Source organism: Haliotis cracherodii, unplaced genomic scaffold, assembly GCF_022045235.1.
Source record: "Haliotis cracherodii isolate W230 unplaced genomic scaffold, xgHalCrac1.p SCAF_14, whole genome shotgun sequence".
NCBI classification, from domain to species: Eukaryota; Metazoa; Mollusca; class Gastropoda; order Lepetellida; family Haliotidae; genus Haliotis; species Haliotis cracherodii.
Window position 1 is genome coordinate 31,525,190 of NW_027266269.1, and position 60,948 is coordinate 31,586,137.

Consider the following 60,948-nt stretch of genomic DNA (forward strand, 5'->3'; position numbering starts at 1 on the left):
TTGTTTACAGTGTTCTGAAACGTGAAACAGCTCATCGAGATAGTATTTATTTAATTGCCATCGACCTTGATTTAGAATGACCTGCCAAGTTGATACGAAGCATTAAGTCCTCCTTGAATTATGCATTCATTCGTAAATCGTTGGAAACAATGTAAAGTTGATTGCGTTATTCAGAGACATATTTGCCGTGGAAACAGTGACAGCTGTTGGTCCAAATGAAAATAGCTAATAGTCAACATCAGCTTAAGCTTGATTGTTTTGTATCGTAGTAACATCTTATCTGTGGTACTGTTTGTTTATTTGTTGGTTAACGCCGCGCTCAGCAATATTCTAACTATTTGGCGGCGGTCTGTTTATGAGCGAGTCGTTGCCAGATAATCCACTGATTGACATCATGAGCATCGGCCCACGCAACTAAGTCAGCGAGCGTGACCACCCAATCCCGTTAGTCGCCTCTTGCGACAAGCATAAAGTTCCCTTTCGCAGCAAGCATGGGTTGCCGAAGACCTATTCTACCCCAGATTTTCACGGGTATCTTATCTGTAGTAAGATGGGTTGTTCATCAATCAATCAATCAATCAATCAATCAATTTTGTCGCTCCTACAAAACAAATAACAGTACATTACGAGAACACAAAACTGGTATGAATGAACTAGTATCGCCGCATGTCATGTCGGCGGTGCAGTGGTGCACTCCAGTGGAAGTACGTCACGTACAGCTAGATAGAGCGATACAGTGAGTGAGTGAGTGAGTATATGGCTTTACGACTCTCTTAGCAATATTCTATCAATATTACGGCAGGGAACACCAGAATTGGGGTTCACACATTGTACCCATGTTGGGAATCGAACACGGGACTTCGGCGTGACGAGCGAACGATTTAGCCACTTGGCTACCGCATCGCCTCTTCAACGGTACAGACACAATCGTTTACCTTGTTTCATAAGCCCTCATGTTTATCCGTTGTTTCACAGATTCCTTTCCAAGACCATGTGTTCAATGGTCGAAATAAAAAAAGAATTGTTTGTTTTTAAATATGTTTTTAGGGGATATTATTAAACTTGTCGGGCAGGAAAATTATTTTTTTCAATTTTGCTTTTAAAAAAAGCTTCCAATATGGTCCAACTTAACGTTTTGAAAATTACCGAAATACTGAACTCTTCCCGAAATTATAAAATGTGTGGTCTCAACTCACCTGGTTTGCCGGGAGGTCCTTGAGAACCTGTTCAACAAAATAAAAAGAAAATTTGGATATCACAATTACATACGTTTTCTTAAAACACACTCTCCGGCGTTCACAATAAGATCAAATCATTGTTTTCGATTATCACTTCGATGACGTCACCGCAGAGTTGCATCCGTTAAGCGTGTAAGGATCCTATGATCGTGGGTACAAATGCACAATTTCTCGTCTTATTGATATAATGCACAGATTAAAATTATAAAAATGCAGCAAAGAGGGTTTGGGTGATCCTGGCACAGTCAGGCTGGTTAGGTTCATCATCAGCTCAGGGCCCTTGCCCCCTCTACACGCAGCCCAGACAGCGAAATGGGACTTTTCCCAGAAAGCGCTACCTAATCAAACCCGCCCAGAACTTTTCGGAGAATGTGAAGACTACCCAACACTGCAGCCTTCTGCATTACCCAGATTGTCAGAAGGGCTGTATTCCTGGTAGCAAACCCGGGTACTCTCCCAATGTCAGTCAACAAATTGGGAGGTACCAAACCTAAGGCACTGAGAACGATGGGGAATCGGACAACTTGGTACTTGGGATGCTAGCGTAACTTCCGAAAGCGAGGTCTGCACATTTGCCATGTTTTTCATGAATCTTGTCAATCACATTAGTGTCAAAAGGAACAGGAAATTCAATGATATAAATGATTTCATTGGATGTATCAAAAAGGACAAGATCAGGTTTATTTGCCTGGATACGTCTCATGCTGTATGCAGGCCTATTCCAAAGAATTTTGTATTCATCATTTTCCATGACGCCCTCTACATATTCCGGGTCGTACCATAAGGGTGGACCTGTGTGTCAAAACCACAAGCATGGCAGAGACACTCCATCTCCATCATGTCGCTTAAGATACAGTGTTTGTGCCCAAGCAGTCTCATTAAAGTCTCTGCATAATCTACATTTCATAGTTACATTTGGATGCAAAATCACATTTGGACGGTTTCGAGTGGTAAGCTGGTCCAGAGCAGCAAACAGAAAGCCCTTCGAATTCTGTTTCACTTTTCAAGCCAGCCGACTTCATCAAGGCGAACGACTCTGCAGGGTTGCTGAACTTCTCAACATACTGCACATAGACTCGAGTCAGTGGTCGTTCAGAGAGCAGCTCCTTATTATTATTATTAAATTTAAATTTGTCTTCCCCATACTCCTGGTAAAGTGCTCTCTGGTAGATATTGACTGACCCACTTAGCCTGAACGTGATCGGATACCGGTCAGTAGATGGGGAGATAAATACATGAAAATATCCACTGTTATAACCTAATTAAAACTACTCAAGTTGGAACTAGAATAGATTCATGATCTCGCTCTTCTATTAAATAAAGATCACGTAAGAAAGAGATACACAATCAAATACAACAAAAAATGCAAATTAAGCAGAATGTGTTATCAACCTTGCCGTTAAACTGGACCCCCCTTTGTTCGAAAATCTCGCCTTTCGAAGATTACTGTTGAAAACGCCTTCACGTATATAAAAGTATATCATATCACACCTTACAATAAACTCAACGATATCATATCATTGCCTATTATTAGTTTATCAGTAATTTTATCAACACCGTCAGTTTCACTGAGTCGGTGTTGTCCTGATTAGAGAGGTTTTACTGTAGAACAAAACAAGTGTTTCTCACCATCTTTCCCAGCCGGACCCACTGGCCCCTCCGGACCTGGAACACAATGTGACTCTTTACTGTCTGGGGGCGATGTAACACACACACAGACACACATACACAGACACACTCACGCACAAACACACATACATACATACACACATACATACAAACACATACACACACATACACACTTACACGTAGACACACACAGACAGATACACTCACACAGAGACCCAAAGACACACACAGGCACATAGACACACACATGCACACAGACATACATACACACATACATACTTACACATCGACACACACGGGCACAGAAACGCACACACACACACACACACACACACGCACATAGACACACACATGCACGGTGTATGCAGTGTAGCATATATATATATGATATACTACATGTCATGCACGATGCATGCAGTGTAGCGGGATACACATAATAAAAAAAACATGTCATGCACGGTGTATGCAGTGTAGTGGGATATATATAATATACTACAGGTCATGCACGATGCATGCAGTGTAGTGAGATATACATAATATACTACAGGTCATGCATGATGTATGCAGTGTAGCGGGATATACATAATATACTACAGGTCATGCACGATGTATGCAGTGTAGCGGGATATACATAATATACTACAGGTCATGCACTGTGTATGCAGTGTAGCGGGATATACATAATATACTACAGGTCATGCACTGTGTATGCAGTGTAGCGGGATACTTACCTGGGTAGCCGTCGAAACCAGGTTGACCCTTTGGACCTACAAACATACATTAGTACATGTCACGTGACATTTGAACAAACACACTACAAATATACATCAGCAGAGGTCACATGGCATATGAACAAACACACTGGAAACATACACCGGTTTGTTTATTGTTTAACGCCGCACTCAGCAATATTCCAGCTATATAACGACGGTCTTTAAATAGTCGGGTCTGGACCAGACAATACTTTGAATGACATCATGAGCATCGATCTACGCAAATTGGATACGAGGACATGCATTAACCAAGTCAGCGAGCCCGACGACGGGATCCCGTTTGTCGCCTCTTACGACAAGCATAGTCGCCTTTTACGGCAAGCATGGGTTGCTGAAGACATATTCTACCCCGGATCTTCAAGGGATACACATATCAGTAGACGTCAGGTGACCTATCAACATACACTAACTACAAACAACTTACACCACAACTTTCTGAAGAACTAGTTGAGGAATATGTGTCTAAACGTTTAGCTTGAATTAATGAATAGAAAAACCTAAATAGGCCATGGCACTGTAGCTCACCTGGGTATGTAGTCAAACATTACTTACTGTCAGCATTGATATTCAACCATTTTCTGCATATAATGTGAAGAGTAAAAACTACTCCAAAACTGTAATGATTTCAACAAATAATATATCCTCATCATTACAAGGTTAAACTCGCTCCATCGGGAAATGGGTGGTCGGGTAGCCTAGTGGTTAAAGCGTTCGCTCGTCACTCCGAAAACCCGGGTTCGATTCCCGACATGGGTACAATGTGTGAGGCCGATTTCTGGTGTCCCCCGCCGTGATATTGCTAGAATATTGCTAAAAGCTGCGTAAAACCATACTCACTCACTCACTCCATCGGGAAATGTACGTGAGGAAGGTTACATGCAAGCATTTTGAGAAAATTTAAAAGCATGGTCAAAACAAGGTCAAAATACATAATGTTAACGTACCCGATGAATCCCAAAATAAAGATAACAAACAACCACATTCCATTACATTTTGAACCAAAATGACTGTTATGGTCATAAGAAGTTTCAACTTACAGTATGGTTGACGAGCAAGGGCACATCAAGGTCAAAGTTTAAAATATCGCAAACACGGGACACTTCTATAGGCCTCCTTTACAACCTACACATGTTCCAACTGTCTGGATATATAAAAGACTGAGCAACCTCAATAAATAACTTTTTTAGATATCGATCCATGGCGGCCATATTGAATCAAAATAGGATTCGGTCTTGTTGAACTAATTCGGGTGTCGTCATTGGTGGGAACAGACATGTGAAGTTACATGTTATCAGTGGTCTCCTGGTTTCTGTGGAGATGATGAACCTCTTTAACAAATTCAGGTGCCACCAATTTTGGGTAGCAAGCCTTTGTCTTCGAGTGAGTGAGTATGGTTTTACGATGCTTTTAGCAATATTCAAGTAATATCACGGATGGAACACCAGAAATGGGCTTCACACATTGTAGCCATGTCGGGAATCGAACCCGGGTCTTCGGCGTGACGAACGAACGCTTTAACAACGAGGCTACCCGACCGCCCCTCTTCGAGCGAAGGGACTGATGCTTTCATAACTGACACAGACATTCATGAGCACATTCACATTTTTTAGTCACACGATGAGATAATATATAATATCAACGCCAGTGCACAGACTCGATTATCCAGCCAAACAGATTCCATTTAACGTAAAAGGCCATATGGCGGTGAAAATTATATGAATGGATAACGGAAAATCAGTGCTGACGCCAGGTGTTCAAGAGGGTGAAACAATTGTTCCATTCATAACGTATTTCCTTACTGCTAATCGTACATTTTCTGAAAACCTGTGTGTTATTGGAGCTGTCTGATGGTAGTTCCAGATTGTTTGTTTGTTTGTTTGTTTGTTTGTTGTTTAACGCCGCACTCAGCACTATTCCAGCTATATGACGACGGTCTGTAAATAATCGAGTCTGGACCAGACAATCCAGTGAATGACATCACACACATCGATCCACGCAATTGGGATACGATGACTTGTATCAACCAAGTCAGCAAGCCTGACCACCCGATCCCGTTTGTCGCCACTTTCGACAAGCATAGTCGCCTTTCACGTCAGGCATGGGTTGCTGAAGACCTATTCTATTCCGGATCTTCACGGGTCCGGTAGTTCCACTACCAGGAGATAATTCAATGTTAATATCAATTCTATATTTTCAGATAATTATAGTAGTTCATCATAAACACATAATAAAGCACAATATATACTGATGCTGTAAGTTTAATTTCGGGTGCAAATATATATATTTTTTGAATTTTTTAAAACATTATTAAACATACAAAATATTAAACAAAATTTCAACCAAGGAGAAAATTTTGTACTTTTTTAAATCTTTCGATCGCCAGCTGCCCCAGAAGTAGATCTGTTTACACAAAAAGTAATACGGATGGTCCAACACACAGCTGTTCCCACAGAATACTCCAGACAATCAACACGCCATGGCGCCACGATGCAATCTTGAACAATCCTGTACGATTATCATGTCTAACATATAGAGTGAGTGAGTGAGTGAGTATGGTTTTACGCCGCTTTTATCAATATTCCAGCAAAATCGGGGCGGGGGACACCAGAAATGGGCTTCACACATTGTACCTATGTCGGGTCTAACATACAGAGGATTCAATTTTCAACGACCGCCTCCGTGGTCTAGAAGAGGTAGAGCGTCCGCCCGGAGAGCGGAAGGTCCGGGGTTCGATCCCCGGCCACGTCATACCAAAAGGCGTTAAAAGATGGTACTTGTTACCCTGTCTGGCGCTCGGCATTAAGGGGCTAAAAGTAGGACTGGTCGGCTCGGAGTCAGTATACTGTGTCTGAGTGGGGTATTCATGTTAAACTGCGGCATGGTATCTCAGTGGGCTAGCACTAAAAATCGGCATCTGCCCGGACTAGTACAAGCAGCCACACACACACGTCCATGCACGTCGCCATCTAAGTGCTATAATCTTGGACGCGACGTAAATTCCAATTTCAACACAACACGCTGAAGCGAGGTTGATGGAGGGCGATATTGGAGATTTTATGAGTACTTCTGGTAGAGCAGCTTTCGCAAACGTGTGTTATCCCAGAGCATATCTACAAACTGCTGCGTTGTTAAAAACGGGTAGTGAAGCAATAAACGTATTTTAATGCATATATACAGACATGGTTTGGAAAGGAGATGATAAACAGAAATTTAATGTCAGACTTATTATTTGATAAACTAATGACCTCATCAATCCGGACGATACCACAGCCACCAGGATATTAATATTAACGGGTGACCTACCTGAGAGGCAAATGCTGTGGGCGGCCGAACAGTGAACTGCGAGTGCCTCTGCCTGGAAAGCGTTGATCAAAATAATTCAGTATTGTAGAGAGTATTACAAGTAATACATTTTTGCTAATGGACACCTATACAGAAGTGGCCAGGATAATAACAATAATGATAAGAATGATAATGACGATGATGATGATGATGATGATGATAATAATAATAATGATAATAATAATGATGATGATGATGATGATGATGATGATGATGATGATGATGATGATGATGATAAACAAAAAAAAGTTACAAATTATTTTCATAATCATAAGTAATCCATTGTACAATTCTGACTATATCATATGCACATGTTGATGAATCACTATCAAATAGTGATGACACCAGGTGTTCGAGGAAAGGTGAGCCTAACCTACCCAATCGGACGCAACCGACACAAACGCATGCAAAGACAAGTCAAATGTTCACCTGAAAAAAAACACCACTGTCCTCCACATGTGTGAGCATTTAGACCGCTTTACTGAGGCCGTGTATGGTGTACACCTGATCAAGGATCACTTGGGCAAGAGTCGTGTGACACCAGTTGTCTAACACAGGTAAAGATTGCCTTGTGTAACGGGACTCTGACAGTGTCGGAACACACCGACCAGGACATATTTACCTCGAATGTTCTGCTAGCATTGGGCGACGTTGTGAACGTGGCATTCTAGCACTTATGGCACAGTTAGCATGTTTCCTAAGTTCGAGGTCACGAGAACGCGAGCATGTCCCTCACAAACCATAATCTTAACATATTCAACGTGAAGTTATTAGATACTACAATATGACCAAGTTAATTGCATTCTCAAATTGAAATTATACACCTTTCTTTCAGTTCTGGTCTTCCTTCCACAGACTTTTCAATCCTAGCAAAGAATACTGGTACGATATGATATTTTATGATTGTCTATATTTGCAAAAGGTTTTGAAAGTTTGATGTAAAGGGATTGTTTTTAAAATAATGTATAATTGATGAAATTCTACATATTGTACTTTATTTGAAATGTGAATAAAGACTTTTTTTTTAAATAAAAAAAAAAAAATCTTAAATAGCATGCAAAAAATACGAATGGTCAGTGATGAGGAACTAGAAATTGTGTTAAAATGTGCTGCTGACCTGAGCGTCCAGGATGTATTGGATGGCCTGGTCGATGACCATCTCGACGCCGTAGTTGGAGAGTGGCACGCCGCCGTAGTCGATGTTAGCCATGTTTTCCGTCAGATTGATCTTGTCGGCTATCTGGGTGACGTATGCCATCTCGGGGGTACCGGCATAGGAAGGGACGTTTGTGAAGGTTTCGGGCATGACGTCACTGCTCATCATTGGGGGCTGGGTTGTCTCCACCTTGGCTTTTGGGACGACATTTCTCTGAAGTCGGTCGAACAATTTAGGAAACATTTTGTTGAAAAGGAGTGAGTATGGTTTTACGCCGCTTTTAGCAATATTCCAGCAATATCACGGCGGGGGACACCAGAAATGGGCTTCACACATTGTACCCATGTCGGGAATCGAACCCGGGTTTTCGGCGTGTCGAGCGAACGCTTTAACCACTAGGCTACCCCACCGCCCCTGTTGAAAAGGAAAGAGATGAAGGTGTTTGTGTCTAGCTGTATGAGGTTGGTATAATGCGGCGGGGTTGAATGTTGTTTTTGGCCGCAGTCAGCAGTAATTGAATCGGCGCTAGACCAGTGATTGATATAATGAGCAACCCAAATTTAGGGTAGGACGTCACGAAGACTACCGTGTCAGATGTCGCTCCTTCCTGTACCAAAGTGTCACATGCGTACATCGTGACCTTCAGTTCACGTCCGAGTCACACCATATGACGTCATGTGCAGTCAGGGTACAAGGGTATCTCGTATCTCACACATGCTATATCACACATCATGATATCCATCTCACACTCATTGAAAACCTCACACATAACCATATATCACACATCCTGACAATCATCTCACACATCCTGATGTACATCTCACACATCCTGACGAAATCGCACACATCATTAGGTATGTCTCACACATTATGACATCATATCACACATTATGACGTACATCTCACACATCCTGATGCACATCTCATACATCCTGACGAAATCGCACACATCATTAGGTATGTCTCACACATTATGACATCATATCACACATTATGACGTACATCTCACACATCATGACATCATATCACACATTATGACGTACATCTCACACATCATGACATCATATCACACATTATGACGTATATCTCACACATCATGACATCATATCACACATTATGACGTACATCTCACACATCCTGATGCACATCTCATACATCCTGATACATACCTCACACATTATGACGTCATCTCACACATCATGACGTACATCTCACACATTATGATGCACACTTCACACATTATGACGTCATCTCATATGTTATGACGTCATCTCACACATTATGAAGCACATCTGACACGTCATGAAGCATATCTTACACATTATGACGTCATCTTACAAATAATGACGCACATGTCACACATCCTGATGTACATATCATACATTTTGACGCCATCTCACACATCCTGATGCACATCTCACACATTATGACGTCATCTCACACATTATGGCGAAAATCTCACACATCAATACAATCATCTCACACATCACGACGTCCATCTCACACATCACACATCTTTTCATCGGATACACAGAGAATATTACCCGAATGTCTTTTGATATCAAATATACCACCAGGCGTTGATAAAAGTGGAAAAACTCAGAGGCTTGTCGAGGAGATTTTCCACTTTTATCAAAGGGTGTTGACATATTTAATATCAAAAGACACAAGGGTGAGATTTTATTTATCATCCAACAACATTCTTCCAACTGTTTCACTTTGCAAACAGTAATAAGTGTCTTGAGTGTAAAAAATAATGCTAACAGCTTCAGTAGCGGAGCTATTAGTGATGTCATTTGATTGTGTCATGGTAACAATGACGTCACCATGGTCTGCAAAGCATTGTGATGCAGTTTCATTGCAGCAATATCTACAATGTAGATATCGCTTGATCTCTCCAAAGCGATATCTCCTGTGGGAGCCAGTTTGGTATGATAAACATACATAAACTACATTTTTATATCTAAACCATCATTCAGTGAAGAGTCTTTAACATGTACGCCAATGAAAATCAATTTATTTCTTTACCAAATGAGCTTGTATTATTAGTTCTGAGAAAGTAAAGTACTTACTTCCATATGTTAAAAAATAGTTCCATACATTTTAATTTTAATTGACCAACAGTACAGCAACCAGTAGTGAGTGAGTGAGTGAGTGAGTGAGTGAGCGAGTGAGTATGGTTTTAAGCCGCTTTCAGCAGTATTCCAGCAATATCACGACGGGGGACACCAGAAATGGCCTTCACAAGGAATCGAACCCCGGCCTTCGGCGTGACGAGCGAACGCTTTAACCAGTAGGCTACCCCACCGCCCCTCCAGCAGCCAACCCGCAACACAGTTTTTTTCGACCAAAATTCCTCTGAGACATTTGACAAGTAGCGCCTGTCATAAGGTAACATTAATCATGCACGGACCTGTACAAGATAAAGAACCATCCCTCGCCCAAACTTGTCACAATCAAAATGTCAAAACAACGATTTGGCATCCGGTATTTTTTAAAGGTAAAAATTCAGAATTTGAAGAATGGACACTTTCATTTCAAAAATCAAAACTCAAAATACGTACCTTTGCTCGTTCATGCCTGTTATGAATAGCGAAATTGCATAGAGTTTCTAACTTGTCGACTCGCCCGCGAAGCCGGGTAACGTCCAGAAATTGCACATAAAACACCGCACCAAACGAACATATCAGAGCCAGCTGAACGAAAGTGAAAGAGAGAAGATATGGTCGAATACTGTTCTTCTCAGTGCTGTTTTCTCCTCCCTTCATCTGTCTATCCACATAGCCCTTGAGGGCTTGTTTGTTTCTAAAGATATCCGTAAATACGCCGGTCGAAAACAAACACAGCAGGACTACCGGTATCCAGGCGTGCGAATTGATTCAGCTAGCTTGTGATGACGTCACAGTTTTTGACACGTGTCGCCCCATCTCCTCTACATGCCTGTCTGTCTAGATGAGATACTGAGTGTTTAATAAAACTTTAGGTAATTGTGGCAGTTGATTTGACAATAAAACGGATACGACAACCACTGACGAACATTAAGATATGCCGAAAATGCAAATTTAATAAGTCATGATAAATATTGGTTAAAAATAGGCTACCAAATATCAAGACTTCGGAGTTGAATACACTCACGCGTTATAAAACGCGATTTCCTTAATACCACGTGACTTTAAGGGAGTGGCTATTTGATGAGAAGTATCCGTTGCGGCTCTTACTACAGGTAAATGAATTTAGATAATATAAGCCTTGAATTCCGACCACAGGATTCTTAAAATGCCTTGAAAATATAAAATACAACTCGCCGAAATATTAACCAGTCGAAATAGAACGAACATCAGTAGCCCATATTACATAGACATTATTGCATAATGCGGGCGTTGATATAATTTATCGAAACGACAATTCTTTAAATATTGTACATTCTGACACTAATATCGCATTTCTTGCACACACGAATGAAATAGAAATCGCAGTTAGCTATTTATCTAATCTTATATTCCAGGAGAAGAGGTGTCGCTCCTGTCATCAATAATACGATGTGACGTCATTACTATTGTGACGTCACTGTACAATATTGACAGTAGCCTCGACTAGGAGAACACTACCAAGCTGACTGTCTACCATTTCCCGATGAACGTCAGTATGTCGCGTGATTGCGTCATCAATTCATCGGCGAGATGCAGAACTAATTTAGAAGAATACCCCCAATGTGTAAAACTATGTGTGGATGTAAATTCAGGCATCGAATAATGCAGGCTTTGAAGATCTTGTACAGGTCAGGTCACTGAAATGAAGCGTCCATTCGAAGTTACAACAGAACATGCTATATTCCCCCCCCCCCCCCCCCCCCCCCCAATCCCCCCCGCCCCCTCCCCCACCCCAAAGTTCACAGAATGTACATATTAAACCATTTTCAGCATCAACGCGGTCTTGATCTGGATGTCTTCAATTCCAACTTTCCTGGTTGCAACTTCTATTTCAGGTGGAAGCCGCAATTTTATGACTTTTGTAAAAGCAAGGGACGAAACTTCCAATGGAATTTTTGGGACGATGACGTAACGACAAAAGCAACTCTCCGCGTTCACTTTAATTGATTAAAGTTTGGTGTAAAAATTGATTGTTTTGTTAGGTAGTTTGTATTTGTTTTTATAAGGATTGAAGTATTTGTTGACGTTAATCAGTAAATTTAGCATAAAGCGCACCTCCCGTGAGGCACCCTCTTCATCGGCTGACGAACGTCAACACATACAATAAATAACTGTAAAGCTCGTGAAATTATTACGACATATGTGTATGGTGAGGAGAAATGAGATTTAACGTCGCGAGAATTAACGTCGCGTTCAAGAATATTACACTTGCGTAGAGACGTGCATGCACGTGTGTTTATGGGTCTGTCTGTTTTTTTATGTTGCTGTTTGTACTCGTCAAGACTAATGTCGGTCTGTTTGTTTGTTTGCTTTGTTTGTTGTTTAACTCCGCAATCAATAATATTCCAGCTATATGACGACGGTCTGTAAATAATCGAGTCTGGACCAGACAATCCAGTATTTGACATCATGAGCATCGATCCACGCAACTGGGATACGATGATGCGTCAACCAAGTCAGCGAGCCTGACCACCCGATCCCGTTTGTCGCCTCTTATCACAAGCATGGGTTGGTCGAATACTTTTTCGTAGTGCAAGACCACTGAGATACCATGCGGCAGCTTTAACATGTAAACCCACTCAGACACAGTATACTGTCTCCGCGTCGACCAGTCCTTATTGTGTCCCCCTCACCCAAGGGCTTCCACAGCAGATATCGTGTCGGTGAGATCAAGCGATTTCTCCCTGGCGATATCATTGTTAACAACTGCATCCAAATGCTTTGTAGACAATTGTGGCGTCATCGGTTGCCATGGCGTCACAATCAAATGACATAACTGAAGCTTGTTAGCTGCAGTTTTGACTCTTAACACACAATACAAATAATTACTCTTGACTAGATCTTGATGAGGTCTTGGTGGACCAACTCCTCGGGTCCTTGTTTAAGCATTGGACCTCGTCAAGAATAATCATTCGTTTCGTTATACCGAAATTCGCTTTAAAGTTTATGAAGTCTTTATACCGTCTTCGGGGCGGTCGGGTAGCCTAGTGGTTAAAGCGTTCGCTCGTCACGCCGAAGACCCGGGTTCGATTCCCGACATGGGTACAATGTGTGAAGCCCATTTCTGGTGTCCCCCGCCGTGATATTGCTGGAATATTGCTAAAAGCGGCGTAAAACCATACTCATCCATCATCATACCGTCTTCAGTGTCATTACGGTATTTTTTACGTAAAAGGTGAATATGCTTGTCGTAAGAGGTGACTGACGGGATCGGGTGGTCAGGCTCGCTGACCTGGTTGATGCATGTCATCGTATCCCAATGGTGTGGATCGATGCTCATGTTATCAATCATTGGATTGTCTGGTCAAGACTCGATTATTTACAGACCTCAGCTGGAATATTGCTGAGTGCGGCGTAAAACAACAAACAAACAAAACAAAAACTTCTAAGCCGGATCCCGAAAGGGACCATGAGCGTAGAGATGGATTAAAGAGAATACATCAGGATTTCGGGGTAACTCTTGATGGGAGATCCACATTCCGCATTCAATGAAATTGAGCCAGATGCTTCCACTTGCTCAGTTCACAGTGTACTATTTCAAATCTAGGGGCATATACATGTATGAAGTGCAAACGTTATGGACAATGTCAAAGTTTCTGGGTGCAATGCTTGACATAATAATAAGCCTGAAACATTATATACTCACGAAAAGCATGTCTACTATCGGGATATATTTTATTCAGAACAGACTTTGTGGTCCTTTCGTTCGTGTTGTATTACTTCCCTACCGGCTCTTTACACGTAATATGGCAGCTGTAAAGTATGTCGTAAAAATGTCAGTCCGGTTTATGGCTCAGACCGGTTTATGGCACCCTACCTTGTCACGTGATCAAAACCGGCGATAAATATGCTCGTTCGTATTATTCATTTCATTTCAACTTTAACGTAGCATTTCCTGGTCTAACAAAATACAGTATTTTTCAGTGTAGGAAACAACGTCGACAAATTGTGTAAAAAAATGATCGAAAGCTGGACAAGAGGATGTGTGGAACAGAACAGACATTCAGCTCCACCCGTACAACACGACGTGGGGAATGTGACACACGTGTCACCCGCTCACATAGATGTGTGGTTAATTAAACAGAGTTATAAAACACTATGCTTGTTTGTGATGAGTGCAGGTCAGATTAAGACCCAGCCATGGCTAAACAGGCTCGCTGTAACTATTGGTAACACATCGCGATTAAACTGTCATGCAAAAGAAAGTATACGCCCATTTTTTGGTGCCTAAAAATGAAACAAACAAGAAGTGTTTTTTCGATGGTGATGTATTTGATACGGATATCATAGATGTGTTTTGGACTTCATGTTTGCAGTTTTTTGGTCATGTCCAATTTTCAAGTGTTTGTATCTTTACTACACGTACACTCTGTCAAATTACGAAATGTTTACAATTGTCAGTCACTTTCACAAACTAACTGTAAATATGATTTACAACATGGAGATTTAATAAACTTTATTTTATTTTGTATCTTTCAATAAAAAATATGTTGCAAGCAATATAACAGTTACTTTGTACGCAGGGAAAACACACGTGAGATTTGTTTGTTTGTGTTAACACCGCACTCTGAGATAATCCAACTATATAACGGCTTCTTGTAAATAACCGAGCCTGGACCCGACAATCCAGTGATTGATATTATGAGAACGACCCAGACTGTTGGGGTGCGATGACACGTCATCAGTCGAGTCACCGAGCCTAACCACCGATCGATAAAGTCGCCTCTGAAGACAAGCACAGGTTGATGGCAACCTGTCATAACCCGGAATTCCCACAATGCAGTTGACACCTGAACATAACTTTGTAAAGTGAGTTGGTGTTGACTTGAGACATTTTACAAATTTGCTGAATAAAGGCATTGTCCGTAACACGCCCATGCTCCATCGGCACCTTATACGGTAACGCCCCAGGAATTCGAAGTATTTCACTATGTGTTCAACCTGGCTAAAAAATAGACCTGTACATAGTATATTCTTTCACTGACCATCTCCACAGGCAAGCTCCACGGTTGGAACAGTAGACCGAGGAGCATGTTAAGATCCGGGGTAGAATAGGTCTTCAGCAACCCATGCTTGCCGTAGAAGGTGACTATGCTTGTCGTAAAAGGCGACTAACGGATCGGATGGTCAGGCTCGCTGACTTGGTTGATGCATGTCATCGTATCCGAACTGCGTGGATCGATGCGGGGGATGTCAATCAGTGGATTGTCTGGTCCAGACTCGATTATTTACAGATCGCCGTCATATAGCTGGAATATTGCCGATTGCGGCGTTAAACAACAAACGAGCAAACAGTAGACCGAGGCGACTCGTGCTGGGATCCGCTAGGTACGAGACGTTCACGCTGATTACATCCCTGCTCTGTCAGTAGCCGTTCTCGACCCATGAAGATCCGGGTTAGAACAGGTTTTCAGTTTGTTAATTTAGACCCTTCCCTTGAGTCTCATTCTGTTTTCAGTTGTTTTTTCATGTTTGCCAAGAGGCGTGCTTTACCTTAGCATAACCTTTGAGAAGCGTTTTGATATTCCATGCAACGATTAAAATATTTCCTAAAAGGGCGATAACTCTGAACGGCTTGTAGAAGTCGACCGCGTGCAGGTGCTAAATCATAAAATTATAGAGAATCTTACCCTAGTGCCTCTTCATATTAAATATATTTTCGTCGTGTCGATAAACGTCGATAAACGTATTAAAAGGCCTCTGCAAACCTTGAAGATTTCAATTTTATCGACTCGTGTTTATTATTTTTATATGAAAAGACACTGCGGAAAGATTTTCTTTATCATCTGACATATTTATAAGAAATGTCATATTTGGGATAACACTTTCTTAGTAAAGTACCGATTCTAATACATTCTTGCAGTGTGGTTTCGAATCCCGGACGTGACTCAACCCAAAAAAGTAATAGGATCTGTACTTTACTAAGAATGTGTTATCCCAAAAATAACTTTTTTTTACATTTGACCACTTTCTAAATGGCCTTGTGTATTCATGCCTAACATATTTCCTCCAATCTTTTCAGTTTGTAAACGGTAATAAGCACTGTTCTGTGGGTGAAAAGGACACCAGAGTAGCTTCAGTGGAAGAGTGAATATCGATGTCATTTGATTATGATGGCATTCAATATTGCAGTGACACCTTCAAGCAATGTTTCCCGTGGAAGCCAGTTTTGAGTGCCAAATTACGTTGGTTGGTTGGTTGGTTTGTTGTTTAACGCCGCACTCAGCAATATTCCAGCTATATGACGGCGGTCTGTAAATAATCGAGTCTGGACCAGACAATCCAGTGATAAATATCATGAGAATCGATCCGCGCAATTGAGATCGATGACATTGATCAACCAAGCCAGCGAGCCTGACCACCCAATCCCGTTAGTCGCCTTTTACGACAAGCATAGTCACCTTTTACGGCAAGCATGGGTTGCTGAAGACCTATTCTACCCCGGATCTTCACGGGAAGCCAAATAACGACCGCTGCTGAAAAACAACAGCATGGAAATACACACCTGGAAATTGATTCAGCTCTTTCCCCAAGTTACTGTGTTAAAGATATTAATGGAAATTATTTCTTACAATTCCTGGTTCAAAAGGAACATTTTAAGCTCTCAGGCCTGTGACGTCACGCCAGAGCCATCACAGCTCTGCCCCGCGGCCCACTGAAGGAAGCAATAGTTTTAATTAAACTGTCAACATTTTCATAAATATTTTGATTGTGAATATTTTATGTCCGTTTCAGCAGCTTTCGCCAACTGTAGCTGAGGTGAGGTGAAATTGGGTTTAACGTCGCGTCCAAGATTATTGCACTTGTATAGCGACGTGCATGCACGTGTGTGTGTGTTTGTGGCTGCTTGTACTAGTCCGGTCTGATGCCGATTTATAGTGCTAGCCAACTGAGATACCATGCCGCAGTTTAACATGAATACCCCACTCAGACATAGTATACGGACTCCGAGCCGACCAGTCCTTGTTTTAGCCCCTTAATGCCGAGCGCCAGACAGGGTAACAACAAGTACCATTTTTTAACGTCTTTTGGTATGGCGCGGCCGGGGATCGAACCCTGGACCTTCCGCTCTCCGGTGTATACCACCTCTAACTGCATGTGTATAACACCAACCTATAGCATAACAATAGTCACAGTTGTCCGATACGATTCCTATTTAGACTTGTAACATATTTTCCTGTGGTTTTCGTCAGATTTGCGGGGCGTTCTGGTAGTCCAGTGGTTAAAGCGTTCGCTTGTCACGCTGAAGACCCGGGTTCGATTCTTGACATGGATACAATGTGTGAGACCATTTCTGGTGTCCCTCGCAGTGATAAAGCGGCATTTAACCAAACTCAATCACTCACTCTTCAGATTTGTCACACTAGTGGGGCAAGATACGCTCACCTTTTTTGCGAACACCTGGTATCATCACTCTTTGATGTGATTCATAAACACATGCTCATAATATTATCGGAATAGTACAATGGACTCTGCTTTTAGAAGGAATTATTTTTGATAATGGAAATTGCGGCCAAAACAAGTTAGTACAAATACCATGGAGGAATACATGGACTAATAAAACGTCCTAAAGAACAAGAACCTTTTCCATCAATATCCCTGCTGATAAAAAATATAGAAATTGACTTATATTGACTTTTAGAGGGAGAAACATTACATGAACGACGTCGCAAGCTACGTCGACGTTCATGCAGTTTGGCCCCCGCTCTATGAGGGTTCACACTCCAATGAACTCAAACAAAGTGAAAGTCAAGTCTTAATTATATAATAAAACGATTCTGGCGGGAAGTCTTTCGGTGCGTGAAATAAGTTTGATTTAGTTCAAAATATTGATTAAAAGGGCTAAAAATGTGACTAAATTATGCTTCATTTTTGACGAACAAATGGTTGGTTGCTACCTACCAACTTCCGGTTTGGCATGGACAGCGCTTAGACAGACATATGGCATGGAAAACCTCCATCTTCCCGAGGCAAGGCAGTTATCTTACGATAAAAGTTCAGTTTCCACCCTTGCTAAACATGGCTGGAATTTCTGGGCTCGATCGTAGCGCAACAAGTGGCTAGTACGAGTTATGTCCCTTCAATGTCCCTTCTATAGACCAATCAGATTCCATCTCTAATATCACTTGCATTTGCTTCAAACAAAATGGCCCAGACAAAACGATCTGATCGATAATCAAAGGTTAATATTGTTTTTACCCCGCGAAGTGCATCGAATCACTTGAGCACCTTAATTGAAAACATCAAAAGATTTGCAAAATATCTGTCGACGACCAGTTGAACAGTACACATGCGTTACAAATCCTGCAGTCGACCGAATTCTGCACGTTTTTAATCCATGTTGTTTACGAACTTGATGTCAAGATCTTTACGCGATTTTGACTGGACTATGCACAGACTTGTTCGTCCTGCCAAAATGTAACCTCGGAGTTCCAGCCTAGTTCGGCAAGGGTGGAAACTGGACTTTTACAGTCAGTTAACTCCCTTGCCTCAGGAAGATGGGAAAACCTCACACAACGAAAGAAGGAAGTGTGCATGTCGTTATCGGGCAAACACACAAGCGAGTGAAGAGGCTGTACAATGCGCATACTGACACATCAATGACATACCGTGATACGACAGAAATGCTCCCACATCAAGTTGATACACCGTGATATAACAGAAATACTCCCACATTAAGCTGACACACCGTGATATAACCGAAACACTACCACATTAAGCCGGAACGCAGTGATATAACTGAAATACTCCCACATTAAGCTGACACACCGTGATATAACTGAAATACTACCACATTAAGCCGAAACGCAGTGATATAACTGAAATACTCCCACATCAAGCTGACACACCGTGATATAACTGAAATACTCCCACTGACATACTCCCACATCAAGCTGACACACCGTGATAAGACTGAAATACTCCCACATTAAGCCGAAACGCCGTGATATAACTGAAATACTCCCATATCAAGCTGACACACCGTGGTATAACTGAAATACTCCCACATCAAACTGACACACCGTGATATAACTGAAATACTCCCACATCAAGCTGACATACCGTGATATAACTGGAATACTCCCACATCAAGCTGACATACCGTGATATAACTGAAATACTCCCACATCAAGCTAACATACCGTGATATAACTGAAATACTCCCACATCAAGCTAACGAGCCGTGATATAACTGAAATACCTCTACATCAAGCTGACGCACTTATATAACTGAAATACTCCCACATCAAGCTGACACACCGTGATATAACCGAAATACTCCCACATTAAGCCGAAACGCCGTGATATAACTGAAATACTCCCACATTAAACTGACACAAAGTGATATAACCGAAATACTCCCTCATTAAGCCGAAACGCCGTGATATAACTGACATACTGTTCGAGGCAGCTTTCTCCGAAATGAGAGACACACGTGTGACGGAAATATGCTCAAATGAAAAATGCATTATCGTGACGTTTGAAGACTGATGGAATAACAGCAAAAACGCCGAGTCATTGTTTTATCATCATGACAGAGCACAATCCGAATATTAACGCCAATGATCTGGCTGACTTTCAGTGGATCTTCATGTTGCGGAAACGTTTTCAGACTGAATCATTTAATGATGTAAAGTGAGTGATTTGAGGTTAGCGCTACTTTAAACAATATGTCAGTCCCGTCACGGCGTGTCAGCTTAACGTGATGCAGATGTTAGAGTGAGTGAGTTTGGTTTTACGCCGCGTTTAGCAATATTCCAGCAATATCATGGCGGGGGACACCAGAAATGGGCTTCACACATTGTACCCATGTCGGGAATCGAACCCGGGTCCTCGGCGTGACGAGGGAACGCTTTAACCACTAGGCTACCCGACCACCCCTGCACATCTTAGACGTTCACCACTTTGGTGAAACCCGCGACCATCAGAACAACCAAAGAATCGAAGTATTTTGGGATTCGAACCCACAAATATATGATTCCTGCATGCATAAGAGACGCTGCTCTGCAGATACACCTCAATATATCATTACTTTTCGTTTACAGTTATAGCTAATATCAATCAAAGAACAATACCATGTTTTGTCAAGTGGTACCGAAACGAGAAAAATTGAAACACCAGACATGATATAGTACCCACAGTAATATTTTTGCTCCAAGCGATCATCGGTGGATCCTTATTTTGAATCGGTAACCAAGTAATTCATTCATGCACTCACAACCTTCGTTCATTGTACCCTGCTTCTCCAAACCAGCTCCACACTTAAAACACTACGTTTTGTCTCCTTTTTCACATTTTTGGTTTGATTTTCTGTCAGCATAATTTGTTTATAGATATCTACACACTCAGTGCGCATTTTAGGGTACGAAGACTCAAAACTCGAATATCGCTGACTATGGCGTGCAGCTAAATGCAGGTACTAGTTAGCTACACGTTAAATGGATCAGGGATTTCTTCTGTAGAAATGGATCGGGGGTTTCTTCCGTAGAAATGGATCGGGGGTTTCTTCTGTAGAAATGGATCGGGGATTTCTTCTGTAGAAATGTAGATATGGATCGGGGATTTCTTCTATAGAAATGGATCGGGGATTTCTTCTGTAGAAATGGATCGGGGATTTCTTCTGTAGAAATGTAGAAATGGATCGGGGATTTCTTCTATAGAAATGGATCGGGGATTTCTTCTATAGAAATGGATCGGGGGTTTCTTCCGTAGAAATGGATCGGGGATTTCTTCTAAAGAAATGGATTGGGGATTTCTTCTATAGAAATGGATCGGGGGTTTCTTCTAAAGAAATGGATCGGGGGGTTCTTCTATAGAAATGGATCGGGGATTTCTTCTATAGAAATGGATCGGGGATTTCTTCTAAAGAAATGGATCTGGGGTTTCTTCTATAGAAATGGATCGGGGATTTCTTCTTTAGAAATGGATCGGGGGATCGTTGGTCTTTATTCTGTTATGTGAAGACAGTCATCGTATAGCTGGGATATTTCTAGGTGCGGCGTTACAAACCACGCAAACAAACTAAATATATGATTCAATATTATTGAATATTACATCAAATCTACATATGTTACGTGTTGACTTTCAAATTGAAATAAAAGGTTAACCCAGAACTCTATACGTGAAAGAATTCAGTGTGTGAAACCAACAAACAACAAAGAAATGGTAAACAGAGGACAAGCGTATTATAGACTCAGCTAGGTTTACAAATCAAAACACATTACTGTACAGCAATTACAATGGCAGTACACAAAAGACTGGCAGTACAAAATTAAATGGCAGTACAATTACAATGTAGGTATAACATATGATAGCAGTGGTAATAATATTCACCTAGCAGCAACATTGGTCACGCTTCCAAAATAGGCCGAGGGTGATCTTCACACAACCGCTGGTCTTGATGTAATGTGAGATGTTATGTTAGATGAGAGAAGCACACGTTTGTCCACTTAGATAGTCCAAATTCCTCCTGGAAAGTTCTATACAGTGATGGATTAGTCTCGCTGTTCTAGAGAATTCCAGAAAGCATCTAAACATAGCAACTGCCACACGACTGCTTCCATACGTTAGATATTAATAAATACATGGCAAATACATGTGTTACAACACATTGTTATGAACATCTACTGAATATTAAAAAAGTCATACAATTACAGGAGTGTTTAAAAATAAATTACACTGTCATATAACGCATGCATATAATTCAGTTGAAAATTCGACTCGTGAAGATCCGGGGCTCATGATGTCAATCACTGAAGTTTCTGGTGCTGGCTCGATTATTTATAGACTCCCGTCATATTGCTGGAATATTGCCGAGTTCGGCGTTAAACAACAAACAAACAAACAAAATTTTGGAAATTCGTTACATTTTGCAGGAGAAAAATGGAAAAAAAAGATTGTTTTCATCCCTCATGGATGTTCATGGCACACGTCCACCTACCCCAGCCCCCGCTCCCTATCATCAAGATGCATTGGCACCCACGTCTCTCCCAAGTAATACCTTTATGACCCTACTATTGTCTCATAGTTATACTTAATGGATACACCCCTCACTTTTATAATACAGTAGGCCAGATTCCGGTAACCATACGCCCGTATTGGCTCGCCCGTATCGGATGCTCGCACACCAGAGCACTATAATGAAGATCTGAGCTATTGAAAATATGTTAACCCAAATCACTTTTCAGGCTTTCTTCCCACACTAAGCTGAGGCGCTGTGATATATACTGTTAAAAGGGCGTTAAACACAATCTACTCACTCACTCCCGTATTTTCTACTACACGAAATTCGTAGAGCCTTCAGTGCAGATTTCATCATATGGCAGCTGCGTTTGGATGATTTTGTGTAAGATTGTTATGGTTTTTTAAGTGTACATCCATCCAGTAATTATAACTGTCCATGTTTTTCCATATTTTGTGCTGGTTTTTTTTCAACATGATGACTTATAATGAATGTGACCACAGATATTTCCAGGCAAGTGACATTTGATGCGGAACTGTTTAGGAGGTGGCTAAGCTAGTCATTTTTTATTGCTGCTCTATGGCCAAAACTGTCCACACACAAACAGTAATAGCTGTTGAATGCTTAGTTACTTAAAAAAGATATAACGTAACTATAGAAGTCTATGGGGAAAAAATGGCTGTGTGTAACGCTTGTCCCGTGGGCGGCAGGGTATCCGACTACAAGGGCACTTGGCGAGACCCCCAAACCGCCTTGAGGGGTGTGGCTAACGGGAAATCCATCACGTGACAAGCTCGCTGTAAGCTACATTCTACATGATGAATGGACGGAAATGTATGTGTATCGTTCTGTGATTGGTTGGTTGAGATAGACTCTTAATGTCGGTCGCAATGACTTAATGTCACTGATACTTGTTCAACATTCTTGAGCTTAGTATCTGTACATTACTTCCTCGTTAGGAGTGTGTCTATGGAAGTCAGTACCCAGTGATTCACGGATATTACCGCCGTTATAAATTTAAGGACACAATCGCATCGAGGCGCAGGAGGATTTTTAAATAAGATTCTTAGACTTATATCTCAAACATAAGGATTTTATTTAAAACCTTAAGGACGAGTGGGAGTTGTTTATCGTGAATAAAACACTGGTTTATTCTCCCTGCAGTGTTTTATTGTACGATAAACAACGGCAACGAGTCGCTTTTCTTGTAAGTTTGTGAGATGTCCACATTATGTACAGCCCCTTTAAGAATGTTGATAAAATGTACAAAAGCTTTGAAAAAATTACCAAAATTTTAATAGTGATGACTCACTGAATAGAATCCGGCCTAAATGTCTGACGAGTCCATTTGACGAACAGGTGGGTTAAGTGTAGTATTTCCAACATATACTCACATTCCTTCCGTCGATTGTATGTACCTTTTCTCCAAATACCGATTTTCATATCTCTCCCGCTTTTGGAGGAATAACCCACGAGACACTCCCCTCTCAAAAATAATGTCGTTCATTATACTACGTCATCAAGTTGCATGCTCATGTTCGAATCTCCAAAAAAGACGTCATGATAAACAATGTTTTATCGTGAAATATTTACTTTAAAAAAGCAGTCTTAAGAAGGATAAGCAGCCCGACCTAAATAGTAAGCAACACTTATGTATTAATGTTATATATATGCTTACTGATGTACATACTAAAATATAGTGGTATTTGTTATCATGATTGATGATAGAGATGAATGAATAATCTTTGTTATAAAATTTCAGTTACTTTTCAATATTTTTTACCTAAAATGACATAGTTTCTCTGTTTTTTTGTTTTTTTGTTTGTTGTTTAAAGCCGCACACAGCAATATTCCAGTAATTCTGTAAGTAATCGAGTCTGGACCAGACAATCCAGAGATTGACATCAAGAGCATCGATCTACGCAATTGGGATACGATGACATGCATCAACCAAGTCAGCGAGCCTGACCACCCGATCCCGTTAGTCGCCTCTTACGACAAGCATAGTCGCCCTTTACGGCAAGCATGGGTTGCTGAAAACCTATTCTACCCCGGATCTTCACGGGTAAATGGACATTCCGTCGTGAAATAGTGCAACGTACCTGTTACACGAACAAACTGCACGCCAGCTGAGGCTTTACGGTGATTGATAGTGTAGTGTCTACTTCAGCTCGTATCTGACAGCAGGTTCTATCAATGTGTGGGACATTAGTGGAAAGACATCATTCTTACTCTCAAACTGATGTGAATAAATAGCATGCACGGGAGGGTCTGCACTGAAATACCGGTTAAACTGGTTACTCACACAGTGGCAATGTGTTCATTTCATTCAAGGACAGAGAGTCAATTGAATAATTATATTTAAGATTAAGACAGGTCTCAATTTGCTTGTTTGTTGTTTAACGCTGAACGAATTCCAGCTATATGACAAAAAATGGTTATAGATATATTTATAAAACATATGTTTTGGTTTACAAGAATTTACTTCATGATTAATTATATGAGTGCTTTTCTGTAGACGACTGTGACGTCATATATGAGTGACGTGTGATATGACGTCATGAGAGTGACGTGGGGATACAATGAAACCATGGAGGACTTAGTTAGTTTTCTTTAGCAGTGCCCACCTCGTGTTATATAACGACGTTGCTGTGCTACACTAGTGATGCTTTCAATCCCCGCCATATGTTCAAGTGTCTGCTTGAGCACATAGAGCGTCGTATTTTGTTTCAAGATTGTAATTCCGTAGTTCAGATCGTCGACCCAGTCGAAACATTGGACTCAACCCCTGTGACCTGTGAGACCGCCTAATCTGTTTCATATTTAGATCTATGCATAAAGATTCAGAGTGACAAAACACTCTACACAAGTCTGTATGACAAGAGGGATGACTTCACCTTTCCAGTAGTCAACTTTTCCATCATGTCGTGCAATATTCCAGCAGCTACAGCCATTGGTGCACGTGTTTACATTTCACAACTTTTGAGATACAACCGAGTTTGCTCTTTCTACCAAGATTTCTAAGAGCGTCATACGACCGTTGCTCAGAAATTGTTTGATCAAGTTTACAACATGCAAGGCCTCAATAAAGCTTTCAAAAAGTTTTATGGTAGACATTTCCAAATTTCACGCATCACTGACAAAGATTATGTCCGATGCAATTCCCTATTTTGACTTCCCGTCCCGTGTTCCCGTGTTTTGTCAGGTGAAACATTGACTTGCCTTTGCATGTGTTTGTGACGGGTGCCAACGGTGGGTCAGGATACGCTCACCTTTTCGCGAACACCTGGTATCATTACTATTTGATTGTGATTCCAAAACACATGCTCATGATATAGTCGGAATCTTACAATGGACTCTGCTTTATGCAGAGACTTCTATTGGATATGGAAAGGGTTTTGTCGCTTTATTCTCTCAGTATTAGTTACCAAGACCAAAGAGTTTGCGTTTTAAAATAAACATGCTGCGCGTTTCGTTTCAAATTAAATTTAAAGCAGAGTGTCAATCTCTTAATGTCACATCTTCACCGAAGCACTTACCACGTTCCCGAAGTCCCATTGCAGCAAACACTGTTTACCCCATTCCTTCTTCTAAATCGATAATCAGAGGAAAATGTGACATTTTCATCAAACAAAAAAACAAATTTCAAGAACGCAGTTTGACAGAGCCCAAGATTGATATGTGTCATTCTGTCTTATTAAGACATGGACGATGACATACGAGAGAGTGGATATGTGCAGGTTGACAAACAGCCAAGATGAACATACATGTCATGAAGATTGAGACGTTGGGTGTCACTGCATGGTGTGACCCCCGTGAAGATCCGGTTAGAAATGATCTTCAGCAAGCTATGCTTGTGCCCCCGTGAATATCCTGGATAGAAATGATCTTCAGCTACCCATGATTAACCCCTGTGAAGATCCTGCATAGAAATGATCTTCAGCTACCCACGATTAACCCCTGTGAAGATCCTGGATAGAAATGATCTTCAGCTACCCATTATTAACCCCTGTGAAGATCCTGCATAGAAATGATCTTCAGCTACCCATGATTAACCCCTGTGAATATCCTGTATAGAAATGATCTTCAGCTAAACATGATTAACCCCCGTGAATATCCTGTATAGAAATGATCTTCAGCTACCCATGATTAACCCTTGTGAAGATCCTGCATAGAAATGATCTTCAGCTACACATGATTGACCCCCAGTGAATATCCTGGATAGAAATGATCTTCAGCTACCCATGATTAACCCCTGTGAAGATCATGCATAGAAATGATCTTCAGCTAAACATGATAGACCCCCCGTGAAGATCCTGGATAGAAATGATCTTCAGCTAAACACGATTAACCCCTGTGAAGATCCTGGATAGAAATGATCTTCAGCTACCCATGATTAACCCCTGTGAAGATCCTGGATAGAAATGATCTTCAGCTACCCATGATTAACCCCTGTGAAGATCCTGCATAGAAATGATCTTCAGCTACCCATGATTAACCCCTGTGAAGATCCTGGATAGAAATGATCTTCAGCTACCCATGATTAACCCCTGTGAAGATCCTGCATAGAAATGATCTTCAGCTACCCATGATTAACCCTTGTGAAGATCCTGCATAGAAATGATCTTCAGCTACTAATGATTGACCTCCGTGAAGATCCGGGATAGAATTAGCCTTCAGCTTCCCATACTTGCCGTATGAGGCGATTAACGGGATCGCATAGTCAAGCTCGCTGACTTGGTTGATGCATGTCATCGTATCCTAATTGCGTGGATCGGTGCCCATGATGTCAATCTCTCGATTGACTGGTCCAGACTCGATTATTTACAGACAATCGTCATACCTGGAATACTGAGTTAAACCATAAACAAAACAGAATCGTATGGTGAACTCACCGATATCACTGGAGGTGGTGGAGTAGCTGAGTGTTTGAAGCTTTACTCCGAGGTCCGGGTTTGATTCCCCAAAAGGGTAAAATGTGTAAATCAAATTTCTGGTGTCCCCAGCAGTGATATTGCTGGAATACTGAGTGAGACGGCGTTTTACCAAACTCACTCAATCGGTAAAACATGACGTGAATTAAAGAAAATCATACTATACGTAATAACTATGCTTATCACTAGCCGCGAACACATTGTTCTACATACCGCATCTGTTTCACAAGGTGGTTTTAAACTGGCAACGAACTCGTCTTTTCATTGGCCACGTATGGAGGCCCGGTAGGGACATCGCTATTTCGATTTCAATTACGAATACGAAAGAATTGCGAAAAAGCGATAACAAGAAACAACAAAAAGATAATACGCGACCAGAAAGTGAAACAATATCGCTTTCTCGTTTCGCTTTATCGCCTCGCGGTCGATTTGTCGTCAAAATACAATGACAGCTACATTATCAGGACGCAAAGGTATTCCTCAAGTAATGCTATCGCCATGTTGTCTGTTAATTATATTGTAACCTATTCATATTCCAGGTATAACGCATCTTCCTGCGGCAAGGGAGGTAACAGACTTGTTATGATCCTGTCTGTCTAATATCCTCTTATTTAGATGACAAATGTTATTTTTGGGATAACACTTTCTCAGTAAAGTGCAGATCCTAGTACATTTTGTGGTTGAGTCCCGCCCGGGATCCAAACCGCTGAGTTTTATTGTTGAACCCTCGGTGGCTGAGTAGGTGAGATTGTTGACTTTGTGTGCAGGCGATTATAGTGGGTTTGGATCCCGGATGGGACTCAACACACAAAAGTACTAGAATTTGTACTTTACTAAAACAGTGTTATCCGAAATATTACATTTGTTACATTTTACCACTTTCTAAATGACATTGTGTGTTACACTTATTTATACAACGAACAGGTATATCTGTACAAGTCCGTGTCTATACATTTGAAACATCTCGCTTAAGCGATCGGTTCCAAATTAAAATAAGAAATAAGATGTACATGAATTCACTTTACAGTGGGACTAGACCAAATTTCAAACACAGTGGTTTATCTCCCAATTTAGCAGTACCTTGAGTTTAAAAATAGAGCTAACCAGCTTCAGTGTCCGAGCGATTATTGATGCCATTTTGTTATATGACGTCATGGTAACCGATGACGTCACAACGGTCTATAAACCCAATATACAGCGACATCACCTAGGAGATGCGGTTTTATCCTACCCAGGCGACATCTCTGGTAAAAATACAGGTGGTAAGATACTAAATCCGCACGTCACACGTGTGTCGTACAAGGTTGACCTCGTTTCATTTGTTTTGATTGGATAACCGTGACCTCTGTCACACCGGAACTACTTTTTTCATTCATAGATAAATCGCGAGACGTAATTCACCATTTCAAGTACAATGCAAAACTGCAAATCTTATGAAAGCGAGAGACACACACATTCGCTTTGCAGTCTGTATTAGTTATTATTATATAATCGAGCTATATCCATTTTCATTGTACGAGGGTCCTTAAGGACAAGCATCGTGAAATGAAGTCAGTTTAAATTATCAGGACAGATATCTAGACTTACGTTAGATGCTCCGGTTGTGTCCCGTATTTTGTGATATTGCTTCCGATGGTGCACAACCAAATCACTCAAAGTGAACAGTTCCGATACAAATCATTCACTGGAATTGTGCTTGACTTCTGCTTTTGTGGCCCCAAACTTCCCAAATGTGAACAATAACAATACCTATTGATCTCTAGCGTAAACCGCTGAAGGTAGGTCATGGTTGTCTTTTCATATTCCGATTGTGACCTTGCCCTTCGTTCGAAGCTGTCACTGATGTCGTAACTGTCTTTGGGCGTCCAGTGCGACCCTGCAACAGTTAATAAATGTATTGCCGTTCCTTGTCCTGGTGGTCAATTAAGCCATGACATTGCCCTCGCCTTGTCCACCACGGCTCGGCTCCGTCAAGGAGTGATTGGTCTAACGAACCTTACTCCAAGTTGTCTCTATCAGTATTCACACACGCATAATAAAGAAACGCAACACCAGTTTATACTCACATAGTTTTACTTACTCTCAGCCCATCTATCAATACAGGACAGGATCAGACTGGCCAGGCTCGTTACTAGCTGGGGGAGACTTAGAACGATCGGGATTCGACTCGATCGATTGCAAACCGCGCTCTCCTCTCCTAATGTTGAGGGTATCATTTTATAGTGTTCGAGCCTGGCCTGTCCTTGTCACATGTCTCAATACCTCCCTTTCATTCGTTACAAGTTAGATCTGACCATGAACTCATGTGTGTCGTAATCGGAAAAATACCAGAGTCTACGTGCCATGTTACTCATCTCTCTATTGATTTTGTGACACGCGTCCGGAAGCTCCAAATGAATTATGCCTTGAAACTCCCCATTTGTTTCATTAACTCATGGACGATAGCCAGAAACCAATCCAATGATAAATGTGAAATGTCCAGAATACACTTGTGATAAATGTGAAATGTCTTTTCTCTATTGATTCCTTTCAAACTAAAAGTTCTGTCACCAACTATATCTAATGCAACTCCTCATTGCAGCTATAATGGTTCTGTTTGTTATCTTTAGTTTCTGAGATGCATTTTTAACCTTATAACACTGACATGCAAGCAGACTTTAGTTCGTGTATCTTCACGTCTTCAGTATAGGGTCGTGCAGTTAACATAAACGTCTTTCCCTCTTCCAAAAGGTACAGAGACAGGGTATAGATTCAGCTGATGGATGAAGGAAACCGAACCATTTTGAATGCCCGGGACAACGTCGGTGCGATCGAGTGACAGACGACCAAAGCGCGGCGCTAAATGACTTTTTAAGTTTTCTTACAGTTGTCTTGCGTAATGACAACAATGCGCTTGAATTAAAATAAGTTAAATAAATCCTTTTAAAAAAAATCTTGAGCGTTGGTGCTATCATGTTGTAAATGCGTATGCATAGAAATGTCAACAATGTCCATATTTGGGCATATAATAATATCCATGCGCAACCAGATTTGCAACCGGTTTCAGTTTGGCCTGTTAACGAAAGAAAGCTGTCATATATTTACACTTAAATAAATATTTATGATGGGTAATAAATCAAATACCACACTCATTTCTCGTAAGATACCTTTTTAACAAAACTCGTGAACTATCTTTGTTATCTGACCTCGCTTTCTACTCGGAGAAATTACTTAAGGGTGATTACCAGTTTTGTTTAAGATTATCAAGAAGGCTTATTTTAAGTAATCTGATAACATTGTTAAATCTCCCAACATCCTGGGTTATTCATACAAAAAGTTTATCATGAGCATCGATCCACGCAACTGGGATACAATGATATACATCAAACCAAGTCAACGAGCCTGACCACCGATCCCGTTAGTCGCTTCTTACGACAAGCTTAGTCGCCTTTAACGGCAAGCATGGGTTGCTGAAGACCTTTTGTTACCCGGATGTTTCCTCTTGAACGATATTGACTTTGTTTTGTCCTAAAATGGATGGTGTTACCGGTACGATAATAATCCGATATGGTAGGAAAGCTTTTAAACTCTATTCATCGATTCAATGTCTGCTGTACCAATAAACCTTTAACTAATGTTCCCAATAAGTTTAGGTAGTTGTAGTGGTCGTTATGTGGACAAACATGGTTACAAATCATATGCAACTTTACGATAAATGGAACAGTGTTCTAACATATTCAAGGGCGGTCGGGTAGCCTAGTGATTAAAACGTTCACTCGTCACGCCGAAGACCTGGGTTCGATTCGCGACATGGGTACAATATGTGAAGCCCATTTCGAATTCTGGTGTCCACCACCGTGATATTGCTGGAATATTGCTAAAAGCGGCGTAAAACCATATTCACTCACTCACTCACTCTAACATATTCTGCGCCGATTGTATAAGTTACTTTATTGAGCGAAATCTTAAACGGATTAATGACATTGTATGAAAAAGAGATTATGACACTGGTGTGTCTCCATATCGTAAATATCATTATTTATATAATTTAGGATGATGAAATGCGTGTTATGCTAAGCAAAGGCTCGTATAATACAATTTTTAATCATAATATATTATATTTATGATCAGGAAAACCATTCAGGTAATAATCTTTATTTCCCAAAGTAAATATGCAAACATTAGGCCGTGAATTTGAGCAAAATCAAATGGTTGGGTATGTTACTATTTACAAAATAATCCATAAGTCCGTATGTTTTAGCCGTGCATCCGGGTTCTGTGATCATCAATTAATGAGAATGTTGCGTCTATCCTAACACTGACGTCACTCACGAGGACATAAATAAATTACATCAACTAATGTAAATTAGTCGGCTAAATGTTTGTTGTCACTGAATTGGCCTTCTTCATCCATCACCGAGACAACGATGACCACTGGTGACAGGCGGTATGTTTCCCGTGCGCCATGACCTCTGACATATGTCCTGGTTACATATGTATGACGATGCGCACTTAATGAACTGCGCACATTCCGTTTGGACATGCGCGCGGTGGGGGCGTGTATATCGTCTTCACTTGTCAGGGACACGGTGCACAGCTTTGACAAATACTAGACAAATGGCAGACATTGACGTTTAAATAGCTCAGCAAGACAGTTCGTGTTATGATTTTATAAAGTAATGCATTGTTTTGTGATTAATAAAAAAAAACTGTTATCGTGACAACAGTCACATCAAAGGATGAATATTTTATGTCACACGATCAACGTGCGAAAAAGCGGCACAGTGAACTATCATAATAGAATAAGTTATAGTTTTCAATAAGAACTCATATTCTGTATGGCATTAGTGGAACAAGGAAAACAAGTCAACAAGGCCATTAATCGAGATGCATTCAGGCTTGATATTTTAACAACTAACTACTAAATGCACTTTTACCCTCTTGGAGTAGATAGGTATTATCACTACTACTACTACTACTACTACTACTACTACTACTACTACTACTACTACTACCACTACTGCTGCGCTGCGGCTATTGCTACTGCTACTGCTGCTGCTACTTCTACTACTTTTACTGCTACTACTTCAACTTTTACTGCTACTACTACTACTACTTCTACTACTACTACTGCTGCTGCTGCAGCTACTGCTACTGCTGCTACGGCTACTACTACTTTTAATTCTACTACTACTTCTACTACTACTACTACTGCTGCTGCTGCAGCTACTGCTACTGCTACTACTACTACTGCTTTTACTACTACTACTACTACTTCTACTACTATTACTGTTGTTGCAGCTACTGCTACTGCTGCTACGGCTACTACTACTTTTACTACTACTACTACCACTGCTACTGCTACTATCGCTACTACTACTACTTTTACTACTACTATTGTTGCTACTACTACTACTGCTACTACTACTTCTACTACTTTTTCTAATACTACTACTACTGCTACTACTAACACTGCTTCTGCTACTAGTACTACTTTTACTACTACTTCTGCTACAGTTACTGTTTCTGCTACTACTACTACTACTACTACTACTACTACTAGTACTACTACTACTACTACTACTCTTTCTACTATTACTGCTGCTACATATCTTCATAGTTTATACATTAGTATAATGGCGGAAGATTTCTCGCTACACTCTTAATTACCAGCGGATCATTGTTTGAATCAACTACAAACCCACCCCCAACCTGACCCCCAAGACCCCCCCCCCCCCCCCCCCCGCCTCTCCCCTCTGGAGTATACAACCTACATGTATAACTGTGTAAGGTGTAGCCTGTGGGTTATGGAGTCCCACACAACCGAACACTGTTTTCTGGCAGCCCCAGGGTCATGCTCTCGGCGACTCTGGAATCGATCTTTCAACTATCAGCACCGGCCGCCACGCCTGCTGGTAAAGAATTTTGTTTTATTAAATCTACATTTTTTAACTATCTCTCAACAACGTTAACATTAGCGGGGACTGGTTTCGCCCAATTTAGGCGCTCAAATGCACTGTGCAGAGTTGCGTCCCTTAAGTGTGGCCGGATGATGTTGAGCCCCTCATTCGCCCTGTTTATGATCATTATGCTGTCAGCAATGTATCTCTGTAGTGGGTTTTTACGAAATAGTCTGTTTTCCTATTCAAGACGGCGCTAACCCCAACCCATTTACTTAAAAACTTTAAATTAAATAAACGATTATTTCTAAAATACTGAGACACATTACATTAACGTTGACATAACGCTCCATCATGCTGACGAAAGAATGACACAACGTTTTGCTGAAAGTCTTCGACAGTGAAGTTCAAATAAAAAAATACATTATTCAGATACACAAATACACAATTTCCGTCACATGTATGTCACACATTTCGGAAACTGTTTCAGAAACACTCCCACGTTCATGACGTACCAATACGTCACCATCGTGATCGACTGTGAGCGACACCCATACAATCTATCACCGCCTTTATATACGTCACGGGCGGTAGGTATTGAGAACATCTTCCCCAGAACACAAGCTCAATACAAGCTGACCAGGCAGCAGCACGAACCTTGAATACTTTTCAGAACCAAGGAGTTAACATAAACAAGATAAACATGAAGTGGACCCCAGCCATTAGGATGTTCGCATTACTCTGTGAGTAGATATGTGTCTTCTTGTTGCTGGTTGTTTTACGGGCTTCGTAAATGTCAGGGAGAGGAGATTGTTGTTGTCGCCTTGATGATGGCGTGTGCGCTGTCAAGGCCGATGTCAGTTGTCGGTTTATTCTCCACATTGTCATAAGGCAATTTATATACTTCAGTTAATACTTTATTCATGAATTGAATATATTCACAACCTATTTATGACATAATGGTCGCACTCGAAAACTGGCCTGTATTTTGGAACGGTATGTCAAAAAAGTCCCTTGTTATTTTAAGTGGTAATAATAGTATGTGGTTAGAAAGGATACACGTGTACTATTACAATCTCACTGTTGACGTATAATCTTAATGTTTTGCTGATTAAATTATGTAAATGCATAATTACAAATAAAATATTCAATATTTGATTTCAATCCAATCATAACATGGTGAATGGGAACACAAAAGAAAATGTGTAGTAAACATTGTTTACCTCCAATACATATTAGAACGGCCTCAAACTACCCTGTGGAAGACCTTAGATACATTATTAATAATCACAAATTAATACTTTTACAATGGTTGATTATAATTTGCTGACCACGTCACAACCATCATAGTGTGTGAGCCACGTGCATTCAGATACCTTTGTATTTGTAGCCTATGTGTCAAATATAGACCACAGGTGATCGTTCATCGTTAACGCTTGTCACGACTGGGACCATGGCCTCAATGAGTGTCTTAGTCATTACTAGAATGTTCAACACAAAACAAATGGAACAGCAATACAGATCAGTTAAAAATCCCATCCTGTGACATAATTAACAACAGTGCAATCGTGTTCCCATTTCCCATGTCGTGATTGGATAGAATAATGGAGACGAGGGTAACCCAATTCTGTTACACTGTTTTTAATTTCAATTTACAAAAAGATTAATATTTCCAATCCAAATTCAGCCCCTTACTTAGTATGTTTTTTATGTAATGTGAACTGAAATTGTGATGGCCGTGTAAGCACGTCAGTGACGTATGTTGTGTGTCTCGCTAGAGATGTTGTTTGTTGTTTAACGCCACACTCAGCAATATCCTAGCCATATTAAGACAGACAGACTTTTCGAGTCTGGACCAATCAGTCCAATGATCAATGTTGTGAACAACGATCCTGGCCGTCGGGGTAAGATGACAGTTTGTTAGGGGTCTGTTTAACCTGGAATTCACAAGGGGAGACACCAAAGGTTACTGGGACCTTCTCTAAACCGGAATCTTCATGGGGATGTAGTTCGAAAGATGAAGTGAGTGAGTATGGTTTGACGCCGCTTTTATCAATATTCCAGCAATATCCCGGCGGGGGGCACCAATATGGGCTTCATACAGTGTAAACATGTCAGGAATCGAACCCGGGTCTTCGGCTTGATGAGCGAACGCTTTAACCCCTAGGCTACCCCACCGCCCCTTCGAAGAGAAAGAAAATGTTTATAACATTATTTACCCTCCAGTACATATTAGAACGGCCTCAAACTACTCTGGCGTGACTTGACCTTAGATACATTTTTAATTATTACAAATTAATATTTTAACGAAGGTTTTATTCGCATGACCAAGTCACGACCATCATAGAGTGTGAACAACGCGGATTCAGATCATCGCGTTACATTTGGTCTACTCCGTTTCTCTAATTGTTGTTGGGACATATTATGATTGATAATTTCGGGTGAAAAAGTCTGTGAAACGAGTAACAAATAGCTGGCCATGAAACCAATGACAAGGACATCCTCAAACAAACACCCATTGTGCCATAACACCTCTGATTCACGTGACGGATGTATGTCTTTGTCTCCTTGTCTTTGATTGGTCGTTCCGTGGCCTAATTCATCCAATCATTAATAACTGTCATGGACTAGCGGTTGAAGACGCACAAGGTCGCGCCAGAGTGTACCGTTAGTGTGTTAAATTTCTTATTGACAAACAGAGATGAGTGCACCTCCCTCCTTTTTAAGCATATAAAACATGCATTTGAAAATTTAATTGGTTTAGAAATACGAAATGAAGAAATATTACGACATGCCAACTGACACAAAATTTGAATACTTTCAATGTAAAAAATAACATATATACCGCATTTACAAGTTATAGAAGATCGATGGCAGCTCGTCCTCAAATATATATTATGTATTATATCCCTATTCTATTATGACATCTACCGCGGAAGTATAACCTTTCAAAGAATCTTATTCCTCCCAATTTTAATGGTACGACACTCTAAATTGCCGGGCAATCTCTCTTATGAACGATGGAATACTGCGAAGTTGGTGAAGACGAGTGATGACTACTGACGTCACTTCCGAAACGATGCTACTATGGCGAATGCGACCAGAATCTTTATTGTAATATAACTGAGACACAGTACACTAGATATTCGTGAATGGTCGCCGATAGAAGCCGGCATTCGTGACCAACTCATATTATTCCGGGAAAAGCCGAATAGCGAGTCGTGCCCCTCTCGTGTCCATTTATGCGGCCGCAAACGGGCATACCCAAAACAATTGTCAACTCGTTGCGTAATGGTTCACATATATTTCCCAATATATTATATATATTTCAGATGCAATTTAAAGCACATCGGGGCATACGGAATTATACAGTATGTTTGAACACATTTAACGGTGTGTTGGGTACATATTTAGATGCAGGACATATGTATATTCATAAATTATTCCTGAGGGACTCTTTGACGAAGAATTTGAAGTCATACGCGCATTCTGATTGGTTTGTTGTATTTTCGCACGTAACATTCATCGATAGGGGGACGAGTCCTCTTGCAGGTTACGGAAAGGGGCGAGTGGTGACGAATGAGAAGCAGGTTCTTGTAGATCCCTCCCCTCCCTCCCTCCCCCTTCTCACACACATCGAACAATTCTGCATGCATATGCGACAACTACGACCGTTCTTCGACGGCTTTACGTTCTCAAGCGAATCAAACCTGACGAGAGAACTATGTAACATGTAACATTGGACAACCAGACACTGACATTTTAACATCAGCGTTCGATATCACATGTGATCATATCACACACAATATTTCATCCAAGCCAACTGGTGTATCGCTCTTTCAAACATGTTCTTGCTCTGACCGGGTGAAAAGTATTACGATGTAGAAATATGACTTTTACGACCTCCTATATCTCGTCAGTGACGTTTCCGCTTTCATGAAACATGTCATTTATCTTCCTCGCCATATGACCGGAAGTACGTTCCGCGCATGACCGACTTTAGGTTTAGGATTCCGCCATGCTAAGTAAGCATGTTACCTACTCCTGTAGCTTCAGGCTATTGTAACAAACATATTCCCTCACGAACAGTGATAAATTAGGAAGAATTCAACAACGCACGGCCGCAAGTGGGCGTCTTAATGTGAAGAGCCATAGTTTTTGTCTTGTTACATCCGTGAAGATCTGGGTTAGAATAGGTCTTCAGCAACCCATGATAGCCCTTAAAGGCGACTATGCTTGTCTTAAGAGGCGTCTAACGGGATCGGGTGGTGCATGTCATCGTATCCCAATTGCGTGGATCGATGCTCATGATGTCAGCCACAGCGTCCGTGGTCTAGTGTCATACCGAAAGACGTTAAAAGATGGTACTTGTTGATACCCTGCCTGGCGCTCTGTATTAGGGGTCTGGGCTCGAAGTGAGTATACTGTGTGTAGGTGGGGGTATTCATGTTCAACTGCGGTATGGTATCTCAGTGGACTACAATCGGCATTAGTCCGAGCAAGCACGTCGCAATATAATTGGCCTTACCTATCCGACATCAACCCACCTACGATATACGCCTTCTCCTCTGTGGTGTAATAGAAAGAGCGTTTAACCGGAGAACGGAAGACCGGTGCCTCGATGCCCAGCCGCGTCGTACCGACAGATGCTAAAAGATGGTACTTGTTGTTACCCTGCCTGATCTTAAAGGAGATACGCGAGCCAGTGCAGTGGGATATCCATTTTAAACTGCGACATGGTATTTCATTGGGCAGGTACCTGCTTTAGTCACGACCAGTACAATCAGCACCCCCCCCCCCCCCCCCCCCCACGTTGCTATAAAAATGCAATAATCTTATACGCGACAATAAACCCCAGTTCACCTCAGCTCTCCATAATGTCTTCCACTAGGTCTCAATCTGATTTTACACCAGCCTTCAGAAGCCCCAATCTGGATTTGCGGTCACATGACTTTTACGTTATGATAAATGTTTGTCTCAGCATTATTCGTGTTTATCACGAGCATCAAACCCCGGCCATGTATCCAATAGATCACTACATTGACATGCTGGGAGACATCAATCAGCCCGCCTCATCACACGTGATGGATCACAGTCGTAGGGGACGTATGAAGGAACAGTCCAGTAATAAACCATTGTTATGATGACAAACAGATCACCCAAAATGAAACTTCAGTTGAATGCTGTAGCTCGATCATTTTATTACCGTCTTCGCCATGCTTGTGGTTTTGACACAGAGGTCCATCCATGGTACGACCCAGAATATGTAGAGGGCGTTATGGAAAAATTCAAAATTCTTTGGAATAGGCCGGTTTTACAGCCTCAGGCGTATCCGGGCCAACAAACCTGATTTTGTCCTTTTAGATAAATCAAATGAAATCATTTATACCGGTGAATTTTCTGTCCCTTTTGACAATAATGTGATTGACCAGATTCAGCAAAAACATGGCAAATATGCGGTCCTCGCTTTCGAAATGTCACGCTTGCATCCCAAGTACCTAGTTGTCCAACTCCCCATTGTTCTTGGAACCCTATGTTTGGTACCTCCCAATCTGTTGACTGACATTGTAAGAGTACCCGGGTTTGCTACCAGGAATACAGCCCTTCTGACAATCTGGGTAATGCAGAAGGCTGCGGTGTTGGGGAGTCTTCACATTCTGGGTGTGTTTGCATTTTTTAAATTTTAATCTGTACATAATAATAATAACAACATCCTCATCATATGGTGTGACGGGACATGGAAACTCGTCTATTCTACAATTATTGTTACATTTTTTTTTCATTTGCAGGTATCACACAGACTACAACAGCTTTTCTTTCACAAAGTGAGTTTTGTAATTTGATGGTTCAATATCACAAACACTGCTTAAATATTTCAGTCTATAAATACTTATGAAGTAAGACAAATTCTATGGATGAACAACTTCTTTATTACAATTAGTGTGACGTTTCGGTGTAGATACTAACACCTTTGTCAAGCAAGAAGTTGTTCATCCATAGAACTTGTCTTACTTCATCACACCACCTTCTAAATGCCAGTTAAAGAAGTTATAAATATTTATGTATATTATTATGTGTTTCACGCTAACAACGACTTTGCGTTTGTAGTGTGTGTTGTGGTGATAAACGAGGGTGACTTTTGTAAGCGTGCATTTAACTTCATATGTATCACTCCGAATTGTCAAATTCGTAACCAGGACGATTTCACTAGAAAGGGTATCGTGCGGAATAACAGGGTTCCATCGTCTTTAGCTATAGTCACAATGTCTTCACCTATAGTCACAATGTCTTCACCTATAGTCACAATGTCTTCACCTATAGTCACAATGTCTACACCTATAGTCACAATACCTTCACCTATAGTCACAATGTCTTCACCTATAGTAACAATACCTTCACCTATAGTCACAGTGTCTTCACCTATAGTCACAATGTCTTCATCTATAGTCCCAATACCTTCATCTATAGTCACAATGTCTTCCCCTAATAGTCACAATGTCTTCACCTATAGTCACAATACCTTCATCTATAGTCACAATGTCTTCCCCTATAGTCACAATGTCTACACCTATAGTCACAATACCTTCATCTATAGTCACAATGTCTTCCCCTATAGTCACAATGTCTTCACCTATAGTCACAATGTCTTCACCTAGTCACATAGTCTTCATCTATAGTCACAATACCTTCATCTATAGTCACAATGTCTTCACCTATAGTCCCAATGTCTTCACCTATAGTCCCAATACCTTCATCTATAGTCACAATGTCTTCCCCTATAGTCACATAGTCTTCACCTATAGTCACAATGTCTTCCCCTATAGTCACAATGTCTTCCCCTATAGTCACAATGTCTTCACCTATAGTCACAATGTCTTCACCTATAGTTACAATGTCTTCACCTATAGTCACAATGTCTCCACCTATAGTCACAATGTCTTCACCTATAGTCACAATGTCTTCACCTATAGTAACAATACCTTCACCTATAGTCACAATGTCTTCACCTATAGTCCCAATATCTTCATCTATAGTCACAATGTCTTCCCCTGTAGTCACAATGTCTTCCCCTATAGTCACAATGTCTTCACCTATAGTCACAATGTCTTCACTTACAGTCACGATGTCGTCACTGGTCATAATGTCTTCACCTATAGTCACAATGTCGTCACTAGTCATAATGTCTTCCCCTCTAGTCACGATGTCGTCACTGGTCATAATGTCTTCACCTATAGTCACGATGTCGTCACTAGTCATAATGTCTTCACCTATAGTCACGATGTCGTCACTAGTCATAATGTCTTCACCTATAGTCACGATGTCGTCACTAGTCATAATGTCTTCACCTATAGTCACAATGTCGTCACTAATCATAATGTCTTCACCTATAGTCACAATGTCTTCACCTATAGTCACGATGTCGTCACTAGTCATGATGTCTTCACCTATAGTCACGATGTCGTCACTAGTCATAATGTCTTCACCTATAGTCACGATGTCGTCACTAGTCATAATGTCTTCACCTATAGTCACGATGTCGTTACTAGTCATAATGTCTTCACCTATAGTCACGATGTCGTCACTTGTCATAATGTCTTCACCTAAAGTCACTGTGTGTTTATCTTGTCATACCGCCTCATGTTTCAGGTGACCGCTGCACATTCGTGGACATCATTACTTGTTGGTTCAACCCATGCCGATCATCTGTGTGCCCTCTCTACCCACAAGCCACATGCAGGTAGAGTAACCGTTCTTGAAAAGTAGCCCAGTTGCCTCACGTGTCAGTGGGATGTTGGAGGAAAGTCCCCAGTGAGTCAAGGGCGGTCGGGTAGCCTAGTGGTGAAAGCGTTCGCTCGTCACGCCAAAGGCCCGGGTTCGATTCCGCAGCTGGGTATGTGTGACGCTCATTTCTTCTGTCCCTGCCGAGATATTGCTGGAATATTGTTAAAAGGGGCGAAAAGCAATCACAGTGAGTCACGTCCTAAACGTTTCCGCTTTGTAAAAATCAACGAGCGACCCGTAAAGATCCGGTGTAGAATAGGTCTTCAGCAACCCATGCTTGCCGTCAAAGGCGACTATGCTTGTCGTAAGAGGCGACTAACGGGGTCAGGTGGTCAGGCTCGCTGACTTGTTTGATGCATGTCATCGATCCCAATTGCGTGGATCGATGCTCATGATGTCAATCACTGGATTGGCTGGACCAGACTCGATTATTTACAGACCGCCATCATATGGCTGGAATATTACTGAGTGCGGCGTTAAACAACAAAGAAAGAAATCAACGAGCATGGTGCAAACAAACCAATGATCATAATCAGGGTGAATGCTGAACCCATGCTCCTGGCACATTTAAGGGGAGCGACTCTGTAGAATCTTTTTCTTAAAATGATATATATTCGAAAAAGATGCGAGAAACAATGCGAGTTCAAACACTAAATAAACAAACATGCAAGTTATGAATGCCAATCCAATATACTAACTTAGCCTATGACGTCGATCCGGGTTCGATTCCTCAAATGAGTACACTGAGAGAAGCACTCACTCACTCACTCACTCACTCACTCACTCACTCACATATTTTCTATTTTCAGTTTGGTGTATATGCGTTGCGGCTGTCGACCTGTGTGGCATACAAGTTTCGGGCAAGTCAACTGTAACGGTCCACGTAAGGAATTTGCTGTTTTGTAAAAAACCCGGTTTGATTCGATTCCTCATCTAAACAAAGCATCGACACTCGATCTAGCGATCAAGATGCTCCGATCTTTTAAGTTAACTAGTGTTGCATATGTCAGATGTGCTGAAATAATGTCAAGTTATTGTTGTGCTTGTTTTGAAATCAGAATAGCAACCTATGCCTGTCATAAAAGGCGACTCAATCGAGCAGGTGGTCAAGCTCGCAATATGATTGATCCACGTCATCGTATTCAAATCCCGTTGCTCGATGCTCATGATTTCAATCACTGGTCCAGACTAGATTATTCACAGACTGCCGTCACAAAGCTGGAATATGAGCTGTTAAACGTAGAGAAAAAAACACCAAAAAATATATTTTTACAACCATTGCTGTTTTGGGGAAGCAACAGTTACTGGTAAATTCATATAACGTATTTGCCTTGTTTCTCCTTCAGTGCATTTCGGTTTCGGTAAGCAGAGTGGCCTCTTTCCTTATACTACATGTGCTACGTGATAATGCTTTGCATATATTCATTTACGTTCAGACAAACACCCGACATTGAAATCTCGTTAATCTGGAAACCCTTCTTCCGGACCTTGTTAGTCCGGACACAGTCAATGTGGGGTTCGTTAGTACAGACACCGTCAATCATGAAACTCTTCTTCCGGACCTCGTTTGTCCAGACACCTTTCATCTAGAAACCCTTTTTCCAGACCTCGTTACTCCAGACACCGTTAATCTGGAATCCCTTCTTCCGGACCTCGTTAGTCCAGACACCGTCAATCTGGAATCCCTTCTTCCGGGCCTTGTTAGTCCAGACACAGTCAATTATGAAACCCTTCTTCCGGACCTCGTTAGTCCAGACACCGTCAATCTGGAAACCTTTCTTCCGGACCTTGTTAGCCAAGATACCGTCAATCATGAAACCCTTCTTCCGGACCTCGTTAATACAGACACCGTCAATCATGAAACCCTTCTTCCGAACCTCGTTAGTCCAGACACCGTCAAACATGAAACACTTCTTTCGGACCTCGTTAATCCAGACACTAATAATCTGGAAACCTTTTCCCCGGCCTTGTTAGTTAATCTGGATACCATCTCTCAGGACGAACAGTGTTGGGTGACATATATACAAAATGACATGACATATATACAAAGTGACATCTACCAGTAATACGTAAACTTGTTAAACCGAGAGAAACAACTCAGATCTCTACAGTCCGGATTACCAGGGTTTCTCTGTATATTTAGAGATGATCTCATTTATGCCGCATTCCTGGATGGATCATCTGAGGATACCCTTCTCCACCACCATACAATAAAAACTTGGGTAGTTGAGCTGCATCCTGCGACTCCAAGGCATCACTATCTGCAATGCACGTGTTTTAAATCTCACACCAACACCACTCCTAATACCAGTCACAACCAGACATAATGATCCCAAACCAATTATTTGGTTTATTGGTATACAATGTACCCTATTCCCCCATTTCCTCTCCGAACTTCGCCGTTATTATTTCTGCCGTTCTCCCAGAAATGATTCGCTCAGCTTTCCCGCCATTTATCAAGCAAACAAGCGCAAATCATGTTGACGGTTTCAATAATCGAACCGATATATTTGCTTGTTGCTACATTTGCTATTTAAATGTTTTTGCTTCCATTGTTCTATGGTCGATTCGGTGATTGTGCTTTTATGGCTGTACACAACCCCGGGTAGAGACGAACAGATGTTTTTGCTGATTTTTGTCGCTTTAGCTTCTGTGACAGTTTTGGGCTTGATAATCCCGCTATCACAGTCAGTATTATCACTGGCTCATTTTACTAATTCATCATTTATTTTTTTTGTGGACATTCTCAATAATATTAAAAAGATTCGCCTGCTTTCATAACGCCATGTTGGATAAACTCGTTTCACTTTGGTTCGAGATTAAGTCGCTTAAAATAGATATATATCCTCGAAACAAGCGAAATGTTCTTCCCCTGCACTAAATATTAACAACGGGAAACTCTGATGATAAAAGACAAGCTGACTTCGTTCTAAAAAATATGATTTATCAACTATCACCGATGTTATGTTAAACAACAAAAAATATTGGGTACTTTATGTGTCGACCAGAGGGACTGACAGTCACGTGAATTACCGGCCCAAGCCTAAATCTACGGGTCCAAAATCGTTGAGTACCGGTGAGCGGGAACATGGTTTGTTAGTGCTATGTCTGAATTTCAAATCGATAATCATCTTGCATCGGAGTCACTCTGTTTGATAATTTGGATTTAACTACTTAGATCAAATTACCTTGGACTGTCCGTTAGTCACGGTGTAGTACCCCTTTAACACTACTGCATGACAGGAACTCATCTCATCCTATTGTTCTTTCAGAAATCCCTGTGACGTCAGCAATATTACCCGGTTAGTGAAACTTACTTTCTAGACTTAAGAATGAATGTGTCTCACGATGTATGCACAGACATCAGACATCAGATCGCAGCAGGAAGCCATTGCACAATACTTGTTGTCTGAATGCTCTCCCAAGTACGGATAGTACTCGATATTTCATCGCAAAATTATTATTATTATTTTCATTATTATTATTTTCATTATTATTATTATTATTATTATTATTATTACAGTTGAAATGAACCGATGTTTATTCGAATGAATTGGGTAAGGGAAGTAACTCGTTTCGTTGGCGTGGTCTGTTTCGAGTTTTGCTGAGTTACGCATATCCTCCGGACCTGTGTGAATGAATGACGGTAAGATACCCTGTAGGTGAGTCTGTGTACCCGTCGCCCTGCATGGCATATGATGGCATATACCCTATAGATTGGTTGACAACAAGTATCTTATATTTTCAGTTCAGGCTGTCGGAAGGCCCGCGACACCCGTTTTGCAAACAGGTAAGTTTTAAACATGGGCATGAGTAAGTGAGTAAGTTGGGTGTGACGCCGATATGAGCAGTGTTTTACTTATATCAAGGCGTTATATCAATCTTGTGTGGGAGCCACGATAAGCTAACATCGTAAGCAGGGATTCGAACCCACGATCATAGCCTCCTGGCACCCCCGAGAGACGAGTGGGCCATCCCAGCCCCAGTGTTGTGTATCAGGAAATCCCAACGAGGCTCTGATTGTAGGGTTCAGTACTTTGATGAAACCATCGGGTGCAGGTATGGTTGACATGGATCCTGACAGAGGCGAGTATGGGATTCGACCCACGATCATAGGACCCTGGAATGGTTGAAGACCAATGCATTTAAAAACAGGGATCTGGGATTTAAAAATGGATGATCTGTGTCATTTCAGGCCAAAGGATTTGGTCTCTACTGAGCCACTGGTCTGTTTCGATGATTGTTGATTGGTTGATATGAGATTTATGATGACGAACTGCTATCGTCAACCATGCGTTATCACGGCGACTTGTAAACAATGGAGCAGTGTAAACCAGTGAGTGATAGCATGAGCATCCACCAACGCTGTTGAAACAATATCAACCCAACAACCAGATCCCTTCATTCGGCCAATCACTGGAATGTCTGGTCCAGATTTTACTTTGTAACTTTCATTCAATCTATTTCTTTTTTAGCAATTGTGCCGGATCAAAGACAACAGCTTCAGAATGGTAAGGGGGGCATACGTCATTGTTTATTGCATTCTATAAACATACAGACTGTATGTATGTATGTATGTATGTATGTATGTATATATGTATGTATGTATGTATGTATGTATGTATGTATGTTTGAGTGTGTGTGTGTGAGAGAGAGAGAGGGGGGGAGAATGTGTGTGAGAGAGAGAGAGAGAGTGAGAGAAAGTGGGAGAGAGAGAGAGGGAGAGGGAGAGAGAGAGATAGAGAGCGTGTGTGTGCGTGCGCGTGCGTATGTACGTGTGTGTGTGCGTGTGTGTGGCTGCTTGTACTATTCCGGACTAAAACCGCTTATGTACTGATGTCCCACTGAGATACCATGCCGCAGGTTAGCATGAATACCCCACTCAGACACAATACACAGGAACCCAGCCGACAAGTCATTGTTTTATCCCACTCTCTCCATGAGACCATGGAGGCGTTGAGAGCAGCTGATACATTCAGTGTAAACCTATATTAATGTTGCTACTTTTAACCAGCTAATGAAGGACGTCATTTGCCATTCCAGAGTGCCCACCGGAAGTGATGCGTGTACAGTGTCGCGACGACCCGTGCATGCGTTCAACGTGTAGGGGGATGCCAGACGCCGTATGCAGGTATGTCTGTGGTTTTGGTGATGATGATGATGATGATGATGATGATAGTGAGCACGAATGACTAAGTGATTTAAGGTGCCATTTAACCCTGCCAGAAACCAATAGTCGGGGGTTCGAATCCTAGACTCTTCATCCGTCAGCACCAAACTCGCCCGAGTTTTAGATCCCAGTTTTGTGAACACCCAAGCCATGCTATCAGATATCACAAAAGTGGCAATGGTCTGAGGCCTACATCACTTTTGGCTTTCCTCTCATATCAAGGGGCGGTCGGGTAGCCTAGTGGTTAAAGCGTTCGCTCGTCACGCCGAAGACCCGGGTTCATTACCGACATGGGTATAATGTGTGAAGCCCATTTCTGGTGTCCCCCGCCGTGATATTGCTGGGATATTGCTAAAAGCGGCGTAAAACTGTACTCACTCACTCACTCTCACATCAAGCCAATGTGACTGAAATACTGTTCAAAGCGGCGTTAAACCAAACAAGCTCTCATTAATTACGTATTTGCCAAAATCTCTACTCTACAGGCCTAACTACTGTGGCGGTTGTATGGCGGAGTACTTCAGGGACGGGATGAGGGTGCAGTGTGGGCGGACTAGTTACCCCGAACTCATTGTCCCATCGTCCGTCATGGTGAAGGACAGGAGCGCTTACACCAACAGCAAGGGCCGACAACGTGAGTTTATACGGTACTCTGAGGCGATCCTAGATGGAATGAATCTCAAGTTATTCTGTTGTTTTTCCTTTTAATTTGTTAAGGTCAGTCAGTGATCAATTTAAGCATGAAATGATTAAAACATCCCCATATCCTATATGATTTCGTTTGACTTCGTATGCCTGTTCTCACTTACGCTCAGAAATCTATGTTTGTCGTAAGAGGCGACTAACGGAATCGGGGGGTCAGGCTCGCTGGCTTGGCTGATGCATGTCATCGTATCCCAATTGCGTGGACGATGCTCATGGTGTCAATCACTGGATTGTCTGTTCCAGACTCGATTATTTACAGATCGCCGTCATATAGCTGAAATATTGCTGAGTACGGCGTTAAACAATAAACAAACAAACAAATCATTATTCTAAATACGGTCACTTTTAATCCTCATGCATGTCATCAAACACGTGTATCCGTTGTCATTGACAACCCAGACACGTGTCACTGACAATCCTATCCTTAATCCCTTATAACGGTTTCAGCACCCCCGATCATCCAGACCAATCCTGCCACCCAGGTGCCAAGCACTGCCCCGGGGTGGACCGGCCCCCAGGTTCTGCAGCCAACTCCCTCCATCCCTCAACCGCAGTCGCCATGGACAGATGGTTCCCGCAACACACAAATACCTCCTAGGATTGTTGCCACAGGCCACAGTGTGGCTCAAAGTAACCCCCAACCGAACGCCGCTCTAGCACTACAACAGAACGTGATGGGATTAGGAGCTCTCTTTCCCGACCAGAACGCTGATCCTCAAGGGTCATCAGCCTTACTACCCAACGGTCCACTTCCGACGAATTCCATGACCAGCAGACAGAACAATTTCGGACCCCAGGGTCAGACGGGAAACTCCGATCCTACTGCTCCAACGATGACAAGACCAACAACTGCTGGTATTTCATGGCCTGCGAGCCAGAGTCAAGGTCAAGGTCAAGGTCAGAATAACCTTGCGGCGTGGAGAGCAAGATCTAATGCGACAGGCACCACCTTTGTTCCTCCAAGAAATACCGTTAGTACGGGAGTATCCGTCCAAGCAACAGGTACCAATAACTCATGCTTGCAACACTATCGTTTTGAATGTTTTTGGAAAATCTTCATATAGAATTCCCGTATGCCTGTTATAAACCATCTAGTAATAAAGGTTTTCTTCTAAGTTAATATTGGCAAACTCACGCGATTCGCTTTTCAGAATTACGAATTATTATTATAATAAAATTATCATTATTTATTTATTTATATATTATAAAATTATCATTATTTATTTATTTATTTATTTATTTATTTATTTATTTATTTATTTATATTGTCAACAACATAGCTCTGCGTAAAAGGAGTATACGTCTAAGTCTTTGACCACTTCCGGTTTTCCTATCACATGAAGCAGATACGCTGCAATACACATGAAATACTGTCTGTTCAAAGAGGCGTTAAAGACAGTCTTTGAAAAATGAGCGCATGCACAACTAATTGGAAGCGACCCGTATCCAGTATAAAATCTTTGGTCTGTCAGATTCAGATTCAGTTTCTTCTCAAAAGAAAACCACCATCGGTGGTACATGTGCATTTACAGCTATATATGAAAAGTCAGAGCTATATGAAGATACAAAGAGATATCAACATGACGAGTGACAGGGTCAACGGTTCTTTCTAATTAACTAACATAGACATACAATATATCTGGACAAATTGATTATATCTTTTAGCATTTTAGGTGATACAGTTCTACAGAGTTTTAAAATATTTGGCCACAAGAAGTATTTTTGGGAATATACAGAATTAGTTGTTGGAGAAGAGCTTCGGATATGAAAAAATAGTGAAACTCATCTCGTACTGAAAGTGACTAACAGAGTTGACAAAGTATTTCCTCTCTTTATATGTTCTGCCATCTCGTGGACTTCACGGGGGCACGGGTGGCCCAGTCGTCTAAGGCGCCGCGATTCGCTGTGCATAGTTGCGGCCCTTGGGCACGCCACAAACCTATGATTGTGGGTTCGAATCCCGGTTCACCCCGATTATGTTTCTATGTTTGTCAGCACCATATCCGTGCTCGTGGGTTTCACCGAAGTGGTAAACGTCTGAGACCTGCATCACTTCGGACTTTCCTCCCACATGAAGCTGACACGCCGTGATATAACTGGAACACTGTTAAAAGCGGCGTTAAACCCAACTCACTCACTCGTGGACTTCACGAAAGTCACCTGAGCTACCGAGGATCTTTCAGCAGCCAAGCCGTGATGTATCATATTATTCAAAAGTGTATATACCCCAACTCAACGAATTTATGAAACACTGTGTATGTCAACATATTTCGTTAATGTTTCGAAACGCGACAGTTCTGATTCACTAACAGGGGCGGTCGGGTAGCCTAGTGGTTAAAGCGTTCGCTTGTCACGCCGAAGACCCAGGTTCGTTTCCCGACATGGGTACAATGTGTGAAGCCCATTTCTGGTGTCCCCCGCCGTGATATTGCTGGAATATTGCTAAAAGCGGCGTAAAACCGTACTCACTCACTCAATCACTCACTCACTCTGATTCACTAACATAATCTCAAAGCCATATCGGAATGTACATGCAATGTCTGAGGTGTGTAAACTTGTGTGGGTTGTTTCAGCACCAGCTTGCCCCGTGGGTACCGCACCCTCCATGTGTTCGTCCCACCCCTGCGCCAACCAGACATGCAGCATCCCCGGGGCAGTCTGCAGGTATGTTCATATATCAGAGCTATCACCACTCACAGGTGTATTCTACCCGTGAAGATTCCGGGGAAGAATAGATCTTCAGCAACCCATGCTTGCCGTAAAAGGCGACTATGCTTGTCGTAAAAGGCGACTAACGGGATCGGGGGGTCAGGCTCGCTGACTTGGTTGATGCATGTCATCGATCCTAATTGCGTGGATCGATGCCCATGGTGTCAATCACTGGATTGTCTGGTCCAGACTCGATTATTTACAGACCGCCGTCATATAGCTGGAATATTGCTGATTGCGGCGTTAAACAACAAACCAACCAACCAACCACAGGTGAATTCTGCGATTCAAAGATTCGCAATTACAGCAAAATCGCCGAAGTAGCCCTTTTGTATTAGTCAGTCCGGTATTTTTTGTTATTTTCAAGTTTTCTATCAAGTTTTTTCTCTCAAATGATGCCAAACATTTTTCATGCTATTGAACCATTCAAAATATTTATCTTATAATAAACGAAATTTGAACTATAAATTATCTTTTTTTAAATGTTCCTATGGTATTACGACGACATAAAACTATGTTTACGCAAAACAATCAACAAATATCAGACACTATGCATACATACTTGCATAATTTTATCTCTTAAAATGTCTAAATGCAAGAGATTAAAAATTGTAAAGAAAAAAAATATTTTTGTGTTAAAGTTTGTTGGGGATATCGTAATGCTTTAATCGCAGAATTTACCGCAGAATTATAAAATGCTAGCAGCAGGATGTTGGTTATTGTACCGCGGAAATTTGATAATTTTCCTCAGAACGCGACACGTTTGCCTTGAACAATAAATCACCTTCCCTAAAATGGATATTATGTTTTTATAAGTATACATGTATATCACGACATCAATGATTTGACTTTAACCAAATGATTCGTGTCTGTACAATTTCTTATCGAAATTTGGGCGGAGAGGTAGCATAGTGGTCAAAGCATTTGCTCGTCACGCCGAGGACCCGCACGTCAAGGGTTTTGCACCTAACATAATGTTTTGTCACTAATGCGTCAGATTTGGAAATGTCCTCCACATGTCTACCATAAGACGTTTTGAAAGATTTAACCAACTTGGAATAACTTTCTTTGTACAGACCGAATCCCTGCGGCGCGTGCTTCGCCCGATGGTACCATGACGGCCAGGAGGTGGACTGCACTGGAGGTATGTAGCACTGTCGTACATTGCTTCCACGAACGGGTGGTCAAGGGTTGTTATTTGTCGTGCATAACACATTTGTCCCTTGACCACTGGCCATGAGTTAAACTACAGAAATAAACCCTGGCCTCACAGCGACCGCTTCCGTGGTCTGCCTACCCGTGACGATCCAGGGTAGAATAGGTCTTCAGCACCCCATGCTTGCCGTAAAAGGCGACTGTGCTAGTCACAAGAGGTGACTTACGGGATCGGGTAGTGAGGCTCGCTGACTTGGTTCATGCATGTCATTGTATCCCAATTGCGTGGATCGATGCTCATGATGTCAATCACTAGATTGTCTGGTCCGGACTCGATTATTTCAAGACCGACGTCAAATAGCTGGAAATTGCGTGCGGCGTTAAACAACAAACAAACAAACAAACAAACAAACAAATCACTCTGCCGGCAGGTATTGTACGGAACTATAAATCACCAAACCAAGTATAATCTTATGGGGATTAAGACTGTATAGTTTGTTCGAGCGTACGAGTCTCGACATAAATCACATAGAAATATGTAAATGAATAAGATATAAAATTAAAAATTAAACATAATCAGCACACTTTTATTCGTTTCACAACATGAAATATGCACACACAAAGTTATTTATGCCCATTGTACACCACAAGAATTAGGAATAACGGCGACGTGTGCATTTGCTATTTGCAATGACAGGTACTGGTCGAGTGAGTGAGTGAGTTACAATTAAAAGTCACATCGGCAGTATTTCTGTCATATCGTGACTATCTAAGAAATACATAAAAGCTCTAAAATCCTGTCGTCGAAGGACAGTACAATAACTCCAATATCACAGAGACTCTTTCTGTGGAGGACAGTAACTATATAACTATCGTACTCACTTTATTATATTCACTAAAACACAAAGATTTGTGACATATGACATTCTCGTGTTTTTGGCATATTTAGCCAAAGGTCGAGATCGCGAGAATGCGAGATCGCGAGAATGCGATATCGCGAGAATGTCCCTTACAGTATTCCATAGATTAGTGACATATGATGACTTAATGTAGTTGATAGGTGAACCTAGTTTACTTAGTCAGAATTTACCACCCTGAGTTTATATCACCACTCAAAAGTGAAACAGACCTGTGTACCACTGGACCGTTAGTTGTAATTCCCCCTGCCTGACGGCAAAGTGAGAACAACCCGACAGAGCATATACCCTAGGAGAAGAGTTCGGAGTTCTCGTCACTGAAAGATGGTACTTGTTGTTACCCTGGCTCTCGGGGTTATTTGGATAAAGTTTCTCGTTTTTGTAATTTCTGTTTGATGTAGCCTTTGTATTTTCTCATCGTTTGCGGAAATAAGAGATTTTGGTTTTTTTATCCTAGGATGTGTTTTATCCCCTGTTGATCGAATCAAACAAATAACGGAATAATCCACATATTGCCGAGCCGTGGTAGACCTTGAGTCAAGGCAGTCGCTAATTTCAGTATACATGTCCTATGACTTCTTCTGTGACGTCATCTCATTGTTTGTAACTGTCTGTATCAGGTCAACTTCACTGTTAGGGACGCGAAACAAAACTATCAAGTGTTGGTAAGTGTTATTTCAACATTTTTTTCTACTTTCTTATCTTTCCACAGAATGTCCGGCGTCTCAGATTACAGTGGCGTGTACCAGGAACCCTTGTGCCGAGTACTCCTGCCCCGCCCACCCAGACGCTGTGTGCAGGTAGATATAGCCTCACTACCCTCAATATTCCTGCCCCGCCCACTTGGACGTTTTGTGCAGGTAGATAGAGCCTCACTACCCTCAATATTCCTGCCCCGCCCACTTGGACGCTGTGTGAAGGTAGATATAGCCTCACTACCCTCAATATTCCTGCCCACCCAGACGCTGTGTGTAGGTAGATATAGCCTCACTTCCTTCTATATTCCTGCCTCGCCCACCCAGACGCTGTGTGCAGGTAGATATAGCCTCATTACCCTCAATATTCCTGCCCACCCAGACGCTGTGTGTAGGTAGATATAGCCTCACTTCCTTCTATATTCTGCCTCGCCCACCCAGACGCTGCGTGCAGGTAGATATAGCCTCATTACCCTCAATATTCCTGCCCACCCAGACGCTGTGTGCAGTTAGTCATAGGTATTTAGGAATATATTACTATTATTATTATCATTATCATCACCATTTTGGTTTCACCAAATCGGTACCCGTCTGAGCCCTGCATCTCTTCGGACCTTCCTCCCACATTAAGCTCACACACCGTTTTATAACTGCAATGCTGCTCAATGCGGCGCTAAATCCAACTCACTCACTAACTCACTATTATTATCATCTTTATTATTATTATAATTATTACAGATTTTCGAAGTGCGGGTCATGCAAAGCTCAATGGTTTATTGGTGACAGAGAAGTGGCATGTGACATTCCCTGGTCGACATCACGTGAGTGAACTTAACTTATGTCTTACATACCGTAGTGGTAGACTGGTCTCCCCATGGTGATTCCGAGGTGGAAATGCTTTTCTCCCTGTGGAGATTTCGGGGTAGAATTGGCCCCTCGTGCCCTATGCTTGACTCACCATGTAGATCTGGCAGGGTGTTTGTTTGTTTGTTGTTTTACGCCGCACTCAGCGGCGCTCTGTGAATAATCGAGTCTGTACAAGACAATCCAGTGATTGATATCATGAACATCGATCCACGCAATTGGGATTCGATGACATGCATCAATCAAGCCAGCGAGCCTCACCACCCGATCCCGTTAGTCGCCTTTTACGACAAGCATAGTCGCTTTTTACGGTAAGCATGGGTTGCTAAAGACCTATTCTACCCCGAATCTTCACGGGTCTGGCAGAGTGTTCAGTTCCACGAGTATACTAAATGAATCCAGTCACGTGGCACATGCATCCGTTGTGTGTCCCCAGTACTCTATGCTTGTCTTCCTGTTGTGATTCCTTTTTGGGGGTGAAGGCCTGTCACCGTATCCCAATTGCATAGCTGGATGCTTATGATGTCAATCAGTGGATTGTCTGGTCCAGACTCGATCATTTACATACCGCCGTCATACAGCTGGAATATTGCGCAGTGCGGCGTTAAAATCTAACTAATTTTCATATTGTGTCTTGTACATGACAATTGTGTTGATGAAAATTGCAACTTGTAATTGGCAGCGTGTCCCGCGAACGAACAGCCAACGTGCAGGTGTTTCTACAACCGATGCGAGAGTGACAGACATGCTCTGTGCAGGTCAGTGTTACACGGGTGTAGAGGGAAAGGGAGGGGTGAATGGGTGGGGTGGGGTGGGTGGTTGGGGGGGTGGGGGGTGGGGGAGAGGGGGGAAGGGACAGGCACAAGGGACGCTATAGCTTACCACGAAACCCAGCGGCCCATCACATCAACGATGGCCCGGTGGGGATTACAGGTTAGATTAGGCCCCATACCTACATACTGAACATGGCGTAAACGGGGAGTTCAACAAACAAACAAACAAACAAACAAACAAAAATACACAAAGGTTGGCAAATGGTAAACAAAATTGAACAACGTATGTTGCTAGTATACTCTGAACAATACACAGATGTCCTTCATTATACCGCGTTCTTTAAGTGAGGTACGATGTCCGCTGTTTTAGCAGACAATTGCGTTTCATGAAATATGGGTCAAATGTAAATAAAATGTAAGTACAGTATTAGTCAAATGTGAACAAAAAAGTAAGTGAAAAGTGAATCAAATGTGAGAGGAGTGATGAGAATCACTGTGATCGAAATGTGAATCAATGTAATCGAAATGCCAGTCAATGAGCCTAAAACATGCACCAAATGTGACTTAAATGTGATTTAAAGGTGACGTAATGTGAGTCAAATGTGAGTACAGTGTAGTTTAATGTGAGCCAATTGACGTTATGTGAGTCTAATGTGAGTACAGTGTAGTCTAATGTGAGTAAGGTGTGACGTTATGTGAGTCAAATGTGAGTACAGTGTTGTCTAATGTGAGTAAGGTGTGACGTTATGTGAGTCAAATGTAAGTACAGTGTAGTCTAATGTGAACCAAGTGTGACGTTATGTGAGTCAAATGTGAGTTCAGTGGTCTAATGTGAGTCAAGTGTGACGTTATGTGAGTCAAATGTAAGTACAGTGTAGTCTCGTGTGAGTCAGGTGTGACGTTTTGTGAGTCAAATGTGAGTACAATGTAGTCTAATGTGAACCAAGTGTGACCTTATATGAGTCACGTCAGTACAGTGTAGTCTAATGTGAGTCACGTGTGACGTTATGTGAGTCAAATGTAAGTACAAGGTAGTCTAATGTGAACCAATTGGGACGTTATGTGAGTCAAATGTGAGTACAGTGTAGTCTAATGTGAGTACAGTGTAGTCTAATGTGAGTAAGGTGTGACGTTATGTGAGTCAAATGTAAGTACAGGGTAGTCTAATGTGAACCATTTGGGATGTTATGTGAGTCACATGTGAGTACAGTGTAGACTAATGTGAATAGAGTGTAGTCTAATGTAAGTAAGGTGTGACGTTATGTGAGTCAAATGTAAGTAAAGTGTAGTCTGTTATTTAAGTGTAACGTTATGTGAGTCAAATGTGAGTACAGTGTAGTCTCATGTGAGTCAGGTGCGATGCAAGTGTGTCAATAGTAAGTGATGTGTGAGACAATGTGACTCAATATTGAGACCCGACATTATTTCTAATTTCAGGGTGACAGGCTGTGGCTCCAACTGCGGTACCGAGTTCTACAAAGTCGCCAACAACAGCATCGTCCTCGTGGACTGTGCCCCCCAGAAGGGACAATGGTCAAGAAACGCACAATAGAAAATGAAGTATTATATACCATCCACAGATGTGGCCCAAACAGATCTTGACGCTCAAAGTGCATTGTCTCCATTCGCGTTCCTGGCTACAACAGACGTTGTGACACCATTCTACTCTTGTTGACAAAATGGTCCTCATCTTATTCTGCTTTATAACATTAAACGCAGTTACACAAAAACACGTTTTACATTTCGTTGTGTTCAGTGAAAAGAAATCCAAACATTCGGCACAAACCTGCAACTCCTCTGTACGACTGTTGTTTGTATTAGTGATGTTTCTAGGTTTGTCAGCACCATACCCGTGCTCGTGGGTTTCACCGAAGTGGTAAACTTCTGAGACCTGCATCACTTCGGGCTTTCCTCCCACACTAAGCTGACACGCTGTGATGTAACTGGAATACTGTTAAAAACGGCGTTAAACCCAACTCACTCACTCACTAGTATTAGTGATGTATTTGTTCAACGCTTTGTTTAAAGACACGAAGATGATATTTTTCTTATTTAATCTGTGTTCTCTGTGCTTAGTATGTGAATAAAATTTCAAATTAACTCTGAATAGTGCCTTGTTTCCTTTTGTTTCATACACTTATGAACGTCAATTTCGCGGTCACGTGACCGACCTCTCGTCCAATGGAAAAGCCGTATATCGTGTAAACTTCAAATTAAAAAATTATCAAATGTTATATTTGGGATAACACTTTCATAGTAAAGTACAGATTCTCGGAATTCACGTGATGTCCAATGCTACAACACGGATCCACTTGATGTCCAATGCTACAACATGGATCCACTTGATGCCCAATGCTACAACATGGATCCACTTGATGACAAATGTTACAACAAGGATCCACGCTATGTCCAATGCTACAACAAGGATCCATGCGATGTCCAATGCGACAACAAGGATCCACTTGATACTTGATGACCAATGTTACAACAAGGATCCACTTGATGTCCAATGCTACAACATGGATCCACTTGATGCCCAATGCTACAACAAGGATCCACTTGATGTCCAATGTTACAACATGGATCCATTTGATGTCCAATGCTACAACATGGATCCATTATATGTCCAATGCTACAATTTAACAAGGATCCACTTGATGTCCAGTGTTACAACATGGATCCACTTGATGTCCAATGCTACAATTCAACAAGGATCCACTTGATGTCCAATGCTACAACAAGGATCCACTTGATGGCCAAAGCTACAACAAGCATCCACTTGATGTCCAATGTTACAACAGAGATCCATGTCAACGGGAGGGACGGGGTTGTGACGTGGGTGTTTTACAGGGTGCGCGGTCGGCTAAGCGCGCCGCGATTCCCTATGTAGAGTTGCGTCCCTTTGGCACACTAGAATCCTATGTTCCTGGATTCGAATCCCGGTTCCCTGATTATGTTTCTAGGATTGTCAACACTATACTTGTGATTCGTGGCTTCAACCAAAGTGGTAACGGTCCGAGAACTTTTCTCTTCTGGCTATATTTCAGACATATTTATCTGACTCGCTGTGTTTTTTCCAAGTCGAAAACGTAAGGCAATGACACTATAACGTAATGTGACATCACATCACATCACATCTTTGCATCGCGGTAACTCGTCACGCCGAAGACCATGCTTCGATTCCCGACATGGGTACAATGTGTGAAGCCCATTTCTGGTGTCCCCGCCGTGATATTGCTGGAATATTGCTAAAAGCGGCGTAAAACCATACTCCCTCACTCACTTTGCAACGCGTCATGATTTCATCGCGTCATCGCAATCGGTTCGTATTTCTCGCCTCCTCCGTAATAGAACGGGAAGGTGGGAAGGTGCGAAATTTCAGAAATGGGCCACCCTACATGACAGTTGTTATCCGTCCATACATAAAAATAAACACGCCAGGATTACGTTTAATTCTCCCATTCTTGTTCACCGTTGTTTATCATCTCTTAGTTAATTTGACAAATCCCACGCGACAGGCAGTATTCCTTTTCACGAGCCCAGCGTATACATTCCTCCATAACAAATGTCGTTACATATGGAACAGGTAGGTCGGGGTACTCAGCTGACTGGTTCTCCGCCTAAAACACGCAGTTCCGTTGACTGGAACGACCTCTTCGCCGTCACGCCGGCGTGCCTTACTCCATCATCAGTCATCCTCACACTCCCGCGAGGATGTTTATTGCAATATCGTGACTGTACAATGCCACTATGAAGTAGTACTGCATTAGTGTAACGTATTAACCCGCGCATCCCTTAATTCAATATTTCATAACAACCCGTTTGGATAAATGAACGAGGTGAAGATTTAGATTTGGTGCTTCTTATCAAGTAATGAGTGAGTGAGTGAGTTAATATTTAAAGTCACATCTGCAATATTTCAGCCATATCGTGAATGTATCAATTAATGAATATATATATATATATATATATATATATATATATATATATATATATATATATTCCTGATTGGCCAGTCATATCGCCTTATAAAACGTTATTGTATCGTTTCATCGATCGGCCTTCCGCGTAATCGTGTGTGTTTCTCCTTCTCCGATATAAGGGCATCCGGGCGGGCTTGAAAAATATAATTTAAAAGCCTGTCTTTGTCTGCGAAGACAACTGATACGTTAAGAAAAGACAATGGAATTGTCAAGAAAGTGGTCAAATGTAACATATGTTATGTTTGGGATTACACTTTCTCGGTAAAATACAAATTCTATTACTGTTTTGGATGGAGTCACATCTGGGATTCGACCTTACACTCTCAGATTAAGGCACCTAATCACCAGCACACCGTTATGGCACGTTACATTGACTTCTTTCTAAAGGATACTGACTTTTTACAGCTTTCGGCCATGGGAGCCATGTCCCGTTATGTTTATGAGTGGCGTACATATAGAATTAAATAAAGACTACCAGTTGTCGCACTTTCAATTTTGTGGAAGCCTGATTGCACGAGTGGGGTAGGGCGGCGTACATATAGAATTAAAGATAGACTACCAGTTGTCGCACTTTCAATTTTGGGGAAGCCTGATTGCACGAGTGGGGTAGGCGGCGTACATATAGAATTAAATATAGACTACCAGTTGTCGCACTTTCAATTTTGGGGAAGCCTGATTGCACGAGTGGGGTAGGGCGGCGTACATATAGAATTAAATATAGACTACCAGTTGTCGCACTTTCAATTTTGGGGAAGCCTGATTGCACGAGTGGGGTAGGGCGGCGTACATATAGAATTAAATATAGACTACCAGTTGTCGCACTTTCAATTTTGGGGAAGCCTGATTGCACGAGTGGGGTAGGGCGGCGTACATATAGAATTAAATATAGACTACCAGTTGTCGCACTTTCAATTTTGGGGAAGCCTGATTGCACGAGTGGGGTAGGGCGGCGTACATATAGAATTAAATATAGACTACCAGTTGTCGCACTTTCAATTTTGGGGAAGCCTGATTGCACGAGTGGGGTAGGGCGGCGTACATATAGAATTAACTACTACTACTAGTACTACTACTACTATCACTACTACTACCACTACTACTAATGATAAATGATAATGCCACTACTACTACCACCATCTCTACGACCACCACCACTACTACTATAACTGGGGCTGTTGGGTAGTCTAGGGGTTAAAGCGTTCGCTAGATAAACAGAAGACCCGGGTTCGATTCCGGACATGGGTGAAACCCATGTCTGGTGTCCCCCGCCGTGATATTGCTGGAATATTGCTAAAAGCGGCGTAAAACCATACTCACTCACTCTTTGCATCGCGTTCACTCGTCACGCCGAAGACCCTGGTTCGATTCCCGACATGGGTACAATGTGTGAAGCCCATTTCTGGTGTCCCCGGCCGTGATATTGCTGGAATATTGCTAAAAGTGGCGTAAAACTATACTCACTCACTACCACTTACACCACTATAACGTCAACTACTACTGACGTCTTATAGCTTGAATATTGCTGAGTGCTGCGTAAAACAAGATACAACATCTACTGCCAATACCACAACTATAATGTTGAGGTGAATGTCCGAGTAGCTCTCTATTCCTTAAAAATAATGAAGCAGAGGCCCCGCAGGGGTCGTTCAAGTCAACGTAAAGTTCTGCGTTTTGTAAACGTAGAACCAGTCAGCTTAGTATCCCGACCTACCTGTTCTATATTTAACAACATTTGTTATGGAGGAATGTATACGAGGACATTCCCCTACTTAAAATTCATCCCTACTTTCGCACTTTGACAAAATATTCTGTTGTGGAAAATATTTGAAAAATATACCAGAACTCTTTGTGGTCTCTATTTATACTGTGTGAGTCGCCCTTGCGAGGAACGCGTTCTCTGCTGCTGTTACACGTGCACCAAGCTCCGTCGCGAGCTGACATTTACAATGCATGCTACGCGGCTCTTCATAATTTCGTTGGGTCCTAAACCAGTTTTTATCAATCGCTTACACATTGTCAATACATGCTGACGGGAAAAATAGGAAATATAGAGCCCCGAACAAGGATATATATAGTATCTGATTTGTTTTTTCTCTTTTATCTAATTGCTATAAATATGAACATTGTTGAAGATAACCTATTCCAACACAAAATATGTACATATTATTTGGAGCTTTTAAGCATTATGCAAAATTATGAAAATATTTAATAATTAATTTAACACCATACCTTCATGTGCCGCCATAGCTGAGGTTGACAATTACAAGTCCTCAAATTAAACGATGTGGCGACACATGTTTCCGGATAAAAATTGACTTGTCAATCAATGTAAAAAATAGTTCCGTCTATTCCAAGTGGAAATTAATTCAAATGTTGATTCACGATAATGTATAGTTGACAAACAACTCTCCATTCGTGAAAAAATAATGGAGCGTTCAAACATTAGAATGCCGTCATAGATGTGTTTTAATACCACTACCGCTGCTACAGCTACTACCACTACCACTACAATTACTACTAAAACTACTACTAAAGCTACTACTATTATTATACTAGCTGAGAATACCCTTCTATTAAAAGTCTAAGGACACTCATTGTCTTCTACCACCCTACAATTAACACCATTTCTAAAACTAGTCTGGTTTCCAGGATAGATGGAAGGAAATCACACGTGTTCCTGGTCATCAGACAAGTCATTGTTACAGCGTTTTTTAGTTTCACCCGTGTCACCAAAGTCCCAATATTCCATGGCAAGGCAATGCCTTCTTCAACGGGATGTCTTTTTAGTTAGCGCGTGAGAATAATTTGACGCCGCTTTGAGCAATATACCAACAATATCATGGCGGGGAAAACCAGGAATGGGTTTCCCACATTGTACCCATGTCGGGAATCCAGTGTTCGAATCCAGTTCCAATTGTCTGTACTTTGATAGTTCTCTAGTCGCTCTATGGCTGCAATAATGCCGATGCGACGTTAAATTTTAACTCACTCACTCACTGATAGTTCTCGGGCGTAGCACGCGATCACATCACCAATGATATGTGTAAAATTATCCTTGTTGTGGACACAGTGGTAATATCCAGACATGCTGTATTCTTTGTGAAATCTGCAAAAATGCTGATTTGATATCAA

The 60,948-nt window shown here is 41.6% G+C and overlaps 1 protein-coding gene across 1 annotated transcript; it reads left to right on the plus strand.

The window, feature by feature from the left end:
* Window positions 1-33,766: 33,766 nt before the first annotated feature.
* LOC139460366 (uncharacterized) lies at window positions 33,767-55,385 on the plus strand. The gene is made up of 17 exons (XM_071241857.1): window positions 33,767-33,806; window positions 38,853-38,888; window positions 40,711-40,801; window positions 41,655-41,728; window positions 42,192-42,206; window positions 44,118-44,147; window positions 44,594-44,635; window positions 45,321-45,356; window positions 45,889-45,976; window positions 46,501-46,649; window positions 47,168-47,722; window positions 49,294-49,384; window positions 50,506-50,573; window positions 52,214-52,301; window positions 52,935-53,017; window positions 53,743-53,818; window positions 55,271-55,385. Exons 1-17 carry the CDS (start codon window positions 33,767-33,769, stop codon window positions 55,383-55,385), a joined length of 1,677 nt encoding a protein of 558 aa, XP_071097958.1.
* Window positions 55,386-60,948: the final 5,563 nt, after the last annotated feature.

Coding starts and splice junctions, on each gene's coding strand:
- LOC139460366 (XM_071241857.1), top strand. CDS start 33,767: ATGAAGTGGACCCCAGCCATTAGGATGTTCGCATTACTCT. Junction 46,650..47,167: donor CAACAGCAAGGGCCGACAAC/GTGAGTTTATAC, acceptor TAACGGTTTCAG/CACCCCCGATCATCCAGACC. Junction 49,385..50,505: donor ATCCCCGGGGCAGTCTGCAG/GTATGTTCATAT, acceptor TTCTTTGTACAG/ACCGAATCCCTGCGGCGCGT.